This window comes from Electrona antarctica (genome assembly GCF_951216825.1).
Source record: "Electrona antarctica genome assembly, chromosome: 1".
In the NCBI taxonomy this organism is placed as follows: Eukaryota; Metazoa; Chordata; class Actinopteri; order Myctophiformes; family Myctophidae; genus Electrona; species Electrona antarctica.
The window spans coordinates 61,394,432-61,466,359 of record NC_136806.1 but is presented as its reverse complement, the minus strand read 5'-3'; the positions used below and the strand labels follow the sequence as shown (position 1 = coordinate 61,466,359).

The following is a 71,928-nucleotide window of genomic DNA, read 5'->3' as shown; positions in this document are numbered from 1 at the left end:
CCATAACTGACACAGCCTTGGGTAGGCCACCGAGCCTGGCGAAGACTTGCACTCCTATAGAGCGCCGCAGCCCCCCCCTCTTTCATGACGACGCCAGGCCCAGGAAATGAATCCCAATGCATTTTTCACATAGACATTTCGAAACGTATTTATTTAAAGACCTTATAAGCGTCTCTTACAAAGCCAACTCTTGTCGTGACAAATCATGACAACAACCACACAATATTTTGGACCAAACAAATAATTACAAAGAAGAAAAACAACAAAAGAAGTGTTGTAACCTGCCGTTTCTTTTTCCTACTTTCTAATTCTTTGTTTGGCCCAAAACATTGTGTTTATTGTCATGATTTGTCACGACAAGAGTTGGCTTTGTCCGCGGCGTAAACGTCTTTAAATAAATACTTTCTGAAAAGTCTATGAGGAAAATGAACGGGGATTTATTTTCCGGGTCTCTCGAGGAGGTGGGACTGCGACGCTCTATAGAGTGCCACAAATGCTATATGGCCGCAAAAGCAAAATCTTGAACCATAATGTCATAAAAACACAATTTCTCCCCGCAGCTTCCCTGCAACCCCTATAAGGTTGCAACCCCCTAGGCTGCAACCCCTAACTGACACAGCCTTGGGTAGGCCACCGAGCCTGGCGAAGACTTGCACTCCTATCGTAGGAGCAGTGCATTATAATCTTCTGTCTCAATCTGTCTAAATCCCCAACCTTCGCTATACATTGGATGTATATAGCAAGCATGAATCATCATTGCATTAAAACCCATTTTGGGCGGGAACCCCTTTTGCTGTTAGCATTATGTTATGCTTTAGCTATTGAAAAATAGCAGATCTACAAGCTCATAGCGCGCCACCGAGTGGCGCGCTACGAGCTTGTAGGTCTGCTATTTTTGAAAAATCGAAACATAGCTTTTTCAGAAAACTGTCAGGATGTAGAAGACATTTTTAGAATCTGATCTCAGGTCAAAATGGGTTAACCATCCTGCACAGTAAAATCCCCAGCGCGTGACACTGAGTTAGAGGGTGTAAAAATGGACCCTAATGGGTATGTTTTTGAGGGGCCCTCCATACAGGCTTAATGTTTGTTTTTAGTTCAATGCTTGGTTTAAAAATGCCATTGACAGTGAAGGGAATTCACGTCATATTGTCTCTTTATTGTTAATGGCATTTAATGTTTGTGTTGGCACCATTTGTTTCACATCACCATCACCGTCCTAATCGACATGAGTTAGACTTTAATATATTAGTGCCCCTCACTTCACAAGGGTGTGATTTTTAACCATTACAGGTCAATTTGTGACCTGTAATGACCTCCTATAGGTGGCCTCGGGACTATAGTGGTGCACAATTTAATCGGTATAGCATATCGAAATCGTCCATAGAAATGCCATGTATCGGATCAGTCTTAAAATAATACAGATTATTCAGATGTTGATGATGACGCAATAATAATGTGACCGTCAATGACTCTTTCGCTTTTGTTTTGTGTATTTATAGAACTAATGTTTGAAGGCAGCATATGTCCGTATAATATCGGAATCGGCCAGAATCGGTATCGGCAGATATGGCCTGCAAATAATAGGAGATCGGATATCGGTCATAATTTCATAATCGTGCACCCCTACTCTGGACCTGTGCTGGTCCATTTGAGTCAATCTTTTTTTTTTAATAATATGTTTTTTTTTTGTGGCTTTCGCCTTTATTTTATTTTTTTATGGAGGGACAGACAGTAGGCTGACAGGAAATGGGGAGAGAGATGGGGGGGAAGACATGCAGTAAAGGCTGTCGGGAGTCGAACCCGCGGCACACTGCCAGACTGGATTACCAGCCAAGGTGCCTGGACCACTGAGCCATGGCCCAGGCCATTTGAGTCAATCTTTACACAATGAAATTAACACTTTGGCAGCAGTTGCTGTCTGTCTCTCCCACTCCAGTCCTGGCCTAAATCATTCTCACCTGACTGCATGAACTCTGTGCGTGCGTGCGTGTGTGTCAGAGAGAGAGAGAGAGAGAGAGAGAGAGAGAGAGAGAGAGAGAGAGAGAGAGAGAGAGAGATGGATGGTGTGTAACTGTGTATAAGGATGTAGGCCGCTTTAGAGTTTGTTTTGCAGCTGAGCTCTGTGGCCCAGCTGTATCACACACACACACTGACACACACACACACACACACACACACACACACACACACACTGACACACACACACACACACACACACACTGACACACACACACTGACACACACACACGCACGCACGCACACACACACACACACACACACACACACACACACACACACACACACAGTCACATCACAAAGGAACCAAAAATGCATGCACAGCGCATAAAGGCATATATATGGTGGTACAGTCATTCTAATCTACACTGCTGCTGTGCTGCACTGCATATGGACAAGCTTCTCGCACGTATAGGGCGCTTTTCCCTTCTTTGCACGACTGACTCACGCACGGAATCGCCGGGTATACCCGACCCGGGCCGTGCGTGTGTAGCTATAGCTAGAGAGCATCCAACTGTCAGCTGAGCTTCTTCCAGCAGAGAGACCCTCATGCGAGTTGATTAAAAGGAGGAGGAGGAGAGGAGAGCAAGTGGGACAGTCAGCGAGCGAGGCATGCGAAGTCGCGTGTGACAGGCTATACGTGCGTGGAGCGCCTGCACTGCCACTGCCAGCCGTGTATGTTGTGTTGTGAGAGCGATATAAGCACGACAATATGTGCATCCTTCCTTCCCCCCCGTGAATATAATGAGAGGCGAAGCCCGTCGGCCCCCTATCGCCGCCCACGCGTTAAGACAAGGCAACGCTCTCATAAGCACAGTATACATATTCCATACAATCAACGATGCAACAACACCATTAAGGGCTGTATGTATGTATGGCTTGTATGTATGCACGCTCATCGTCAGCCCCTGCCATACATACACGCATGCATGCAGGGCATTCAGAAACTCCATTTTGTCTGTCATTTGACAGCGACAGAAACAAGAGCTAGGGGAAAGCATGCAGCCATGGCAGGCAAGAGATGATCGAAGACCTTATAGCGAGATGATGAAGACCTATATATATAGGCCTATATGCACAGGAGCAAACCCTGTATAGCCTAGATATAGCCTCCTACACACAGGCTATACTGAGAAACACTTCATCAGTGCATATGTCGTTAAAACGACACCTTTAAAAAAGCATATGCTACTATACGGATTAATATATCGCTCATATTATAATGACTAAACGATTATCATTTAAAACCCTATGGTATTAGTAGCCAACTGGTGTTGGGGGGAGTCTCCTCCCCGGCCTCGCAAAGTTGTCACCCATGCCTCCACCATTCAAAGCAATCGATTACCCATGGCGAGTCTATCATTTGACTGTCTAAAAATAAATCATTCTAGATCGTCAATGTAGGCCACGCTAAAGAGGGCTCGTTGAACACGTATACAGTATAGCCTAGATGTTGTGCAGGGTTGCTATAGTTTTTATAAGAGCGCTTAAATGTACATTTTGGTCAAAAACCTCTCAAATCCTTCAGAGTCGTAGAATAAGTGACACGTCCCACAGCATCTCGCTCCCTCTCTCTCTCTCTCGCTCCCTCTCTCTCTCCCTCTCTATCTCTCTCTCTCTCTCTCTCTCTCTCGTATTGCCGTTTACAACAGATTCATGCAACATCATCCCGTGACAACCATCCAGATCAACATCAGTCATATAGCCTTTCAAACGCTCCGAAAGCCACACTACCCCAAAGCACAACGCTCAAACTCACACATGTATGGACATTGTCTTTACCTTTAAGTCTGCCTTTCGCTGTCATCGTCAAACTGCTTGATGCTTCATTGGAACAAGATGCTAATCTCCCTCTCCCTCTCTCTCCCTCTCTCTCTCTCTCTCCCTCACCCCCCCCCCCCCCCCCCCCCTCCTCTCGGGCATTATTCAGCTGTAGTACACGAGCCCACCACTAGGAGTTGCGCTGCGCGCGTAAATGGAGCTCGACATGCAGCATAGAATAGGATAGGATGTCGTCGCGCACAGTAATACGTTGTTGCATGTATTAGCCTATGGAGGGAATTTCCCTCAGGGAAACACTCATCCCCCGTTAACACGGGGAAATGCCTTGGCGAGGGTGTGAATTCCAACAGAATAGCGTGCGTGGGGGAGACCCTGATGATGATAATAGCATTGGAGGTGCCCTCCACCCTCCCCTCCCTCCCAGAGGCGCAGCATGCACGGTGTCGACTTGCCAGTCAAGTACAGTAGTAGTAGTAGGAGCCTGTTTATCACGACGGGATGCATTATTATTACAATGTGTGAAAAGAAGATACGGTATATATAGGGCTGCAGGCATCGGTGCAACAGGGATGCAAACAGAAATGATGGATTTGATTTGAGCAGATCCATGCATGAATCAGCATGGCTCAGAACTGCTGCAGCAGGCGTGCAGAATGTATTGGCATGCCTACATTTGATCGGCCGATCAGCGGCGGAACTCGCGCTGCAGTCAGACATCCTCGACGGACGGAGCCGAGGAGCGACGGGCTTCTTCTCGCTTCTGTCAGCCAGTCAGTCAAGGGCCACGTCTGTCTGTCTGTCTGTCTGTCTGTGCCTGGTCAGTGACTCAGTGGTCAGGGCTCCTCGAACAGGAGCTGACTCTCTGCAGGGTGCGTTGCAGTGGTGGCAGCAGCATCACTCTGTGGTGGCCGGTGGAGTCTCCGACGTGCTCTCTCCAACGGGGGAAGCCTGTCGCTGCTGCTGCTGCGCCCGCGGTGCTCACTTTGGGGGAGGATATGCGGATATCTACTAGCAGTTGTTGTTGTTGTTGTGGCATGCTCGGATCCAATTTAGAGGGTGTGTGTGTGTGTGAGGGGGGGGGCTATAGTTCACGACGAGAGAGACGCCTTGGATAGGTTGTTCCTCTCCAGGACGCCTCTGTTTCTAACTGTGCGGTGCCGCTGCGTGCAGCCGGCAACACCCCGGAATGGCGAAACTATAGTGACTGGAGGAACTCCCACGCACTCTCTCTCTCTCTCTCTCTCGCACGCACGCACGCACGCACGCACACACACACACACACACACACACACACACACACACACACACACACACACACACACACACACACACACACACACACACACACACACACACACACACACACACACACACACACACACACATCATGCACAAAGCCTAATACTGCCATCATGTGGCCTGTATTGCAGGGCTTCCCCCCCTTCGCAATGCGCGTCGAAAAAGTGTGTGTGTGCGTGTGTGTGCGCGTGCGTGCGTGGTGCAACTATGCAGGTACAATGGGAGGTAACAGGTGGCTATATCGCAAAAGGTAAATTGAATTGTGTAGCCCTATATGCAGTGCTGTCTTCATTTTGTTCATGTCATTTTGGGTTCCACTGACAGGCTTATACTAATGATTCTATTTGAAATGTTGCGGAAGTGGAAGTCATGACCGAGCTTGCACACACAAAAAAGAAAAAAAAAGTACAGTAGTCAGTCAACTTATTTACTGTCCACCAGAGGCGTATCTACAATAAGGTGAGGGCAGGCATCCGCCTGTCCAAATCCATTTCTGGCCTGGCCAAAATCCATACAATGAGAAAAAAAGAGGACCAAAACAAGACCTGAGAACTATTAATGGACAGCTGATTGGCCGTTGCGGTAGAGCGCGACCCTCAATCACCCATTGGAATGTAAATGCATGCCTTTCAGCCTTTGTATCCTACTCGTCTATAGTAGGTAGGCTATATCTCTTTGAAAACCTTTAGTGCTACGATTGTGCGCGGGGAGATAACAAATTAACACATCTTGCCTGCCCAAAACGTAATTCCTGGATACGCCACTGCTGTCCACTACTGTCCTCAGGCAGGGAGGGTGACACTGCACAAAGTGCACATACACCTACAGGCTGGGGAGACAGGGAGTGTTGGACAGGAGGAGTGGAATGGAGACTCCCGTGGGGGAGTGACAACACACAGACATGTATGTGTGGAGGAAATTGGGGAGTTTAAGGGTTTTTAAAAAAAATCACACTTGTGTGAAGTGATCGAGGGACGCCCACTGTATTTATATCGGCCACATGACGTCTCACGTCGTCAATGTTTGTTTAACTGCGAACGTTGTTTTTGTCGACTAATACTATGATGAAAAATGTTTGTCGATTACCTTTTTTCAATGCCGAAAACTAAATGGAAACTAAATGAAAACTAAGCTATGATGACTAAAACTAAGACTAAATATATTGACAATTTTGTCAACAAATAAAAACTAGACTAAAATGTTAGGAAGGATCCAAGTCATTTTACACTTGGTGTGGACAAGAGATCCAGTATAAGTCATTTTACACTTGGTTGCAGTGTAAAATCTCAATCAGTCATTATGACGGCAATCAAGGCCCGCCAAAATACATTTTAGTCGACTGAGTCAACTGTAGATTTAGTCGGCTAAAATCTTATATTTAGTCGACTAAAACGACTAACACTAGACATTCCATGTGACTAAAATGTGACTAAAACGAAATGAATACTATTCAAGAGACTATGACTAAAACTAAAATCAAAAGTTGCTGTCAAAATCAACACTGGTCCCTATGCACAAAATATAGGGATCTGCGGCCAAATGCATATTAATTTGGGAGTGACAAAGAAAGAAAGGGGAAGAAATTACAGTAAAGGACAAAGCAATTAAAAAGACCCAGGGAAAGAAACACAACATGACATCACTGATGCAGAAAAGCAAACAGACAAAAACAAAAAAAAGGCTACATAAATCTGTAGGAGTAGTAGCAAAAACGTTGTTTTGAAGAAAACACAAATGGCAGAAAATGTGATCATCATCTGGCACAAACAGGGCTTATGAGTTGCATCATGACCCAAGGATTCCAGGCGGGACAAATACGTTGATTGTACAATTTGTATGAAGTGGGCTGTTGTAGTGAGTGCCACCATGAGATTTGAAAATGTGCGTGAAAAATATTTTAATATTTAATTGTATTGTAATTATTGTGTGTGTGTGTGTGTGTGTGTGTGTGTGTGTGTGTGTGTGTGTGTGTGTGTGTGTGTGAGAGAGTGTGTGTGTGTGTGTGTGTGTGTGTGTGTGTGTGTGTGTGTGTGTGTGTGTGTGTGTGTGTGTGTGCGTATATATAAAAATGCTGTTTTCAAATATGTTTTATACAGAATCAGAATCTAATGTTTTATGGTCATGATTCACCAGGAGCCTGGATGCTCATGGTTCCAGGCTTAACAGAACTAAAAAACATCACTAGGATGCAACTGGGACGTATCCTCAGTGATGTATCCCAAGGTCATCAGGGTTTCAGGTCTTCCAACATCATACCCCTCACTCGGGTGACCCAGCCGGGGTGATCAAGTCCCGACTTACGTCCCAGTAGCTACCCTCGATCAGTCCCTTACGGAAAAACCAGGGACACACAATCCGCTGCTCCAGAACTACTCTGCCGGTACTGGGCGGGCCATCCGGCGGGTACCGGGCGGGCCATCCGGTGCATGGAGGGACTAGGCACTGTGGGTTGACTCCTGGCCGGGCACCTCCTACGTCTCACCAGATGACCTCTCCTGCTCTCACCAGGGTCACCTGTGCGTTGCACCAGATTCCCAGCACCAGACACTTCATTCGGGAGTGGTGGATTCCGCAGGCTCCACCGGCAAGGCGACAGTGGTGCCGCAGGCTCCACTTGCGGCTTGAATGGCCCTCCTAAAGGCCTCACATGTTTTTTTTTGGACGTCCTCCTCACGGCGAACACAGGCTGGGGCGCTAACCCAAACTGCTTACCTGGGTGCCGTCTACATTCCGGCTGCCAACGATCTCTAACATAATTTATATATGGGAAAGGTTTTTGGTTTAAGGTCTATCTGTGGCACCACAACATTTTTACCGATTTGCTGAGTAATATACATATACTGTATATATATTTTGTTGTTGCACAGGTCGATGTGAAAAAATGTGCAGAACACATTGCTAGAGAATAGCTGTACAGTGTACACAGACGGACGGATACACGGACGGACAGGGGTGAAAACATAATCTTGGACAGGCCTTCGGCCTGGTGGAGACAAGCAAAGACGTTTCATATAACTTGCATATATTCTAACAAAGTGAAATGTATGATTGATTAATGAATGATTTCTGTAGCAATGTTTTTTTTTTCCAGTTCCTTGTTATCATCTATCCCTATCACTAATATCCCTATTTTTCGGACTCAATCAACCACCTTGGGCTTCAACTTGTCCACAGCTAGAAGGTCCTGGGTTCGATTCCCGCTGGGGACGCTGTGGGCGTGTTCCCTCCTCCGCGTCATCAGTGCCCATACCCGAGGTGGGGTTGGCGAAAGGGCCTTTCTGTGTGGAGTTTGCATGTTCTCCCCGTGTCCCCTATAGGGTAGGTACCCTCACAAAAAACATGCAGTAATCCTGGTCTCTAAAACTACCTCCCCCTGGCCAGCCGGGGCGCCTGATGGAGGGGAAAGGAACTGGTCGGAATAACGTGATCCTTCCACGCGCTACGTCCGGCCAGGGAAATTCCCCCCTGTCAGGTGAAAAGAAGCAGCTTGGACTCCTCATGCATAGAAGGAGGCATGAGGTCAGTCCGCTGCCCCCCCAGGTTGGCAGAGGAAGTGTAGTGCCCAGGATTACATTAGATAATTGGCACTGGGTGAAAAAACTGGGTTGCAAAATCATGGGATAAAAATTATTAAAAGAAATAATAATAATAAAAAATAAAATACTGCAGCTACAAGAACCAGAAAATCTGGTGGTGTAAGTCACTGAGCGGCCTCGCACCTGCCTACATTTCTGACCTTCTGAACCCATACATCCCCCCTTCAATCTTAAATTTACAGATCAGCTATTACTCAAGGTGCCCAGGACATGGCTTGAAACAGAAGGAAGTCGAGCAGCCATGTGTTGTAGGGTCTCCACAAATGTGGAGTAAACTTCCATTTGGAAGTTAGACAGACTACCTCATAGTCCGGCAGCTGAGGTAGACGGGTGGTTAATTTGGTATATAGTCTTTTTTTATTGGTCTAAAATATTGTCTATATACATACATCCGTGAATCCACTTGCTGACCGGCAGTTAGTATTGGGCAATTGCTTTTATAGGGGTTTCTTGTGACCCTACCATTAACATCCATGATGGCAGGCAAAAATGTCAAACTTTCCTTATATGCTTTAAAGGAGAATTCCATGCTAGAAGGCTTTCTTACCTTTATTTGTAAAAGGGGTCCAGGTGTTATTTTGTGCAAAAGTGCATTATTGGCTATTTCCCCTAATATAAGCCCTCAATGGGGGTTGGGTTTTTGTGCTAATTCGCTTATTTCCATCGAAATAAGTAGTAAAGTGTGCCGCTTTGGATACTATTTACATTATGAAGAGAGGATATATAAAATGGATGGAAATAAGCGAATTAGCACAACACCCCAATGCCCCATTCAATTCAATGCAATTCAATTAAATTCATTGAGGGCTTATGGTATAGGGAAATAGCCAATAAAGCGCTTTTGCACAAAATAACACCTGGACCTCTTTGGTGGGGACGTAACAACTACAAATAAAGGTAAGAAAGCCTTCTAGCATGGAATTCTCTTTTAAGTCAAACTAGTCAAACTAGAATAGTTTGACATGTCAAACTATTCTAACGATTCTGAAACCATTCCAAGCATTAGTTTTGCACAAAAAAACACTCCTTGGGCTAAAAACAGCCATAGCCACTTGCCCAAAATGTGCTGACTCATTACGCGCAAGGAGTGTTTTTTGTGCATAACTAATGCTTGGAATGGATTCAGAATCATGAAAACCCCCTAGTTTGACATGTCACATGCTACTTAAAGGGATAGTTCAGATTTTTTGAACTTAAGTTGTATGAAATACTTGCCATTAATATAGTGGTTGCAACTGTATTAATTGATTGCCCGAGTCCCATGGTGGGAGTTCTGCTCTGGTTTTGGTGAAATATCAAGTAGTTTCTTTTAAACAAAAGAAGCCTGTCGGCTGCCGGACTATCAGTATGTCAATATTTGTTGTCAGTCAGTGGCGGACATGGATGGGAGTGATGGGGCGCTGCTTCTGGTTATCTAAACTTGGACCATTATGGATATTTTGAAGCAGTGATGTTGATTATTTGTAATCTTCTGAGCGTATCTTCCTTATGTTTTGTGTTGTTAAACGGTAAATAGTAATACAGTATACTTTGTAAATTGTTCATTATTTGACTGTTGACTGATTTGCTTGTCTGTAGGCTGTTTATTACTAGAGGTTTCCAGTCGCGTACAGTTCCAGTTCGGACCACTACGTTGCACTGCCGATCCAACCAATATGTCTAAGCCTGTGATGCTGCAAGAAATTTCCGAAAGCAACGCAGAAGTGCATTAATGATGTTAAACCACCCCCTCGAGTGTAATATTGCAACTATACAACAGTTACCCTTAAGAAAATCACTGAAAATATTTTTTTAATGACAGATGTAGCCACTACGACCACAAATGTCCCAAGAAACTAGCTAGCCTAGCCACCGAGTATGCTTTGCTCTGGGAGAACAGAGAAGCTGAATTATTTGAAGCCCTTCCATGATGCTGGTTTGAAGCACAGCTAGAAGGCTGTTTCAACCAATCAGAGCGCATATTGTATAATATGTAAAAGTAAAAAATCATTATTTAAATTATGCAATTGGTAACTACTGTTTGAATTTTGGCATGGGGTTAGTATGGGCACAAGGTTTTGAAAAAGTTCGCAAACTAATTTGGCTCGCCCCCTAGTGGTCGGTTTGCAATGAAACCAATATTAGATTTATCAGTATATGGTTGAAACAAACAACTAGAAAGCTTATTAGAGTATATATTAATAGAGGTTTCTCCAGGTTTCTCCTCCCATCCACTTGCATTAAGTTGCTCAAAAGCGCATGAGGCGATTTCACTCCTCCTTCCAGGTAGGAACAGAGTGCATTCTGGGATTGATTGGGCCAAACTCATGAACACGCTGGCCGTTGACTATCATTGCACGCGTTCAGCGTTCACGTGTCATCATGAACGTGCGCAATGATACGGACCAGCGCGTTCATGAGTTTGGCCCAGCGCTGCAATACCACTATGTCCATTTCGCCTCAGGGTTTCCTCCGGGTGCCGTCTCTATTAATATATACTCTAAGCTAGAAAGGCATCGTTTTCAAGATGGCGTCCACAATGGCTGCCGGGAGCTTAAATGCTTATGGTTTCATTGCAACCCGACCACTATGGGGCGAGCCAAACTAGTTTGCGATGGTTTTTGAAAACCTTATGCCCATACCATGCCAAAATTCAAAAAAGTATAGTTACCTAGTGCATAATTGTTATGATTATATACATGTTCTTCTTTCGTGTAATGTCAGAGGTCCAACTCGATGTTGTGCCAGAGCCATAGAGTAAGACAGAGTTACGCAAACCTTTTCACTTCATGGGGCCAGTCCAATGGCGGCTCTTCTACATAGACTTCTATTGAGCATGGGGACAACCGTAAGTTTACGGAATGCATTGGAGTCTATGGGCTCGCGCGAGTACATGAACCACAAGACCGGGCTGTTTTCTGCCCCCTTAATATCTCTTCTATAAGATGGCTCTGGAAGAGGCTAGCTTCCGAGGGTGGTCTGTATAGGGTGTACCAAAATCTCCTGGAGGGGGCGTCAACATATGTGTCACGTGGTAGCGGCCGCCATACTTGCTGGCTTGTCTGGTTTTGTTTACATTGAGCGACTATCCGTGTGCTTGTATACGTTCTTTTTTTAAACTGACCTCACAATGGTGCAGACTTGCTCAGTAAATAAGTGCCACAGCAGGTCACATCGAAGAAATGAGCCAGAAAACGGTATTAGATGTTTAGCTTTCCAGCATGGAGACAGCATCAAGGAACCCAGATTGACGAGTTTACAAAAAGACGTAGAATGGCTTGGATCGGCGCACGGGCGCAGAGACATAACGTTAAACAAAGTATATAAGCACAGTTTGTTCACAACATTTTCCTTGTCCTTGTAATGTATTTGGTCCCGACGTTCTTTCTATCCATCCTGGTGTTTGTTCACTATGTTATCGCCAAGAACGAGCTCAATATTTACAAAAACATACCACCGTCACTCTATTCTGAGTGATGTGGGCTAGAATTTATTGCCCACGAGAGGGCCGTCCCTAGCTTTTCAGACGCCGCCCTCCTCTTGGTGACGTACACGTTTCCACACGCTATAAGGTGGTGATTATATGGTTGGCAGTCTGCTCAAGGTCACCGCACTCGCATACCGCACTGTCCGCCAAGCCCCACTTCTGCAATGCACCCGCTTCGAGTGTGACGCCTTGAAGCGACTAACCCCAGTTCCTAGGCAGTTCAGTGTGGTCCATTGCCGGTGTGGCAGGTCGTCTCCTCCTATAGCACCATCTCCTGGGTCCCAGATGTAACGATGGATGCGGGAGGGCCGGCTGACTCCCACTCCTGCTTCCACGCTGCTGCCAACCATGCATCTCTGGATATGTCCTCAGAGGTGGAATTGAGCATCTCTTGTGCTGCATGCCTTGTTCAATCCAATCCACTTTATTTATATAGCACATTTCACAACGCAAGGTTTACAAAGTGCTGTACAGAAAGTTAAAAGCTAAATACACTATATAGCTAAAACAAAAGACACCAACAAACCACACAGTAGAAAAAGGACACATTACAACAAGCCACAGAAAAACACAGAACTCTCAAAAAGAATTAAAAGCCAAGGTGGGTCTTAAGGCGAGATTTAAAAGTCTCGATGGTGGGGTGCCATGCAGTTTCACATGGGAAGGGAGCTCATTCCACAGTTTGGGGGCTATGACAGAAAAGACTCGGTCACCTCTGGTCTTTAAACGTGCCTTTTTTGTAACCTGGAGATTTAACTGGCCAGCAGAACGCAATGACCTTGAGGGAGTGTAAACCTCTATAGAGCGTCGCAGTCCCGCCCCCCTTCATGACGACACCAGGCCCAGGAAATAATTCCCAATGCATTTTTCCCATAGACATTTCAAAAAGTATTTATTTAAAGACCTTTTAAGCGTCGTACAAAGCCAACTTGAGTCGTGACAAATCATGACAATAAACACAATATTTTGGACCAAACAAACGGTAAATTACAAAGAAGAAAAACAAGAAAAAAAGTGTTGTAACCTGCCGTTTTCTTCTTCTTTCTAATTATTTGTTCGGCCCAGAAAATTGTGTTTGTTGTCATGATTTCTCACAACTCAAGTTGGCTTTGTACGACGCTTAAAAGGTCTTTAAATAAATACTTTTTGAAATGTCTATGAGGAAAATGAACAGGGAATCATTTCCTGTGCCCTGGTAGGGGGCGGGACTGCGACACTATAAGGTCACAAAGATAATGTGGCGCAAGACCGTTCAGTGATTTAAAGACAAACAATAAAATCTTGAAATCAACTCTAAAACGGACGGGGAGCCAGTGAAGGGAGGCCAAAACAGGTGTAATATGGTCACGCCTACGGCCCGGGTTCCAGTCGCAGCAGAATTTTGGACCAGTTGTAGACGTGCCATGGAAGACTGGTTTAAACAAACATACAGTGCATTGCAGTAGTCTAAAGGAGTGGAGATAAAAGCGTGAATGACACGTTAAAAATCGTTAAAAGAAAGCACAGGCTTGATTTTGGCGAGCAGCCTCAGGTGATAAAAGCTGGAACTAACCACAGCGTTTACCTGTTTGTCCAGTTTGAGTGCATTATCCAATTTGAGTTTTGACCCCAAGGTTAGAGACAACGGGTTTGGCATAAGCCTGCAGGGGACCAAGGTCGGTGGGTACAACACCAGGGCCACTAGGCCCAAAACACTATGACTTCCATTTTTCTTTCATTTACACTGAGGAAGTTAAGAGCCATCCAGGCCATCCAGGTTGCTTCCCTTTTTTAGAGGCATATAGATTTGGGAATCATTTGCGTAGAAATGATAGGCAATGCCATGTTTCTTGAAAATTAGTCCCAGGGGGAGAAGATAAAGGGAGAACAGTATTGACCCCAGGATCGAGCCCTTGGGGACTCCGGAAGACAGGGGGGAGGAGGAGGATTCAAAATCTCCAAATTTTACTGAGAAATGAAATCAGAAAGGTAGGATGAGAACCAATCTAGGGCAGAATCCCTGACACCAACACAGTGTTCAAGTCGAGAAATTAGAGTCTTGTGGCAAAGAGTGTCAAACGCAGAGGTTAAATCTAGAAGCAGCAGGATAGCAGAGTCACCATGAGTCAGTATAGTCAACATAATGTCGTTAAACACCCTCAGCAAAGCCGACTCAATACTGTGAAGTGCTTTAAACCCTGATGGGAAAATACTAAAAATGTCATGTACCTGTAGAAAAGACTACAAAACACAGTTTTCTCAAGGATTTTGGAAATAAATGGCAAAAAAATTAACACCCATGGGTAATGAAGGCCTTAGGCGCGATTCATACTCCTATTTTAGAGCCGAATAAAAGTCGGTTCGGCTCTTTAGAGCCTACAATGTGACGTCATTTGAGGTTCAGGGGGGCGGGTACCGTCCTAAAGTCGGCTCTTCGGTGCTACTGAAAATTTCTGACGAGCCGAAATCATTTCGGCACTACAGCGGTAAAATAGGAGTATGAATCGGCCCTTACAGTACGTTTTAACAGCCAGACGAATTTTCCGGAAGTTCATTATTTGTCAATGGGACCCGGCAACTACTGGCGATAGAGGCGATAGCAGGCGAACAGGCGATGGTCGAAAAGTGGGCGGAGGAACGTCGGCCGAAAAGATAAAAATAATTCATCTTTTTGGCGACGTCGCCCGGCAATAGTGAGCGATTGGGTGATAGCCAATGAAATTCAAGCGACGCTCGCCGTTGGTCTCTAAGGTCTCCCGCTGTTAAAACGTACTGTTAGACTCTCGTAGAGAGTGATGACGTCAGAATCGATAAATACTATACGAGAGTTTAAATCTTAGGCTAGGGTGAAACAACTGCTTAAATCAGGCTCAAATTGCATTAGTCAGCCTCTGGTCAGTCAACCCCCGTCCGCATGCGCAGTAAGATTGCACTGGGAAAACATGCTACTGACTGACTTCATAAGCTTTGTAAGTGGTTGTTTCACCCCTGTCTAAACATTTTACGTGCCTGACCTAAGTTTATCATTATGTAGCTAGCCAGAAATAAACGATATTAGACAGCTCAATCCCCATTATACCGATGCAGGTGTAGCATTACACGGAAGTGTTTCGTCTTATGTTAATGGAGGTCAAGTGACACAATAAATAATAATAATAATACCGTAATAATATAGCAATAATTATATATACAAATATATAACCTGATGGCCATTTAACCACAATTATACTTAATATGCACTGTCGACTAGAGCATACAAAACAAATGTACACTACAAAATATGTTCGTAAACCATTTTCTAAAACAATGAGCTTGCTTTCTAGCAAAAAAATAAGCTCTCTAGGCGGACATTTCGGCTCTGACCAGTCATTGTGTGCTCGGAGCCAATATGACATCAGTTGCACTTTCTACAACACGCACACACACACAGGCCTGATTTGTTTTGTATACACTCCGTCGTACGACGGCGTCGCGTCGAGAAAATATCCGATCTACAAGCTCACGGGGCGTAGCGGACACGACGCACCGTGAGCTTGTAGATCGGCTATTTTCGGATGCTCGCCGGGCTTCAAGTTGTCGTCGGCGCGCATCGACGCTCCCATCAGCGACGCGCATGTGTGTTCGGCGGAGGGGTTTGTAGCAGCAGCCACGGCGCAGCAGTGTGTATGTGTGTGAGTGATTCGGTCCGATAGCCGCTGCAGTAGGAGGAAGGACCGCGGTTCTTGCCCCACAGTTGCATCTTTCACTTTCGCCTTGGAAAAAAAAAGATATCAGTAAAAAAACAAGCCTGTTCTTTCTCACAGCGACCTCCTGTTCGAGTATTACGCGACGGCCTTCTTGTATTGTACATTTCCTTTAGTGTTAACCCTCGGATAGTGACGCCGATCGCCATTTTAATCGCACGTTTTCCGTGACAGCAGCAGCAGCGCTAGCACAACAATGGCTCTGAAAAGAATTCACAAGGTAAGGAAGTCTCAACAACGACAAGGCCCCGATGGCGTTTTCGCAGTTTGTGTCGGGTGTTCATCTCAACGGTGACACGGGAGAGGGTTGTCTGTGATCTGTATTATACTGCGATTACACTAGCAACGTTGTTTAAATTATAAACTTCGAGATAACGGAACGGTAAACATCCAAACAGCGAGTGACGAGCCGTGAAGCCCAGCAATGCGCCGCTCTTCTCTCCTCTGATGTTGCTAAGTACATGACGGGGCCAGCTAATAGTAATATGCGTCCCGAGCTATATGTGATTATGATATAAACACATGTTTGATCAACGCAAGTCAGATCGCATCTCATTGCAAGTTGAGCCATTCGGCTCGTCTCGACCAGAGTGGTGTAGGTCTCGGCTAGCTACCTGCTAACAGTGGGCTAGCTGACGTTAGCCTGTCTATCTCCGGCTAGCTAGTTGGGCTAACGGTTTGCAATCTGCTTGGCGTTTCATATATAGCAACGACTAGTTAGCTTAGCTCTTCCCGTGGCTAACTTATAATTGCTCATATTCAACACAACACGCGTTTCAAAGCATCCGAGGTTACTCCCGAGTCACCTAGCCGTCCTAAAAGGCTCATACGTAGTCGCACGCACGACAAATCGACTGGGAATCCTAGTTTTCGACAGAAATGACGTCTATTCGACTGAAAACAGTGACGACGCGGGTTGACACCGGTTTTCAGTTCAACATGCCCGTCATTTTTGTCGAGCGACAAAGCTTGTGCGACGCAGTATAATGAGTATAATACCCTAACTTTGCCACCTCCTTGATTTGACAGATAAGTTGAGTAGCTCACGTTGTTCACAACAGGCCCCACGCGTCCTTTGCCTTTCATACCAGCTTGTTCACAGCGGGTTGTTGAGGCTAGTTGGATTAGATCTTTACGAACCAGCATTTGTGACATTTTAGTTTACCTTTCCTTTCACTCTGGGGGAAAAAAATCCCCCCTGGTGTCTGACAAAAGACCCATACTCGTTGCCTGCCACATCGAGCCTAAATGGCTGCTTTTGATTGTAAGCTGACATTAACCATTGATTCATGGCCAACTTCCACGCTGTTGATCTATATAACAATGTCCCTGTGAGCCCATGTGTTGTCATTGCAATAGTTCGTTGTATTTAATATTGGTTATCCCAACAATCAGAGTTAAGTGATTACTGATTTAGTACTATTGTGTTGACAGTATGTACTAGATGTTTCATTGCTGACATACTGGTATAAAGTATTGTAAACAGCAATGCCATTGGCTTTGAAAGTTGTGTATGGTGGTCAGCTTTTGAGGAATTGTAAACCTTGTGTTTACAAGTCAACAGCATGTTTCACAAAGCTATTTATTGATCATTAATTTATAGCTGTTTATAGCTGTTCAATTCATCAGTTAATTGGTTGGTTTGATCTTAGTCGACCAAGAGTTTAGTTGATTAGTCACTTATGTTCTTTCCACACACATGTGAACTAAAGTAGATAAAACTTTAATTCAGCCAGTCTATACCTTAATCAGGCACAGTATTATGAAATATACATTAGATATATAAATATACATTTAGAACTTTTTGACCTGAAATGGCTTGTACCGGATGTATGCAGCAAACAAATTTGTTAACGCAAAGCAGCGCCGGGATTTCTTTCAAAATAGAAGCTCGGGTGCCGAGCAGATATGGTGGCTTTTACTCTGAAAGCCGGGGGCTTCCGTTCCGTACAGAAACCGGAAGGCATAATGTTGCTTGCTCACCGTGCGATCATTACGATAAAGTCTCTCTCTAGAAGTGTTAATATTCCGGGTGAGATGCATGTTGAAGTCAGAAATGAAGACGGAAGTATAGCCATCTGGTCAAAACCACAGAGAGCTCCCTAGATTACGCGCGGCGAGCCTTTCTTTCTGATCCGTAATCGGGGAAGTGAATGGCTGCGCGAAAAGCAGGGAGTACATTGCAGAAGGATAGGCCAACCCAAAAGAAAAAAAATCTGAATATATTTTTTCCGTTTGATATTAATGAAAAAGCGATAGGAAGTGTACACACATCGTCGCACTCAGTTGGTTGGATTAGCTAGGACTAAATTCATATTATTATTATTCAACAAATCATTTCTTTAGTCAAGAACAGTTAATTGGCATAGCAAATTAGAGGTCCATTCCTTGCTATGGTATTTGGTTTTATATTCTAGGACGGTATTATGGCACTCTTAAAAACTGCATATTTAGTTGCATAACATCTTGTACTTGTCATCTGTCTCAGGAGTTGAATGACTTGGCACGGGACCCACCAGCCCAGTGTTCTGCAGGACCCGTAGGAGACGACAGTAAGTTCCAAGTCCTCACCGGTGGATTCCTGGTTTTGAATATTGATTGATGGAATAGTTAAGACAGAAACTGAATGTATAAACGGCAACCGAGTACGGTCAAACACTCCACCAAAATAAAAGTCCTTGCTGTCTTGTTTCCATGTCTATGTTCAGGCCAGGGTTTGGGTACTGTATGTTAAGATGAACCCATTGAGACCTGGAAAGCATCCGTGTCACCTTAGCTTTTATCCAAATTCATTAACCATTATTTTAAACTTTAGCTGGCACTGTGCTGCGTTATGAGCTTGTAGATAGAAAATGTTGCGCAAATCTTTGAATATATATATATATATATATTATATATATATATATGAAATTTCACAGCAAAGGTTTTAACTCAAATCTTTGCTTCTGCGGGGTCCCTGGAACAAAACATTTTCAGATGGGGGAGGGGGGGGGGGGGGGGGGGGGTCTGCGGCCAATTACATATATTCTTTGGGGTCCTTGACTTGAGAACCACTGACATAGAAACAATAGGTTTTTCAGAAAACTGTCAATGGGTTAACCCATTAAGACCTGATGCTGATTCTACGAATGCCTTCTGAATCGGTAGTTCTTGCACTCAAGATCCCCCCCCCCCCCCCCCCCAAAAAAAATAAAAAAAAATAGCATGTACAAGCCAAGCGCTATGAGCTTTTATATCTGCCATTTTTGAATAGCCAACGCAAAAATCTAAAAGGAGACGAGATACTTTCCCAGTTTTAATGGGTTAAATAGCAAATGGTGTGTTTGGATGTGTATCCAAAGTGTTACAATGTACATTACATTGACCAAGACACCAACCTGCTTACCTGAAGCAGTAAGGGGTTAACACATTTTGGACTGAGGTCGATTAAAAAAAAGGCTTCTAAATCCTAACATTTTTCTGAAAAACCTATGTTTCTATGCCAGTGGTGCTCAACCTTTTTCATGTCAAGGACCCCCACAATTATCTCTATTGGGCCACGGACCCCCATCTCAAAATATGTAGTTCCAGGGACCCCCCAGAAGCAAATATTTTAGTTAAAAATGTTCGCTCTGAAATATATATTCAATGATTTGTGCCACATTTTAACGATTTTTCAAAAATAACAGACCTACAAGCTCGTAGCGCGCCACTAGGTGGTGCGCTATGAGCTTGTAGATCTGCTATTTTTCAATAGCTAAATTATAACATAATGTTAAACACCAAAAGGGGTTCCCGCTCAGAATGGGTTAAAGCACAATTAAACGTTGAGAGGTTTGGGTTGTTACTTTGCCACTACAAATATTGGTGAGATGTCTTCAATGAATCGTTGCTCCGTTAAGTTAGGAAGTTATATCATAAAATTGACTTGTGTTGCACAATTTTAGCCCATAAACCAGTGGTCCCGAAAACGGGTGGCTCGCAGAACCGTACCCGCGGAAATAATATCATGCCCGGCAGATTATTTTGAGAGTATGATTTTTATTTTACAATATCAAACAACCCTACTACGTATAGGCTAAGAGAATAGACCCCGAACTGATGACTGCTTATTGTGCTTTTATCCATGTTGAGAGTGAATACCAGGCTCGGAAAGCAGAGTGCAAGTGGTGCTGAGAGCCATGAAAATACTTGGTGGACAACGCCTAGTGTACATGGATCCTGCTGCTGTGTTCATAACCTGCTGTCAGCGGGCGGCAAGGTGTCAATCTTGCACTTTGGCGCCTCTGCCTTGGATGCAACGGCAACTTTGAATCTGCCATGCTCCGTCCCGTGGTGCAGTAAAATATTATGATCAATCAAAGTTTGTCTATGAAACTAACAGTAGTCTGACTAGTCTCGTCTTTCCTGACTTGTGAAAGCGGCACTTTAAATGGCAAAAATGTGGACGAGGAGAAAAAAAACTATGTACAGTACGAAGTAGGTTGCCATAGTTCGTACAGGGTCAAGTTCAATAACTCAGAGTGCATGCCATGCCAAACGGTGAGAAAAAGAGTGAATGGACTCAGGAAGTGTGTGTGTGTGTGTGTGTGTGTGTGTGTGTGTGTGTGTGTGTGTGTGTGTGTGTGTGTGTGTGTGTGTGTGTGTGTGTGTGTGTGTGTGTGTGTGTGTGTGTGTGTGTGTGTGTGTGTGTGTGTGTGTGTGTGTGTGTGTGTGTGTGTGTGTGTGTGTGTGTGTTCGCTTTTTGCATGTTCCTCGGTTCATTCGGGTCGGTGAGATGTGTTTCAAATTATCAATCATTGCACTGCAGCTGAATTGTACGTATAGAGAAAATGTTGACGCCTCAATTGTCAAGAGGCCAAAAATGATTATGCCACTTCTACAACTCATTTATATATATCTATTCTCTGCATCTCCCACAACTGTATGTCTTATAAGACGGTCTTCAATATTAGCCTTTTGTTTATGTTCTAAGCCGACATCTAATGGGTTAGCTCCAAAAATGTGCCCACAGCCAGACTTACTTGCCGACCCCTGACATAAACCAAATTCAAACAAAGCAGATTCTGCATATACACGGCAAACACAGATTTTCTTTTTTTTGTCGGGTTTTGTAATGTAACATTTGTAGCATCTGCTTTGTTTGTGTTCCTTGTGTGCTAACAGAGTGACTTTGAAACACGTCTCAATGTGCACTGTAATTCAATGAGAGGACTATTTTGGATTATCAACTTCTAAACAGAGCAACTACTGAAGAATAATAATAATAATATCTTTCCAATATGTACGGCAGGTACATCATGGCAACAACCCAAACGTCTACCAAAAGTGTCATTTAACCCATTTTGGGCGGGAACCCTTTTTGGTGTTAAGCAGTTTGTTATGCTTTAGCTATTGAAAAATAGCAGATCTACAAGCTATGAACTTGTAGGTCTGCTATTTCTTTTGAAAAATCGTGAAAATGTGCCACAAATCTTTTGAGCACCACTAATACAGAAACATAAGGACATTTTTTAAATGTCGACGTCAGGCCTAAATGGGTTAAAGTGTTACTCGTCAAGAACACTTAAAACGCGAAGCCAGGAGAAACCAGGGATTGAACGGGGTGGGAACCTTCTGATTCCAAGATGGCTGCTCTATCTTGTGTGAGCCCCCCCCCCCCCCCCCCCCCCAATTATATCGCAGCGGGGTGAAATCAGTCCTCAACTGCTTCTGACATACAGAGTACAGACTAGGAGCGAGTTGCGGGAGCCACGGGTGTCTTTCTGACAGGATTACCCTCAAATTCATGCATAGAAATACAGTGTGATAAATGTATTTCTGAACCCTAACACTAACCTCACAAACCCTAACCTCACAGACTGTGTGGAGGGAAGCCTCGCCCCTATCAGGGGGGCCCCCGTCCCCTCCCCATATTTCTGTCAGAACCCGTTGAGGGTTGATTTTTACCCATTTCTGCCTAATTGACTACATTTACTGTGTGCGCAGCGGTTACTTACCCATGGTTTAAACAATGACTTCATAGTTCCCTGTGTGAACTCCAGAAATAAAAACGATCACTATATTAAAGGAGCATTCAGTGATTTGGGTGATTTGGAAAACCACCCAGTCCGCCCCGGTAACAAAATGTGCACATGCACACGCTCTACAGTGGGGGGAAGTGCAACAGGCCAACAGCATGTGCACCAAGGCCCGCCCCCACTCGATCATAATTGGAGGAAGGCCTCTCTCATCCTGATTGGATGAAGGCTTTGCCACCCGTCACCAAAACTGAAACTAGGTTTTTTTTGACCCCAGGGGCTCACTGGGGACAGGGAGGAACTCCTTATATGGTCAGCACACTCTATAGTAGGGAGGATTATCCAGAAAAAAAGAAAAAATAAGTGATATTTAGATTAAGTCAAATCACTGAATATACCTTTAAACTATGTATTATTTAGGCTTCACAAAAGTATTGTTGCATTTCTGTTGTATTCCTTTTCACAGTTGTGTTGGCTGAGCTGCCATGTCATGGTGTAGTTCTTAAGTCTTTTGTGATTTTTCTCTACAGTTAGTCTAGAAAAGAGTTTACGTTACCACAGCCTGTAGCAATCCTCAGCTTACATGGACGGCCTACATTATGTTCTCAAGTCTTACACAAGAATTCTTGTCAATCTTGTAAACATCTTTGTACAATGTATTGCAACTAAATGGAGGAAACTCATTTGTGACAGACATTTCAGGACATGCCTCACCTGCTTCTTATGAACACACTGGCAACCCGTGTGCTTTTACTTTCAGTTACACAGCAAGGTGTTTATTATTCACGTACCCACATTTTAGTTTTAATAATGCAGCATGCCAGTAAGTATTTACCATCAGCGGACATGAAACCTGTGGCAGACACTAGTTTCATTTTCAGAAATGTGTTGTATTTCCTATAGTCTAGTATGATTTGTCGGTAGCATGTATGACTGTTCTGTCACGATTATCGATTATGCGATTAACGATTTTTTTGTTGTTGAAGATGCATATGTTTGGCCTTTAGGCTTTAAAGTTGCACAGGCCAGATATCACAAATAAAATAAAAATATACAAAAATGACTGACCTATTTATCTAATAACCTAAAAAAATCAACATAGTGGAAATGGATGTGGTGTGGGCTTGTATATCTGTTGTCTCCAACAGGCCGAAGGCATGGGGAGAGAGTATGTTTTGCACTCCGTCCGTGTGTGTCCGTGTGTGTGTCCGTCCTTCCGTCCGTCTGTTACCAGCTAATCTCCGGCACCGTTAACCCGGTCGATGCCAAACTTTGCGCACACACACTCCCTGGATGCCAACGATGAACCTCTGCCCCACATTTTCCAGAACGGCCTGTTATAGCGCCATCATGAGGCTGCTTTTCACATGTTTTACCTAAAACTGCACCGATCTGCGTGAAACGTCGCATGCACACTCTCTAGAGGCCAAGGACAAACCTTTGACCTGCATTTTCCGCATCTGCCTTTTATAGCGCCACCAGGAGGCCGACTTTTGTAAAACACATTTTTTTATATTACTCCTCCAGATTCTGTCCAAAAATCTCACAAATCGTTACACAGTATCTCTATGGTCATGTGCGCAAGTCGGATCTGTCCGATATTTCATATTCCATCCTAATTGGCTATAATTGGCTTTCACAGTTTGCAAGATTGCCCCGTTTTGAACAAAAGCCTCAAATCATGAACGCAGCATGCAATTTACGTGAAATCTTTCACACATTTTCTTACTAGGCTGAGGAATATATCCCACCCTTTTCACATTGGCCTGTTATAGCGCCACCAACAGGTTGATTTTTGCAAAACACATTTTTTGAACAAAATGCCTCAAATAATCCAATTGCCATCAAAGGTGTATGAAGAAATGGCACCCTTTTCACATTGGCCTATTATAGCGCCACCAGGAGGCCACAACCTGACCTGCCCTGGTGGAGACCTGTGCCCCGAGGGGCACTTTTTCTAGTTTCCACTATTTTTCAAAATATTAAAGGTCAAGGTGAACTTTATTGTCCACATGGGAAATTTGGCTTGGGCTTTCACCCCTGCTGTAGCGTGTAGCCACACGACACAGTCAGTGACAAAAAAACTATAGAAATTCATAACACAAATTGTACGATTATATCTATCCTCTCACTATCGGCTCTGTTTCAGGGCATGGTTTAACATTTTAGTTGACACCGGCACAAAGGACATAAAAAAACCTGATGTAGCTCCACTTTGGTTTGCTGTTCCTTCTACCAGAGGGCAGAAGTACAAACATGTAAAACATGGGTATGTTGGGTAATGTCACTGACTTAAAAAAAAAAAAAAGCCTGTCTTAATAGTGTAGCCTGCTCATAAATAGACTGCAGAGAGGGGAGTTGTCTTACCCCTATTATCTTCCCTGCAGTCTGCACCAATCTGAACAGTTTGAAGATAAATGACATTTTCAACTTGGAAGCTATTTTTGGGCGGGAACCCCTTTTCGTGTTAGCATTGTGTTATGCTTTAGCTATTGAAAAATAGATCTACAAGCTCAGCGCGCCACCGAGTGGCGCGCTACGAGCTTGTAGGTCTGCTATTTTTGAAAAATCGAAGAACGACTGACATAAACATAGCTTTTTCAGGATGTAGAAGACATTTTTAGAATCTGATCTCAGGTCAAAATGGGTAAACAATTTCAATGCGACCCAGCCACGACCATGGCCGAACGCCACTCTACTACACTTACTTGCGTACTTGTGCCACTGTTATTTTAAGGGATGCACGATTAATCGGAATAGGCCATAAAAATGCCGTATCGGAATGGTCTCAAAATAATACATTTAATCGGTTTTCACCAGCAAAAAACTTTAACCCATTTAGGCCTGAACTCAAAATTAAAAAAAAAATCTTCTAAATCCTCCAGTTTTCTGAAATAAATATTTTCACGATTTTTCAAAAATTGCAGACCTACAAGCTCGTAGCGCGCCACTCGGTGGCGCGCTACGTACGAGCTTGTAGATCTGCTATTTTTCAATGGCTAAATTATAACGTGTTTAAAACACCAAGGGGTTCCCGTCCAAAATGGGTTAAAACAATTCTACATTTAATTTGTGTACTCGTCTCATTCAGTTGTGAAAACGGACACTTGGAAAAGAGTATAGGCGATTGATTGATTGAATACTTTATTAACAGGCTTTTGGGCGGCCTACTGTCTGTCCCCTCCATAAACAATATAAAATAAAGGGGAAAGCTGGCTGTAGGTCCTAGGCTTGTTTCCATTGTGGTCCTCTGTATAATATTAATATCAGAATCGGTATCGACAGATATGACCCTGCAAATAATCGGCTATAGGTCATAATGTGATAATCGTGCACTCCTAGTTATTTTACAAAGGAATTGGGCTGAATGGTGTCAAAGTGGTACTAAAATGAGTGCCTAAAAAGTGCCCACCCACTCCGGGTTGGGTCTGAGCTAGGCTAAGCAGGGCTAAACACTTACAATTATGATCCTGGTGTAAATAAAAAGTCAGTGATCATTATACATTATAATAGATTATACTGTATTATCACTGTTATAATTACTTAAATGTATTATAATTAGGGATGTCCTCGATTTTTCATTCCCAATCCCACAATTTCTGTTAGCCGATACCAGAGAATAATATTTATAATACAAATGAAAAAGTCTCCAGGAAGATCATAGTCTTCATACATAGGCTACAGTAAAACAGAATGGATGTGCACCCATAGCCTAATTAACAGTGTGTATTACAGCAGAGCAGGAGTTTGTGATTTTATATTTTTGCTTCCGTCACTGTTCGGTTTTAAGGTATTTTTTGAGTGGTGTAAACCACTCCTACAACTGGCTTTTGTGTGCAGAAAAAAATGAGCATGGTTGCTATGTTCAAAATAATTTCTGACGTAATTAAATCACACCCGGGTGAACTGGATGACCGTAGCAACCATGGTCATTTTTTCTGCACAAAAAAAGCCAGTTGTGAAATCACATCCGGGTGTGATTTCATTACGTCAGATCAGAGCTGATCAGGCTATATAATACCTTACCTTATATAATACCTCACATCGGACGTCAGACATTACGTCAGACCACAGCTGATCATGCTATATAAAACCTTACACCACTCAGTTCACACGGGTGTGATTTTTTTATTATATAAAACCGGATCGCTAAAATATTTTTTTTGACGGGGCCGTTGCTAGGCAACGCCTTGTGCAGTGCTCCCTGACATGTTTTGCGCATGCGTGCAGCCATTCACTTCCTTGTTTACGTCCCGACAAAACGGTCTATTATCCCTAAATCTACAGCACTCCATGGTTTTGATCAGAACGGCATTTCTGACTTAATCAAGCATTTCGTTTGGAATATTAATGCTTCTAAAGAGTGATCAGACGATTTAGTGCGAGGTAGTGATGGAACATTATACCTCAGTGATGTAAATAGGTTTTCAATGTAATGAGTCCCAGGATGTAGGGATCCCACTTCAACGACGTTAGGAGTCATTTTTTGCCATTTTTACAAATTGCAGCATTTAACTCCCAATTTCATTTTATATCTACTATGTAATGCGTGTGTGTGTGTGTACGGTTGTAAAGCACGTAACTCGAGGACCGTTTGACCCACCGACTTCACATTCGACACACGCATTCCACACCCCCACAGGGAGTGCAGTGCCAGGTATCGAGTCGGTCGGACCCACGGTTCTCCAGAACCACCACAAAAGGCTCTGGTCAGGCTCTGCCAGTGGGCCGAAAGAGGCCAACTCCTTTCATCTGGGCCAGGCTCTGCCAGTGGGCCTAATGATGCCAACTCCTTTCACCTGTGCAATTTCCAGCCTCTGCCTCAGCCAATTGAGGCTCAACCAATCAGGCTCTGCCAGTGGGCCGAATTGACTGCCAAGTACACTTTTCAGTTTGCAGTCTTCACACACAGGCACATACGCAGATCTCCATGTGGGACACCGGCTGACAGTTAAAACGGGAGCTTTGTCAACGTATATCATTAGGTTGCATCGTTCCCAAGTAGGCCGGTGGCCGACTGCGACAGGCACGTACAGGTCTAGTGGTTATAATGTGGTTATATTCATGTAGAAAACGGAAGAAGAAAATGAGAAATGCTCTACATATTTCATATTTTGGCTATATGAAATCTATAATAATTCTGCCAGTTTTAACTGTTAATGCGTCTTTATGATTTCATTAAACATTACACAATACATAAAAAACAAATGCTACAAAACTAACGGATTAAGTAGAAGCAGTCATGGAAGAGGTAGGCTGTGCACACATCATCATTAGCTGATGAGTTTGGTTTAGGAAATAGGTTTGTTAATAATTTCTGTTGCCCTGCAGTTGGCTTTGGCACTTTTTTGGGGGGGCATTTTAATGTGTGTGTGGTGGCACCGGTCCACACCATACAACGGTGTCGGCGTTTGTTACACGATGTGTGTTTCCCATTCAATCGGGTCTACTCGGCTTGTCATGCTCAAAAATGTTCCCCTGTCTTTCTGTCTGAGGCAGCGCCGTTTAGATGAGAGAGTTGCGACAACTCCGTTCACTGTTTATTCATGGAGCTGCATGAGTCACTGAACGGTACGTTGTCGTCACTCTCTCTCTAAACGGCTCTGGTCTCAAGGCTACGCTCCGCTCACCGCATGTCACCGCTCGGCGCTTGTCTCTGAGCAAGATGGCGCCACCCGTCTGTGTTGTTGTTATTGCAAACTAGTGGTTCTACATCCATTCCTACGTGGATTTTATTGTTTAACGTAGGATGAGGTCTGATGTGGCCATGCAAAATGATCGTGTCCGTGGATTATTGTTTTACCGCATTTTATTTTGTTTTGTTTCATTTTTTCATGTGGATCATTACTGTACATGCTGAGTACAGTAGTGCATCCAGTGGATGCAGAGGTTGTTGGTGTATTGCATCCCATAACTATAAACTGCGTTTTGGGACGCAAAACGCACCCTATTTTAATCTCTGATACCTCCCGGTTTTGGGTGGGAAATGGAAGGGCGGGGCTTTTCAGAGTAAAATCGGCCCGTCTGCTGGGCACTCTAGCGCCAACATTCCTGGACGAAAAAGTGTTAAAGTGCGTTTTGGTCAAGGACCAGAAGCTGATGATGCATTTTGCAGTCTTCCCACAACTTCTTTTTAGTATATCTGGTTGGTGTCTGGTAGGTTTTCAGTAACCACCATCATCCATAGCAGCAATGGGTAATTAAATGGTAATGTACCACCTAGTGGCAGAAAATAATGAACCCCTTTTAGTGTTAGCATTACGTTATGCTTTAGCTATTGAAAAATAGCAGATCTACAAGCTCGTAGCGCGCCACCGAGTGGCGCGCTACGAGCTTGTAGGTCTGCTATTTTTTTTAAATCGTGAAATGTGGCACAAATCTTTGAATATATATATATATATATATATATTCTTTCAGAAGACTTTTTTTTTTTTTTTTTACGTCAGCTCAAAATGGCTTAAGCAAAAGGGGATATCTCGATAGTGGATCTAAAAGCCCACCATTCATTGTCCAGGAACTAGTCTCAGCACTGCCTATCTGATGTTAAACAACATGCCAATGTGTGTTTGTCATGTTTTTTTTCAAGATCATGGTTTCCAGATTCTTCTCCCCTGTTGTCTTTGACTATAGCTCGCATCAAGATATCATCATGATAAAAGGGTTTTGCTACTTCGTGGTAGCAAAGACGCTTTGCAAGCACGTCTCTCGTGTGAACAAACATGCACACTTTGATGTGGCACCATGTATGTATCCGTCCGAACGGCACAGCCTGACCACAAAGTGTTTCATAAACATCTTTTGTCTGCTTTTTTCTTTTCAGTGTTTCACTGGCAAGCCACAATAATGGGACCTGTAAGTAATCACTTTAAAACAACTGTAATGATGCCGTTTTATTGTTCATCACACTGTAGCACTTACACCTGTCATTAGGTTTTTTTTTTATTATTATTTATTCTCCGACTTAAAGCTGCTATAAGCAATAATATGTCAACATTCTAATGACCTTGGGGTAGAACGCTCCCAACTAATTTTTAGTCTCTGTGACACATCTAGTGGCCACAATCGGCATTCAAATATTTTCCTAGAAGCTTTGTCATTGGTCGATTTGCCTGTCTGCTTCCTGATTGGTTAGTCATTGCGACCGGGTTTTTTTTTTAGACCAATGACAAAGCTTATAGGAACATCTTTGAATGCAGATTGCATCTCCTAGATGTGTCACAGAGACATATTTTTTGGGGGGTGGGAGCGTTCTACCTATTGCTGGCTGTCTGAATACCAAAAAAAAAAAAATGTCATTACATTTTTGAGATATTATTGCTTAAACCCATTACTTTAAAATGTGCACCTCCGGGGAAAAATGTGGTCACTTAGCACTTGTCTGACTGAAAGTCATACTGACCTCTTTTGTTGGCCCTTTTTCTTTGTTTATTAACGGAATGAATGTGTTTCTTACAGAATGACAGTCCTTACCAGGGTGGGGTATTCTTTTTGACCATACACTTCCCTACAGACTACCCCTTCAAACCTCCAAAGGTAAACGACAACACGTGTAGACATATCTTAACCCATTTAGGCCTGACCTCAAAATTTAAAAAACATCTTCTAAATCCTCCAGTTTTCTGAAATAAATATTTTCCCGATTTTTCAAAAATAGCAGACCTACAAGCTCGTAGCGCGCCACTCGGTGGCGCGCTATGAGCTTGTAGATCTGCTATTTTTCAATAGCTAAATTATAACAATGTTTAAAACACCAAGTACATAATACACAAGTGACAACAAGCACTTATGTGACTGTTTGTTACTGTGTCATCAACCACTTCTCACTTTTTCTATATATTTTTTCTATATGCAGGTTGCATTTACCACAAGAATCTACCACCCAAATATCAACAGCAATGGCAGCATTTGTCTTGACATCCTGCGATCACAGTGGTCTCCTGCTCTCACCATCTCCAAAGGTAGGCCAGTTTTTGTTTTAAGGGTTTTAACTATGATGTGTAAGGCATCTGTTAACACTTTAATTGCCCGGGGGTTATTTAATTTACATTATAGCGCCCATTCGATTTATAAACACTGACCCATTTTCCGGACGAACCGGCGGAAGTTTTTTATGTGTGTAGCAGCTAACAATAGTCTATCGACAACAACGGGAGACAACGCCGTCTAACACAGGATCTTTTTTCATAAAAAGACGGGATGATTTAGATCGCGACTTATGAACGTTTTAAGATTTTCGTTTTCATCAGCTAAACAGGGGAGGGAGTTTTCCGATGACGTCTCACTCTTGCACGTCACCGAGGATTGCCCAGCAGGCGCGCCTGGGCTATAGAGCCATGCGATCCGTTCTCATATCAATAAACTTCGTCTTTTGGACAATACTTCGTCCTGGGCGTCGGGCGTTACTAATAGAAAGGACAAAGAACTTCGTCCTGGGCGATGGGAGTGTTAACACTTTACTGCTACCAAAGCCTCTGGCGCTACTCCCTTTACTGCCTCCCTTCACTTTCCCAAAACTAAATCATGAAGCAAAATGGCCTATAACTAATCTGTCTTAACGAAGTCTTTAGAAGCGTTAATATTGTAACCACGAGGCAGGGTAAAATGCAGTAATGAGCCCAGAACATCCATGTTTTTGTCATAGTATGACTGGCACAAAGATGTCTTGTACTACAATAGCTAATGGCAATGTACAATAGATCACACCAGTGGTTCATTTTTGTCTCGGGGCACCTGCTCACAACGTGACACGCTGCCTAGCGTCGGCTAGGTCCACGGCCAAAAAGGTTTGGGGACCGCTGGTCTTAAGTGATTAAACTGACCAATCCCAAAAGTTGATCAATCCCAAATATTATCAAAGTATTCCCAGTGTTTTCGTCGACAAACTATGACAAAAAATGTTCGACTACCTTTTTTTTCACTGACAAACTAAATAAAAACTAAGCCATGATGACAAACTATGACTAAATATACTGACAATTTCGTCAACCGATAGAAACTAGACTAAAATGTTAGGAAGGGACTAGTGAACAAGACAACCAGTATAAGTCATTTTACACTTGGTTGCATGCTGAAAAAAATTCAGCAAATGTAAAATCAGCCATTACGACGACATCAAGGCCCGCCAAAATACATTTTAGTCGACTAAATCAACTGTACATTTAGTCGACTAAAATCGCATGACATTAAGTCGGCTAAAACTAGACTAACACTAAAACATTCCTGGTGACTAAAATATGACAAACTAAAATGAAGTTTCAGTCCAAAGACTATATGACTAAACTAAAATAGAAATTTGCTGCCAAAAACAACACTGATTCCAAAGCATCTCTGGACTTGTGTCGCACGCATTTTGAGAAACCCTGCAATAGATACTAGCATAAACATATATGTTGCGATTTCCTCCCGAAACGGTGGCAACTAATGTTATGTTGAAACGGCTTTTATAACTTTTCTTTTTACATGTGGAACCTACTGCGCGGCTGCTAACGGGAGCCCCAATAAACGGTAGAGCCTGGATTGGCTCACGACGAGCTCCCCTTTTTAGCATCAGTTTCTGATGTAAACAAGTCTTAGTGCTTTTTCTGGTTTTAGTGTGGTAGCAGTTTTTGTATTGACATGTATTATTATGGGGTGCATACTTAGTTTAGACTAGTCATAGTCATACTTAGTTTAGACTAGTCATAGGGTGAGGGTTTGAGTTAGGTTGTAGTTGTAGGACTAATGGCTGGTCTAACCAAATGACTAGTCTAAACCAAAAAAACTGTCTAAACTAAGTACTGCACCCGTACTTTCACTTGTACCCATTCTACAAACGTTTTTCTATCAGTATCGGCTCCCAGTTCTCCATTGGAATCCACTGAACGATGGACGATAGTAGAAAAAGTCTCATCTACTTTTTCATCCGAGACCTTATTATCCTCTGTTGTTTTCCCCGTCTCTTCCAGTCCTCCTGTCCATCTGCTCTCTGCTGTGTGACCCAAACCCTGATGACCCATTAGTACCCGAGATTGCTCGCATCTACAAGACGGACAGGGAAAAGTAGGTTATTTCCCTTTTTCTTTTTTTTGTTAAATAATTTGAAGGACTTATGTGTTTTGTGGCTTTGTGCTCTCTGCCATCTACATTGAGCAGTTAACCCATTCAGGCCTGACGTCAAAGTTAATGATTTTTCAAAAATAGCAGACCTACAAGCTTGTAGATCTGCTATTTTTCAATAGCTAAATGATAACATAATGTATGTAACACCAAAAAGGGTTCCCGCTCAAAATGGATTGAAGTTGTCCAGAAAATACAAGCTCCATTGTCTCCAAAGGCTGTAACGTAGCTGTATCTTAACACAATCTGTGCTGACACGAGAAAATCTCGCGAATAGCCACTGTACCCCACTGTGCCAAAACAAGATTTGATTAATTGTCATGAACACAACCGAGGCATGATTTTATTTTACCAAGGCTAGACTGGCGGTAAAGCTTGTTTTGATTGGAATCGAAATCTGGGATTAGATTCAGAGTCTGTATTCCTGGGACTCACATATATCCGTGTGTCTGAGACACGCGTACATCCAAGAGTTAGTTTTGACACTGTAACAGCACCCTGGACAGGGTGTTCGCGGAACCCATCGTTGCAAGACCCCGTCACCCAGGCCGTGTGTTGCTGATAGACGGATAATCGATCCGATTGTGTCCTGCTGTTCATTGTATCACATTTGGTGCAGTAGGCTATGGTAACATGCTCCTTGGCTTTGACTACTACAGTACATCTGTAACTGTGGTAAAATTGGCTTTTTTTTTTTTTAACTTAATTTAAGTATGATAGCGTTGCTTATATTTGTAATTAGTTGATGGATAAATTCACACCATAATCATTTTACTTAACAATTCAATGCATTTGCCGTTTGCTGTATTTTTAATCAAATGGTTTCACAAAGTAGAATTCCAACAGCAGCCATACCACACCAGGACATGCCTAGCTTAAACTTTGAAGTGGTACTTTACAAATATGTGTTACTTTGACTGATACCAACCAGTCCAAGTATCACAATTTCAGTCTAACACTACTAGTATGTAATTTTATACAGTTTTACAGCAATATTCCTCGAATATAAAACCTTGCCCTTTTTTTTCTTCTCTTTTCTCACTTTGTCTTCTAGGTACAACAGAATAGCTCGGGAATGGACACAAAAGTATGCAATGTAGTGTCTGGGTAGAATCATGGCCAACCACCTCTACGACTTAAGGTTAGGGGAGCTTCAGAAGTAAAGAGAAAACAAACAAAACAAAAAAAAAAAAAAAAACACAAATGAAAAAGTTTAAAACAAGATCTTGTTGGTTTCCATTGGAGTGCTTTCTTTGAGCCATGCCTCCCCTTCACCAGAGTACCTGTATAAACTCCCTCTGCCCCACCACTACCCCCCCCCCCCCCCCCCCCCCCAACTTCTGTTTCCCCGTTCTCTCATTCTCTTCTTCCCATCCTCCATTCCTATCAGCTCGCACCACCGAACCCCAACCTCCGGTGTACATATTCTCAACTTGTTATGGAAACCCAACCTCTCCACCTGCCCCTCACCCACTCTACCCAGTGACCTCTGGCCTCCTGTCTGACCTCATAATTCCTTCATTTCTTTTCTCCACACAGGCTGGGCTGTTCCCACCTGTCCCCCCCCCACCACCACACCACACTCACCTCCCAACACACAAACCCCACCAATTTCCATCTGCATTCTCCACTTGCTCACTCCAAATGTTTAGCACTAAAACATTCCTTTTTTTTTTAGCATCTGTAAATCTAGGGGACCTTTGTTTCTTTTATAATATTTCCTTTCCATTTTTTGGAGGGGAGGGGCACATGAAATGGAGGGATTTTTACACTCTGCACACCCTTTCTTGTTGTTTCCCAATAATTCCCAGCTGTAGGGGGTGACAATTCAAGAAAGCCATTTTCACACGGGAGTCGAGGGGCACTCTGTATTTTGTACAAGGAATTCTTTGAAAGAAAAAGAAAAGTCATAGCAGGCTATATAGATGGGCTGGGGGGAAAACTTATATGGCCTATTTGGGTCTTCTCTTGGATTCTATGAAAGGACTTGAATTTATCCCATCAACCTCCCACTCCCCAACTCCGTCTCCTACCCTTATGCCATGTAACCAAGTTGTCTGTCTTGTCTTGTCTGTCTTCCCCCCCCCCCCCCCCCCCCTTTACACGCATCAACATGCACACACATGCACAAAGTCTAAACTCTTTGTCACCACCACCTTCTTTACATTCACAAAAGAGGAGGTTCTGGACCAGGTATTTAAGTATTTTCCCCCCTTAACCTGTTTTTATTTCTCCCCCATACTCATAAGGTTGCATTCTCTTTTTTTTTTGTATTTCTTTTTTTTTTGCTATTGTTGAAATTCGAGGCTAACATCTTAAAAGGCTAATGGGACTGGTTTGGGCTCTGGGTGTGAGGAGAACCCACTCTCCTTGCACAAACAACCTCTGTATATTAAATTACCTGAGAGGCTCATTGAGCTTTGTGTGTTGATTAAACTGTGTAATAAAAAATAAAAAAACCTGACTCCTGTGTCTACTCATTTTCAGGCCCTGTCGGAGAAAATATAGTAAGAGGGAGGAATCTGAAGCCCACTCCCCATCGATCCTAATTCTATTGAAATTTTGCTTAACTGCAGTATTGCATATTTGTATTGGTCTCTTTCCTTGTTTGTAATATGTACACTTATTTTTCTCATAGGACATCACATTTCTCAGTATGTAGGTCAGTTGAGCACACGAGAATTCATTGCATGTTGGAGTTTTACGCTTGTGTATTGCATGCCTTTTATCGGTGTGGAGTTGGAGTAATTGTTTAGGGCTGCAACTATTTTTGTATCAATCAGTCCATTAATTGCATAATCAAAGATGGCGTCACATTGTGAGCGTTTTTCTTTTTTTTACTATTTTGCAAATACATAACCAAGATATTGATATAGGCCTATGAATCTATTTTTATCCTACGGTAATTGTTTTTTTTATATAATCTATTCCTTAACTGCACCCCTACAGTGGTTTAATTCAAATGTGGGTTATCAAACATGTCCATCCTCAAGGGATACAGGAAGAGTGGTGGCACCTATAGTGCGGAGGCTTAGTGAAAGGATAGTGCAATTGCGGATAAAAGCGTAATTTTTTTTGCATGATGGTTCGTTAGGGTCAGTTATTGAATTTTAGCCTAGGAGCCCTTGTCAAATATCTATTTTAAATATCAAATTGCAAGACTATTATTATCAATGAAATATGTGAAATATGTGAAAATCCGCCTAGTATTTTTCAGACTATATACATCATAAAATGATCAGATTATTTCCAAATGTGATAAAGTTGATTTATTTTGACATTATTAAAGTCACAGAACATGAAATATCATCAATAACACTTTTATTGCAATGAAGAATACATACAAATGAACTAGAACTCGACCGGCCATCGGACGGTCTCGCGCCACACCATCCAGGTGGCCAGTTGTCCGGGTGGCCACTTGTGCAGGGTGCCCACTTGTTCAGTCAGACTACATTGTGGGTGCGATACTGAACCATACTGTAGCGTACTGTACAATACTGCACTGTACCATACTGCACTGTACTGTACCAGACTGTACCGCACTGTACCGTACCGTACTGTACCGTACTGTACTGTACTGTACCGTACCGTACTTTACTGTACTGTACCATACTTTACTGCAATGTACCATACTGTATGTTACTGTATGTTACTGTACCGTACTGTACCAGACTGTACGTTACCGTACCGTACCATACTGTACTATACCGTGCTGCTGTGTGTGTGTGTGTGTGCGTGTGAAGTGAAAAAGGGAGGGGTCGGTGAATGTGGAAATTGTGATATAATTTGCGTCACAGCAAAATGTTGCACAATAACAGTATGTGACACCCCACTTCTGCATGGATGCACCAAAGCGTCCCACACCCGTCCTCAGGCAGTTGAAGGTTGTCCACTCCCTGCGGGGGAGGTGCTGGCCAGGAACATCTGTGAGATCCTCGATGTAGTAGTGAAGCCTGGAAGGATCTGCTGCCTTCCACTGGTCCCTCCATCTTGCCTTCACCCAGGAAGCCTTGGAGGTGTCGGCTGGTGTTGTGCCGAGCAGTTCCTGGGCCTGTGTGGCAAAGGGCCGCCGGGACTTGAGACGCGTACGCTGTGGTGTCTCCGTGACGACCTTGTGGAGGAGGTGAGATTTGCTCAACTGTGCCTTCCGAGTGAGGGCCAGTGTGGCTGCTTCTTGCCTGACCTCTGCTGGGGCGATTCCAGCAAGGACTGGCAGTTGGTTGGTTGGCGTGGCTCATAGGCATCCAGAGACCATGTCCAGCTTTTGGACATGGGGGCTACGGCTCCAGGCTGAGGCACAGTATTCAGCGGCAGGGAAAACTAGGACCTCGGTGGAGATGCGCAATGTCTTTGTGGTGACTCCCCACGTGGTGCCAGCTAGATGCCGTATCAGTGCGGCACGGGCGGTGGTCTTTCCCTTAACACTGTCCAGGTGTTGTTTAAAGGACAGTGTTCTGTCGAGCTTCACTCCAAGGTATGTCGGTGAGGACTGGGACTGTAGCCGGGCACCGTCGACCATGATGTTGATTTGGCGAGTTGCTTCCCTTTTGTAGAGGTGGAACATTGTTGCTACAGTCTTCTCAACACTGAGCTTGAGGCGGCAGTCCTTCAGGTATGAAGAAAGGGTGTTCATGTCCTCCGAGAGGCCTTCCCCTATACTGCTTCCCAGGATGGCTTGCTGAGCAGAATTGCCAAGTTTCGTACGAGAAGCCGGACGGATAAACATATTGGTTTGCTCCCCCTTTCCATTATAGTACAAGGATATGCATCATAGTGTGAAACATGTTATAGAGCTGTGCTTTCTGCCTAGCTGTCACAATTGCATTTGCAAAGTGGGGAACAGTCCAATTTTGCATTACTGCATTTTCAGGTACTACACTACAGTCACCTTTACAGGTGCATCTGATCAGCTCTCTGCAAGCTCTGGAAACCACTGGAATGGTCAGCCAAACTGGCACCCATGAACCTTCTTCCTTAACCCACCCATAGTTCTGTGGCTTTGTGTGCTGGTGGCCCAGATGCCCACTTGGTAGACTGCAATAGCCTAGGGGAACCCAAATCTCCAGCCCTGCCTATGTTTCACGCATATTCCGGTTGTGACACAACATATGCCTTAATAGCCGGGGAGCCAGTCACCCAAAATTTGAGAGGACCTGTGATGTCATGACATACTTTTTATTTGTATTTGTTTTCTATTAATTTGGTCAGATCAGAGCAGACCTCTCATTCTGTGTTCCTTAATGACCAAGTGAATAGAAAAAACACAAATAAAAAGTATGTCATGACATCACAGGTTCATCTCTATTCCCGCTCCCCGGCTATTAATGGAAAGGGTAAGAAGTCAGATTGGCGGACCTGGCAAGCCTATGATGCTGCGACCGAAACATTCGTCAATCTGGCAAAGCATCGCTTCCAGCACTTCCGGGAGCTTGAAAGACTGACAGTAATTTTGTACGACAAATCCAGTCCTTTGATCTCCATCAACGAAAAAAGAAAATAACTCTTCTGTGAACAAAATCGAACGATAGAGTAATTACCTCCCACCCAGGGTGCACTCACATGTGAAACGGGCAGTCTACCAAGCAGGCATCTGGGCCACCAGCACACAAAGCCATCAAATGATTCCTTCTCCACAAAACTATGGGTGGCCCAAGGAAGGGTCATGGGTGCTAGTTTGACTGACCATTCCAAAGGTTTTCAGAGCTTGCAGAGAGCTGATCAGATGCACCTGTAAAGGTGATGTACCTGCAAATGCAGCAATGCAAATTTGGACTGTTCCCCACTTTGCAAATGCAATTGTGACAGCTAGGCAGAATGCGCATAGCTCTATACCATGTTTCGCACTATGATGCATATTAATTTGTATTCTTCATTGCAATAAAGGTGTTATTGATGATATTTCATGTTCTGTGACTTTAATAATGTCAAAATAAGTCAACTTTATCACATTTGGAAGTAATCTGATCATTTTATGATGTATATAGTCTGAAAAATACTAGGCGGATTTTCACATATTTCACATATTTCATTGATATTGATAGTCTTGCAATTTGATATTTAAAATAGATATTTGACAAGGGCTCCTAGGCTAAAATCCTTTAGCATGACGTAAAGAAGCCTCATACAAAATTTGGCGCTTTTATCCGCAAGTGCACTATTCTCCTAAAAAAGTGCACTAAGCCTCTGGACTACTAATGGTGAAGCCACTGCATTGAGGACAGTCAACTAATGCAGAGTATTCATGATTTGGCTACATCATCGAATTTACCCTTAGTTCAACTTCTTTATGACCATAATGACTGGCTAGCCATGGGTTTTGTAGCAGTTGTAGAAATGCAAGGCCATGTCAAATCGTGAATCCTATGCACATTATTTCAGACCATGCTCCAAAGCATAGATTTATTTTTGTTTGGTTTGTGGGAAAATAATAGCCAATTTAACATTTAGGTGTCCACTCTTCAGTGGTTGCCCTCTTGAAGTAGAATAATAGAAAAATGTGATGTTAATGGTGAAAACAGCATCTCCTGTAGTGTAGGTCCTAGCTCCAAATTAATAACATGACTGCTATCTATCAAGATTAACATGAAAGCAAGATGGATTAAAAAAAATGCACTTGTGTAAGTAATGAGTAAGCAAACCGGAATCGAGAAGGATTGTAGAATATGTACAAAGAATTTTCAACCATGAATGTTTTTGTGATGCCTCCACAATGCGTTATGGATAAAGATGAGGTTGCCCTCTGTTGGTGGTTCTGTTCCAACAACGCATGTTTTGTTTTTTTAAGTAAAACTTTGGTTGTTAAAGGGAGTAGCATCCAAAATATGCAATTTGTGTGTAAACTATTAGTCCGGCAGCCGACAGGCTTATTTTTGGGAAATTTGGTATAGTCTTTTTTTATTGGCCTAAAATATTGTCTATACATACATTCATGAATCCACTTGCTGACCGGCTTTAGTATTGGGCAATCTTTTTTTATAGGGGTTTCTTGTGACCCTACCATTAACATCCTATTGCTGGCAAAAATGTCAAATTTTCCTTTTGCTTTAAGTAGCATGTGACATGTCAAACTAGGGGTTTTTCATGATTCTGAATCCATTCCAAGCATTAGTTTTGCACAAAATACACTCCTTGGGCTAAAAGCAGCCATAGCCACTTGCCCAAATGTGCCCAAAATGTGCTGACCTCATCACATTGTCATGTCTATGGCCGTTTTTAGCCCAAGGAGTGTATTTTGTGCAAAACTAATGCTTGGAATGGATTCAGAATCATGAAAAACCCCTAGTTTGACATGTCACATGCTACTTAAAGCAAAAGGAAAGTTTGACATGTTTGCCTGCCATAGGATGTTAATGGTAGGGTCACAAGAAACTCCTATAAAAAGAAATTACCCAATACGTTCAGCCGGTCAGCAATTGGATTCATGAATGTATGTATATAGGAAATATTTTAGGCCAATAAAAAGGACTATATACCAAATTTCCCACCCGTCCACCTCGGCTGCCGGACTATATTGTATTTTATGACAATGCATTTTGTTCTGTGTTTAAAGTAGCGTGGTCCATAGCTCTAACCGCTCTAACGGACCAGAGCACGTTCGTTCTAGGGACCGCCTACTGTATCCGGTACGCGCGCACAAACCATTTCCGTATCCGTTCTATGCCGGTTTTTCGTATCACATTTGCTTTGGTAATGTAAACGTATGTTTTCTCATGCCTGTGATTGTATTGAATGGAAAGTGAAACTGATCCCAGATCAGTAATTAGTCAGATTGTCCTCAACTGACTCGGTCCCAGGCTTTATTTATCTGCGAAAAGAAAGCTGGGACTGGGAGGCGCTGGTCCCTAGAAATAAATCACGCCTGTTCCAGTGTTCCTCCCCTGTTCTTATTGGCTGCTGCTGATGACGGGTTCAGATCAGAGCACCACCACCACACGCACACCGGGTTGACCTTGTTCAACACAACAGTTAGACCCGGCATAACGGAACACTATGACAGATTTAGCCGCAATGCCAATGCCAGAATTGCCAGTGCTGTCGATGCCTGCATTACCAAGCTCAGGATTCCGGCTATCAAAAGGTAACGTATTGAACGACATAACTTCTTAAGCTAATGCTGCTATACTAGCTAACCTAGTTTGTTTGGAGGCAGCTTGGTGTCATGTATAGCCTAAAGATGATGATGAATGGTCTGAGTAATGCACGACAGACGTCTGCAATCTGCATGTGGGAAATGGAGATCATATCGATCCATAAACCAAACCATGATACCAAGTCGTTTTTAAATTAAGGTCCAAAAAGCAATTATTTACGTTTTCCCCTAAAATAAAGTACTGAGCTGTTTGGTCAGCTGAGCTCAGCTGCTGTAGCAAACCGGCCAATAATTTAAATGCAGCCACGGGTTGTGTTACAACTTGTGTCACTCAATCACTATTTTAAAGACTTGCTCTCGGCCGTCACCTACGTATCCGCAGCAGGTGCACCCTTCTTACAATAAGTGTAAAATCTTTGGTTTGTGCACCCATAATCTAAAGCCTAATCCGCCCAACAAGTGTTTGCATTGCATTTGCACAACCAATAATCCCTGGCCATGCGTCATGTTGACTTGGCAAACCATCACGGAACTAATTTGTGGTTTGGTATCTCAAGGGCAAGGCAGTTTAGACTAGAGATGCCAAGTGGGGTAGGGGTAGGGCTCATCAATCATTTATATTCATTAACCGTTTTTAGAGGAAAGATTACCCAAACAAAAAATGAGCCGTGTATTATGCTGCTACACAGTATGTGTATGGTGAAATCACGAATCACGTGGTCATGTACACAGTACGATTTAGTTATCATGTGATGTGGCAGCAGTGTGACGATTAGAGCTTCAGAAGGATAATTTTATTCCAATTTGAATCCAATTCACACAACAGTACAGGAGAGTGGGAAGCAACACCCCTTCATAATTGTTTTGTATTTAGACTGACGGTATGAAACTGAGAAGTAGACCGTAGGAATGGGTTCTCTGGTGGGATTTGATACAAGAAAAACTCACTCACAGTGTGAGACTGAGTAGTATTCGAACAAAGGTTTTGTTTGTTTGTTTGATCGATTTGAAAATTGTATTAACAGTTTGTTTGGATACAGTTCCATGAAAGTACAAGTCAATACAAAATCTAAGAGGATAAAACCAGAAAAAGGCAAAGCACTGAGACGTGTTTACATAAGGGTCCTCCATGTAACCATGAAAGCATTGATTGATTGAAGTATTTATTTATTAATTTGCAGAATTACAGTACATTTCAAGCACAACTCAATACAAAAACTGTCAACTGTGAGTGGACGACCCAATAAAGCAATAAGCACTTGTTTACAAGAGAGTCCACCTTTTTCAATTCATCATAACATTATATAGCCAAAAACAGGAAATCATCATAGAGGGGGTAAATAACGGGAAAAAAACATTCAGATTTTACGGAGGCCAGTTTCGAATTGCAGCCGTCCGTAGGTGCCCTTTGAGAGCGGTTTTGAAGGAGTCAAGGGATTTGCATGTCTTAATGACTGTTGGTAGGGCGTTCCACATTTTGGTGGCATAGGAGCGAAATGAATGTAGTCCCTTGTTTGTGCCGAATCTGGGTTGTACATGGTTTGTTGAACTCCCTCTGGTGTTGTGGGTGTGGACTTCGTTGACATTAAGGAAGTATTTTGACAGGTATCTTCGGTGTATCGAATCTTGTGGACCAGACCCATTGCAAGATGCTGTACTCTGTCGTCAACCCTAAGCCATTCCAGCCTGTCAAAGTGGGCAGGGTGAGGTGGGTTCGGGGGGTGAGGCCAAGTAGGAGCCTGACCAGTTTGTTTTGGGAAGTCTGGAGCCTAGTTTTAAGGGCCTTTGAGGTGCTGTGGTACCAAGAGGTGCATGCATAGTCGAAGAAACCTTGTACGAGGGCTCCTGTTAGGGTCTTCAAGGTGTTTTTGTTGACCAGCGAGGAGATCCTGTATAGGAATCTTGTTCTTTGGTTGACTTTTTTGATTACGTTGGTGGCCATTTTATCACCGGAAAGATTTTCCTCTAGGATGGAACCTAGGTAGGTAATTTCATCTTTTCGTGTGATAATATTGTCACCCACTCTAACCAAGAAGCCATCTGCCTTGTTGAGAGTACTATTTGATCCAAAGAGAATGGATTCAGTTTTTCCCAGGTGTAAAGATAGCTTGTTATCAGCGAGCCAGATGCAGATACTACAGAGTTCAGAGCTGAGGGCCTTTTCAACCTGCAGATTGTTCCTGTCCGAGACCAGCAGTGCTGAGTCATCTGCGAACAGGAACAAGTTGCAGTCACAAGCTGATGTCATGTCATTTACATATATTCTGAACAGTAAAGGCCCTAGTATGATTCCTTGTGGAACGCCACAGCTCACTGGGACAGTGTTCCGTTCACCTCCACCATCTGTTCTCTCCCCTCCAGGTAGGATTGCATCCAGCTCACTGATGTGCTATCAAAACCTGTAGCTTGTTAACCAGTATGGAGTGGTTCACGGTGTCCAAAGCCTTTTTGGAGGTCCATCATGACCATGCCGCAGTATTTGCCAGCATCCACCTCGTGTTTGATGTGGTCACTCAAATAGAGGAGGCATGTGTCAGTGTAGTGGGATGTTCTGAAACCGGAGTGGAATTTGTATCCTTCACTTTCGAGATGGATCTAAGAATAGAAATAGGGCGGTAGTTGCCGGGGTCTAATTTGCTCCCTTTCTTGTGCAGGGGGGTTACTTTGGCCAGTTTAAAATCTTGGGGGACCTGTCCCTGTTTGATGGAGAAGTTTATTATGTGGGTGATGATTGGAGCTATAGAGATGGCAGAGTCTGAGAAATGTGGAGGGAATGTTGTCATGGCCAGTGGCCTTGTGGGGTTGGAGGGCACTCTGTTTTTTAAGTACCTCCTCAGTTGTTACCATTTTAAAATCATCTTTACATACACCTAGGTTTTTGTAGAAGGCTTTGATGTGCTCTACACCAAAGCGCCCGAGGGCAGTTTGTTAACCAGCGTTGTTGCAATAACCCATATGCATAACCCATTTGCCAATGAATAGAGAACAAGCTTTGAGTCTCGTATTTCAGTTTTTTACTATACCATTACCAACCATGGGTGACTTGACCAAGCAGTATTATTTTTGCTGTAACGATGAATGATTATGTTTGTTTCATATGTAATGGCTTGGACTATAGTGTTGAATTCTAGTGTTAATATTGATGTAACAGTAGTGTGTGTGCTACTCAAACAATGAGTTGAGTGCAGGGCGGCTGTTCAGCTCCCGCCCGCCCATTCTCTTCAATCAATCAATCAATCAATCAAACAAACAAAACAAAACGACCATAATCCCTGAGAAATGTGTTCAAGCACACTGATGGCACATCTCTTCTCTATATAGGAAATACTACTACCACCTAGGTCACAAATGAATGTAATTGAATGCAGATTTGGGGACCGGTTCATAGGCAGAACTTGAAACTCCTAAACCATTAAAACCATGCTCGGTTACAGTGCTCTGGGGTAGTGGATGTACCGTCTGTGACATCGAAACGTTTTGATATATTCCAACCTGTCTCTTGCAGATCAGTTAATTGTAGCAGTCCCAGTGGCGGTGGTGGCAGCTGTGGGAGGTTTCCTGGTCAGTCGGTACCTGAGCGGAAGCAGCTGTAAGAAGGGCCAGGTCAACACATGCATCAACAAAGACAGCCCCAAAGTGGTCCACAGCTTTGATATGGAGGACATCGGCACTAAGGCGGTCTACTGCCGCTGTTGGAAATCAAAGAAGGTCAGACCTTGGGGCAAAGGGTTAAGTCGTCAGTGATTGCATATAATGTGTGCAGGCCTTAGTCTGTTTCATGACTGTGATTGTGATTTATTTTATTACCCAAAGATTCCTCTACCGCAAACTCATAACTCACTGGGAAGTGAGAGCCTCAAATTGCGCTCCAGAAATCTCCCTTAACATAATTGATTTAGAGAGTAAAGGCTTTTCTGATGCAGGCACTGCCGCCTGGATCAGCAACGGGTCTTGCTCAAGTCATGAGGGGCGTGGGGCGCATAGAGTGGGAGTGGAAAAGCTCACCACACCCCCAGGTCTAGCTCACCCCCGTGGGCGTGTGCACGAAACAAGCACACGCGCTGCAATTTCACGGGACCGCGCCCGTGAAAATACGCTTGCGTCATCACCCCTCAACTACTCTGTCTCCAAAATAAACGCACGCCTCTCATTGAAAATGAATTATTAGGCACGTCAGTCACTCCGCGTCTGAAAAGGCATTTAGAGTTGGAGAGTTAATTAGCAGTAGCTGTAAAAGTTATGTACTTTTCAGTCTATAGGGGGAGAGCGTAGTTTGGTAGGATTTTGGCTTATTTGGGTGCCATCTTCCTGCCTACATGTAGGCTAGTAGGATCAGGATGCTAGGCTACTTGGCTTGCCAGTCTGTAGTTCGTAAGTTTGCTTGTCAGTGACGCTGGTGTGTATACTGTCACTGCAGTACACCATCTTCCATCTCTCCTATCTTTGACTTGGATCGACGGTGGTATTCTTATTATTCGCCATTAGAAAATGTTCGTGTGTTCTGATCTGATAGCCGCCTCCCCTCCCCTCACGTCAAAACAGTTCTCAATGTTTACATCTTGACGAGAAGACATGTGGACATACTGTATCCTTATGGAACCAGTGAGAGAGGGAAAAACACCACGAGAGTGACGAGTGATCAGTCAAACGTGTTCTCTCTGCAGTAAATAAATAATCTGTCTGTATGCGATCTGACCATTATTATTTTGATTACACTGTCATGCTCGTTTGAGGACAGGTAGAGAGCACAGAATACATGTGTTATTTGGGAATGTTGCTGAAGGTTATGTATTTTGTCAGCCGACACCCAAACCATACAGTGTTTCTTTTTGTAGATGTTTTTTTGTGGCTTTCGCCTTTTTTATTTAATAATTTTTATGTAGGGACAGACATTAGGCTGACTGGAAATGGGAAGAGAGATGGGGGGGGGGGAAGACATGCAGTAAAGGCCGTCGAGATCGGGAGTCGAACCCGCGGCACTCTGCCAGACTGGATTACCAGCCAAGGTGCCTGGACCGCTGAGCCACGGTCCAGGCAACCATGCAGTGTTTATTTAATTATTTTATATCTACAATGGTATATGTATCCACAGTGAGGCTGGAAAATGTAGCCCATAGGTAGTCAGGAAAATGCTTTAATTTTGTATGTTTTAACTGCCTTGTCAAACCATGACTGAGATAAATAAACTAACAGTGGAGTATTTCTGTTTGTTGCAAATACATATGTCATCATCTCACGTGCTACATAGTACTATAGCACTTAACGTTCAACTTTGGAACAGAGACACCTAGAGGAGAATGAACGACTGTACACCTTTTTTTTTTTTTAAATTATCCAGCAATGCTGTAGATTCCCTGTGGGAAAGGGCTTCATATTACTGTCTGGCACCAAGTTTGACGTAGCAGACGTTTTTGAGACAAAATACAGTTACCGGTAAATGTTATTGTTATAACCTCATATATATATAGTATGCTTCCAAAGGCGTACACTGCAGAAATCTACATAAAACCTTTTAATGTGTCCTATAATAAATTGCACTTTGCGGTAGAGGGTTCTCCAAGGCTAAAGGTGTCTAACAAAAGGCATTCTTTGGTTGTGTAGAATCACTGTTGTAATGACGGGTTACAAATCACACCCATGAATAGATGTTGGGCAGTTGGTGAGGAAAATACCATTTAAGTACCATTTAAGAAAAATAATTGAGAATAAAATCTAATACACATTGCTCAGTGTTGGTTTATAGTACACACAAGTAATGTCATCTAAATGCTCTAGATTGAATTACCGGGTGTATATGTATTTTTCCATATTTTGTGCAATTATGACAATATATCGTTAACCCATTTTGGGCGGGAACCCCTTTTGGTGTTAGCATTATGTTATGCTTTAGCTATTGAAAAATAGCAGATCTACAAGCTCATATGAGCTTGTAGATCTGCTATTTTTGAAAAATGACTGACATAGAAACATAGCTTTTTCAGAAAACTGTCATTTTCAAACAGACATTTTTAGAATCTGATCTCAGGTCAAAATGGGTTAAAGGTGTGTTGAACACCATGTTGATTTTGGTTTTTGATTGATTGATTGAAAAATGTATTAACAGTTTGCAGAATTACAGTACATTTCAAGCACAAACTCAATACAAAGGCTGTTGGTGCCATGACCAAGTAGCTTATTTGCCGATCCGAGGAGATGGGACTTTACCAAGTAACTGAGACGTTTTTCGTTGCAGTTCCCATACTGTGACGGCGCCCATACCAAGCACAACGAGGAAACGGGCGACAACGTTGGACCGCTCATCATTAAGAGGAAGGATGCCTAAACCAACCAGATCTATCCAGAGGGCTCTATCATCCCTTGCTTCCTCCCATCGCCTTTTTCTTTGCTTCAGCCACAATCACTCAGTGTCATGGCACTGGTCACAGTGTGATAATACAATCACTTAAATAGTCCTTCGTCCCAGAACCCATGCCCATTTGTGTACAATGCTGCATTTCTAATTCATTCAGAATGTGGGAGAGTCTGAACTTGGAAAATGCAAAAAAAAAAATATATTTCCCCATACATTCCACACTTTTATTTAACTTCTTCACCTTGAAAAATTAAGATTCAGGCGTGAACAAATGGTGTCTCGACAGTCTGATAAGTATTTGATTTAGCAGTGGCATTCTGACCTCTGTATAAAGTTTTGTCTGATTATGCTCATGCTGTGAGGTGAAAATGTGCCCTGTACCTGAATCATACGTTCATGTCCGACATCTGTGTTCCCACCTTCTGCACAGAGCAGGTGGTTGAGAAATGACGAGGAAGGTATTTATCTCAATGAGTTCAGTGCTACCATCTATGATTAAAATTACATTGTTTTAGACCTACAGTGGCACAGCCTCTCAGAAATCCCTTTTATTTTTGCACTGAAAGTGCAAAAGCTGCTAAGCCAAGCGGATGAAAAGGTGGTGGTCTTAATGAAAGCCGGATATTGCGCACATTTTCGGCTTAAAAGGAGTGGGAGACACTGTCCTCTTGACACTGGTTCTGTCTGCTTCCTGTGAATAGAATGTTCTATTTAATCTGTAAAGTGTTCAAACTAAATGTCTGCTGATAATGTTTTGCTATTCCATCAGAGTTACTTTTCTATTGCATGCTGTGTTGACTTGATGACAAATGATTCATTGTTCTGTGTATTGTGAATTAAAGTTGTCTCTCGAGATCTCAGAACTTTTGCTATCCCCTCTTTAGTGTTTCCACTAAGACTTTTCGATAAAGCGGGGCCAAATCGGGGATTCGGGGACCAATGGGTAAAATCTAAATCGAACGTCCTCATTTAAATGTGATTCGACTGCAATTTATTTGCAACATTACGTTGTAACTAGCAAGAAATGTAAAAAAGAGCGGTGGAAAATGTGTTGGGACTACCGCGTGGTCAAGGGAAATGCGTAAACCCAGCAGGTTTAGCCCTGTTTGACCCCTGCAGAGGGTTCCAGGCTGTTCATTGTGAGGCCTTTTGGAGCTGCCTGCTCTGGAGGAAGTGGTGAGTAGGCCGTTATGCTGCAGTGTCCACCACCGCCAGTGGCCATTTTAAGATGTGGCAGTATCTGCGGTGGCCGCTAGAAGACGCTGTGTCTTCATAAATAGTCCAGACCAGACAGTGTGTGCGATTATGGTGAGCCCCGCTCCCATAGTGACACACACACACGCACGATGCATCTGGCACGCAGCCAAGACTGAGGACACTCACAAGAGGTGGACTGGACTCTATTATCCCGGCTCTAAGGAGTCACCCCTACTAGACAGGATGGTGCATTTCTAGAAAGGGAGGGGAGACGTATACCACAGCCCTCCACTGCTGGCCTTGTCTCTAGACCTAGAAGATCAACCGAGTCCGAGTAAAACTCCGACAATACTACTGTCTGACAGCCAGAAATGGGCAGTATTAGGCCACTCACTAGAGTTGTACATTAAGTTTTAAGACGGGGTGTTCTTATTTGGCCCATTAAAAAACGATTTTATGTAGGCCTATATTAGTCAATTGAATTATGTAGCCTATAAATGAATATAATAAATGTATAGCTATCACAAATACACGCAACACATCACTGGTCCACTACAGAAGTCGATATAGGCCTATTATTCTTCAACATGATGTCAACCCCCCCCCCCCCCCCCCCCCCCATATGGTTTGTGCACCATGTAAATTACGTAATACCTTAGGTTGTCCTTTATTATTTTCCTACATTATTCAATTTTATTTAATGGTTAATAGCATGTAGCCTACTTGTTTATAGCACTTTTGCATTTCTACATTTTGTTAACCCAACGTATAGACCGTTATATTTAATTATTTTCATTTTGAATATGCTTAAGGGATACATTTGAGTGACATTTGTTTTCTTTTCTTTTTTTTTACTTATCCACGTGAAACTCAGATATTGAGCACTTGTGGGTCCACCGTGCATGTGTACACTCTTGAGTTTAATCAATTAATTAAATTGGTTCATTTGACTGTGTACATCAGATGAAATGCTAATGTTTTGACTTATGAGTACAGCACATGAATAAGGCTGTCAGCGAGGCTACTACTATGGGGTCGGAGGTTCGCTGTTATTTCAGTAGCAAAAAAGAGTCCACTTCGTATTTTGAGCGACGCCCCCAAATTCCGTGAAGTGTGTTTGCATACCCTCCGCGGGGAAAAGCGGGGACGGAGAGAGGTGGAAGAAACAGGAGGTCCGCCGTCCATAATATGCGCTAGATTCACACGAATAGTTCCGCGACTTTGGCCATAATCGTCGATGGGAGAGCGTGGACACATTCATCACGAGGTAAGGAGACGCGTTTTGAGGCGACCGTGTGTCGATTCGGTGTTGTCTGGCGGTCGCTTTCTTTCTCCGCGCGGCGAGAGAGAGAGAGAGACGTGTCGCAACGACCACTCGGACTGTGGTCAGCTCTCGCCATCGCGTTGGTCGCACCGCGTTCTTAGGTAACGCTAATTATGTGGAATGACTAATCGATCAGTGCGCTAGGAGGCGAGTCGTTGGCCCGTCGTTTCACAATAGTATACGTAAACTATTAATCGCTTTAACAGTTTTTCCAACAAATGTGAACAAGGACTGTTGCCTAGTCTCTTTTTTTTAGCCCAGCAACCGCATCGTTGCGCACCTCGCGTCGCCCTCGTCGATACCAGACAAAAGACAACCTATTTTTTCCATGGTCCACGATCTGTGTGTCCTTCCTCGACTATGCTTTTTGTTATGGCTGGCACACATAACAGCAGTCGTCAAAATGTATTTGAAAAGCGCGCTCCACATTTGACCTGCGCATATGCGCATATCTTTGCATATTGTTGTCGCTCTGTTATTGATTGCATTGATATACCGTGAAATTCTTAAAGGGATACTGCCACTTGTGTGCGGAAATCATGGGCAAAGCATGCAATCTGATGTGTAGGCCTGTTTAATGTTTGTCCTGGGACTTGTAGAATATTCTAAACATTGAACATGTACATTTTATTTACCATTCTTTCAAAGAGGAACATTGTTAACGTTCTAACAAGGGTAAAGCTTAAGGGAAACATTTGTCAGTCTCCTATCCCCTTTTCCTCTCCTTTCTATTTTCCTCCCTCCAACATTTCTATTCTTAACCTTCCTCTCTCTCTCTCTCTCCATCCCCCATTCATTTCCAGCTCTCCAGGACTCTGAAGCTGCTGCGGAGAATGGGAATAGGGACACCGGCCAAGGCTTGCCATTTTGGCTGAAGTAACTGCGGGACGGTTGTCAACCCCACATCGGCTTCAATCCCCATTTCCCTTACCTCCTCCGCGCACACACACACACACACCGATACGCAGCGCGCGTGCACGCTCTCTGCTATGTCCACTGCTGTAGAGATCGCCGGGCCTTCCTCCTCCGACCAGGCCCACAGCAGCGCTAAAATCCCCAACGCGCCACTGAGACCCAGCCTGAAGCGCTCCACTCACCCATACACCCTGTCTCACTACATCTCCACCCCCTCCACAGCCATGGACGTCACAGGCCTCATCCAGCCCTCCCCGGCCCAGCAGCGTTCCTCCTCAACCCAGTCTGGGCACCACAAGCACCGCCGGGCCCCCTCCTGGCCCGACATGTGGGAGTCCCCCAGTGGGCTCCACCTGGCCCACGCCGCCGAGCTGCTAATGCGGGCAGGGCTGCTGGCTCTCACCCCGACCACGGAGCAGGCCGCGCTCGGCCCTCAGAGCAGCCAGCCGGCCGGCCGAGGGGAGGTCGGTGGGGGGGAGAAGGCCGGGGACGGCGGGGAGGGGAGCGGCTCGGGGCCCGACGAGGAGGAAGAGGACTCCCTGGGCTGCGGGACGGAGTTCCAGCCCTTTCTCGGAGCCTGGTTCCCCTTCAGCCCTGCCCTGTTCCCGCTGGCAGGCTTCCAGATGGGGGGAGGCCGCTGGAGGAACACGGTCATGGGAGGCGAGGCGATCGAGGGGCTGGTGGCCGAGGGCTACTCCCCCGGGTCCCTGGCCGGGGGTGGCGGCGGGAGGAGGAAGAGAAAGAGGTGTGGCGAGTGTGTGCCGTGTCGGCGCCAAAGGAACTGCGACCAGTGCAGCAGCTGCCGCAATCGCAAGAGGGGACACCAGATCTGTAAATACAGGAAGTGCGAGGAGCTGAAGAGGAAGCCGGGAGGCCCCGGGTTCGAGGGCAGGGTCCCCGGGTACGATCTGAGGGGGTCCGACTTTACATTGGGTCTGGCACAGGAGAGGAGCAGTGGAGCCTTGGAGGGATAGTGACATTGTGTGACAGCAACACTTTTTTTCAGAGGGGGTTCCCGATTTGGATTGATTTGCTTATAAAGGACCTGTTAGTTTTGAACACACAGGAGGGCCGTGTTTTAAAATGCTCGGATACGTAGCACAAAGATCGTCCGATCTGACGTCAAAATTGAGGAGCCGCAGCTCTTGAGAATATTCACACTCGTTCCCATCCTTTCTTTTGACAATCAGTGGCTCAGACTAGGAGAGAAAGAGAAAAACCAATGTGTCAACACTTAGGCGATGACAAAATGTACATATACTGTAAATAATCTGGAAAAACATAATGTCTTTTTTTAACATCCCTTTCCAGTTTGGATGTATTGTGTTTCAACTTAAAAAAGAAAATGACAAAAAAAAAAAGGAGCCAAACAATTGTTTTTCAATGGGGAGTTTTGATTCTGTTGTTCTGACGTCACTGCATCACTAAGAGATGAATGAGTTAAGCATAAGCTAAATTATTTCATGTGCAACTCGTACTGTATAGCTCTGTTTGCCCTTTTGAAATAAAAGAAGAAATTAACAATGTATTTGTCTGTAAGGTGCTTTTATATTGTGTGTGTGTGTGTATGTGTGTGTGTGTGTGTGTGTGTGTGTATGGGGGTAATTTATATTGTATTATTGGGTGTGTATGTTGTTTGGGGTTGTGCCTACGTGTGCCTTTTGAAAATGTTGTGTATGTGCAGATGTAAACACATGTGCTTGTGAGCCTGCCTGGATTATGAGTCACCTAATAGCGCGGCCATGTGCCTTATCACAACCCCACAGACACATACACACAAACACACCTACATGCCAGATTTGGCAAGTCCAGTTCACGGTGCACACACGCAATTGCATACAAAACACACACACACACACACACGAATAACTAACCTGACTTACACACAAACAATTTACTAATAAACCCTCCGCTGTTCACACACGGATGCAATTTCCTCTATTCACGTTCATATCATAATGTAGGCACACAGACACACATGCTAAAACCTGTGGGCGAGCATAGAGAGCCAGCCGGGCCGCGGCTGCAGGGTGGGTTTTTGCTTGTTGCCGTAACGATGGTTGATGTGATAAGACCTTCTTCCTCGGCGCCACACTCCAGGGGACCGCAGGGAAGGCGTAACCATGGCAACGGCCGGCCCGAGGTGTCACGCTATAATTGGGCCACGGCTGCACTTCCTGTGCGCCTTCAGTCAGGGGGGATCGCAGAGGGACTGTGTGTGCGTGCCTGGCTCTGAGTGTGTGTGTGTGTGTGTGTGTGTGTGTGTGTGTGTGCGCGTGTGCGTGTGCGTGTGTGCATCTGTGGGGGTGGGGGATTGCGTGTTTGTGTGTGTGTTTGTCAGAGAGAGAGAGGGGGGGAGAGAGAGAAAGCACAGCACGCCAGCCAGCATAGGACCCTGCCAACTCATGGAGAAAGACAGTGAGCTCTAACATCATGCTTTTACAATGTTCCTGCTGAATGAGACACGAGGTCCTTTTTGTAAAAGTCCACAGTTTAGTATTTCTTCCTCTCTGAGACAAAGGGGAATTTGAAATTCTTGGATCCGTGGCTTTTTTCCCCTTTCCCCCTTCGGTGCCTTTCTAGTGATTTGGAGCTTAATCCCCCCCACCACCCTCCCTTTCCCGTCACGCACGCACACACACACGCACACACACACACACACATACACACACACACACCGGAAATCTGTGTCACCCGCTGCCCAGCAGGTTCAGTGACTCCCTGAACGCCTGCAGTCTGGCTCCACTGGCCTGCAAGATGGCAGGAGAGAGAGAGAGAGAGAGAGAGAGAGAGAGGGGAGAAGAGAGGATAGGGGGGGCAGTGGAGGACAGAGAGTGGAGGGAGGAGGAGAGGAATTGAGTGTGTGTGTGGGGGGGCAGAGAGAACAGAGGGGGGGGTGGAAGAGGGGTGGGAGGGAGGGCCGAAAGCGGATCCAGGGAGAGAGGGAGAGGAGGAGGAGGTGGGGACGGCGGGGGGGGGGGGGGGGGGGGGGGACGTGGTGAAGGACGGAGAGGGAAAGAGGAAGGTACACAGCGGAGCGGAGGGGAGGGGAGAGGTGGTGCCTGGGGGGGTGGGGGGGGGGGGCAGGGGGGGCAGGAGGGGAGGGGGTGGAAGCGTGGAAGAGGCACAGTGAGGAGAGAAAGCAAGTGAAACCGTGGTGGTGGTGGGGGGGGGGGGGGGGGTGAGGGGGTATGAAAAGCAGGCCATTGAACACCAACATGGAAAGAGGGGAAAGAGAATAGGAATGGTATGGAGACACAGAGAGGAAAAAAAGAGATGCTGTGATGAGAAAGACACAGGGATGGACAGCGGGGGATTGAAGACAAGAGAGAGACAGAGAGCCAAACAAAGGGGGAGAGAGTGAGAGAGAGATTGACTGTGGAAGATAACGACGAGTGATGTGATGGAGAGACACCGAAACGTAGCGAGACAGAGAGAGGGAGGAAAGGGGAGGGTATGGGGTTAATGATGGATGCGTTGTCCAGATTCAGGAGGTGTGTGCGTGTTGTCACAGACCCCTGTAGAGGTACATATGTTAGCAGCAGCAGCCCCAGACAAGACACACACTGTTGAAATGATGCAGTGAAACGAGCCTCGCCATCAAGACAGAGTTAATACACGGGGACTGGGCAGGCCCACGGGCCAGTCAGAGTCAGTCAGACCACCCGCTTTTGCCTGTCGCACCCACTTGGAGACACAATGTCGCATTATGCATTTTTTGGGGATGGTGTGTGATACAATACAGCATGCACAGTAACTCCTCTGTGATCATTTATCTTAGTGTATACACATGCATTTGGCCACCTTTGTACATGCTCAGTTACAAACGGATTTAGTGAACACTGAGAATGTTATTGTGTATGTCCCCCATGGTATTAGAATTACCGTATCTGTGGGGCAGTGACTTTTCTGTAACCTATATCACTATGTTAAAACATCATTATGGATGTTTATGCATTTGACCAGGGTCTACGACTACTACTACCTAGGTAATATAAGTTAACAGACCAATGTACCCCATATCCTTGTCTCCCATCAACTCACTGGACATAGTTTCATGACTCTGAGGAAAACATATCGTTGACCTTGGTTACCTACTACCTAACTGTTAAAGGTTAAAAAATATAAATACTGGTAATATGCTGTATTCTTTTGTAAGTAAAAATGATCTGCATGAATCTATACCCCCAAAGTACGTCAATGAGATGAGTCAGGCCAAATACTTCCATGAAAACGTCTACAAAACGGAGTAAAGCGGACGAAAACTAATTTCTGCCGTGCCTCCTGTAAATACTCTGAAGCAGGGGTGGGCAACTTTGATGATGGAGAGGGCCACTATATTTCCACACTCCCTCCCTAGGGCCATATATTACTAGCCTGGTATCCAGCCTGCTTCGCTACGTTCGGCGGATTTTTTTTTCTCTCTTCGCTTATCAGTCTGGAAAGCCTCCTATCTCCAAGGGAGGCGGGACATGCCAAAAGCTTCGAAACCTAACGTGGCTTCTGATTGGTCTGTGGTGCGGGGCGGGACAAAGCACCAGTGAGACGTCATAGCAAAGCGCAGCTACAACAGTGTGAAAAGCATGGAGGGTGGCGCTGGCTGATGACGTAGGTTGCCTAACGCTACTCTCATTCGTTGGAACAACATCCAATCAGCAACGACGTTGACTACGTAACATATGTAGTTCTAGTGTAGTTCTGCAAAACCTCCCAATGGGAGGCTTTCCAGACTGATAAGCGAAGAGAGAAAAAAAAATCCGCCGAACGTAGCGAAGCAGGCTGGATACCAGGCTAATATATTACTGTCGTAGCAAAAATAGCTGATCTACAAGCTCAAAACGCGTCGCAGCGCGACGCGTTTTGAGCTTGTAGATCAGTTATTTTTCCTATATTCGAATTTAAATCTTGATTTCTTTTGCTGTTTTTGAATTGGAATCCTGAAAATTAACATTTTTATGTAATTTCAAATGCCTTTAATTATACTTGTGTTGAAGCAATGAGCTACTAATTTAGACTGAAGTAATAACAGCGGGTCATGTTTGCATGTTGTGGAATTGTAACAGCTGAAACCAATATTATTAACCTGAGGGCCACATTAAGTGAAGGTGGGGGCCGCATGTGGCCCCCGGGCCGCCAGTTGCCCACCCCTGCTCTGAAGGGTAGTTAACTCTGCCTATAACATTTTGATTGGCATTTCCAGGGTAACATATACAATGTTCTGTTCGTTTGCCACAGGGTAACATATACAATGTTCTGTTCGTTTGCCACGTTATGTTTATTTATGTTGAGTTATGGCAAGAACAGTGATACAATCTGTTGGACTACAATCCTTATTCATCACTGCTCTGTTTATTTGCACCCTCTCAAGCACTATGTACTAGTCAATTACTGTCGGTGTGCATTTAGTCAGCATTCACTTTGTGCTAAAACACACACACACGCACACGCACACACACACACACACAGACACACACGCACGCACACACACGCGCACGCGCGCGCACACGCGCACACACACACACACACACACACACACACACAGTGAGTGTGAACTGAGGGGCGCAAGATATATTTATATTGGCCATGACGTCTTACGTCATCCTTTACTGCCCTAAACAAACATTAAAGTCCATAGACTTGACTGGCAATCAATTTACGTCGCAAATTCAAAAGCCGCATGGCTTTTCAATCCCTCAACTTAACAACATAATACTTCCTAATAATTTAATTAAATACTTTTTGAGTGGTGCAAACCACTCCAACAACCAGCTTTGTCTGTATCTATGTTTGTGTATCTGTGTACACTCACCGTGCACAGGTGAGCATGGTTACTATGGTCACTGACATTACGTCAGACCACAGCTGATCAGGCTATATAAGACCTTGCACCACTCAGTTCACACGGGTGTGATTTTTATTAACACATTTTATTAGCACAATCCATAGTACTGGACCACACATGGACAAATGACATCATCAACTTGCGACAGGAGTTGTCCCTATTGAGTTAAAGATCAACTATTTCTAAAACTAGAAAATTCACAATTCTGAGAAATTGCAAGTGTGGTTGCAAAGTACAGTATGATGATGATGATGGTGATGTGTTGACCCACATGACGTCACAAGGGGTGAAATAATAAAACCAAAGTCTTTTGGGGTTGCTCTATGTATAAAGTCTGGTAATTTACTATAGTCTGGTTGCCCTGTGAGCAACCACATATTTAAGGTGTTTTTAATTTTAGTTATTATAGCAATTATAATTAAGCCATATACGTCTTATTAGCCAGGGATCCTTTTAGGACCTGAGGCCGATTCTACAAATGTCTTCTTTTTTTTTCACAGTTTTGTTTATTCAAGATTTCAGGGTATACAGTAAATCAAATAATGACAATATATGTGACACACCCATACGGAACATATCAAAGAGATAACATGTACATGTATATAAATGTTGTGACCACCATATGCAAAATATTGTGGTAGCATAAAATAAAAACAGGGAAGTGTCACTGATACAAACCGCATAACCTGAATCAAGTTTTGAAACAAAAACAAGACAAACGTACGACAAGACAAGACAAGACAAGGCAAGGCAAGGCAAGGCAAGACAAGACAAGACAAGACAAGACAAGACAAGACAAGACAAGGCAAGGCAAGGCAAGGCAAGGCAAGACAAGACAAGACAAGACAAGACAAGGCAAGGCAAGGCAAGGCAAGGCAAGGCAAGACAAGACAAGACAAGACAAGACAAGACAAGACAAGGCAAGGCAAGACAAGACAAGACAAGACAAGACAAGACAAGACACAACATGGCATGGTCCGATTCTACAAATGTCTTCTGAAAAACGTGCTGTATGTTGCTATATCAGTGGCTCTATCTATGTATTTGGCCGCCAACCCGACCCCATATCAAAATATTTTGTAGAAGCAAATATTTGAGTTTACCATGTTCACTTTAAAAAATATATATATGTATATATTCAAAGATTGGCACAAAATAGCAGATCTACAAGCTCATAGCACAGCATGAAGTGACACGCTATGAGCTTGTAGATCTGATATATTTATTTGAATAGCCAAAGTATAAAATACCGTTTAATGTGGTTAAAAGTAATGACACGGATGCTTTCCTGGTGTCAAAGGGATAATTATAAATAAAAGGGATAACCTTTATTTAATTGGCAACAATATGTTATTGTTATTGTAATGCTTTCCTGAACTATTCTTCTCTTGGATAATCTATCATATAAACTGATATGAAACAGGGGGAATAACAATATCTTTGAATATTGAATCACAGTGGCAAATGCTATGAAATTGAAATCTTTACTCTACAATTTACAATTTAGGCATTTAGCAGACGATCTTAATCCAGAGCGACTTACATTAAGCAATAGCAAAAAGCATGGCATACATCACATATATAAAAAGTAGTTATCATGAAACATGCGTAAGCTAAGAACGTAACTATATATAGTAACGTATAACTATACATACTATACTATATTATTATACATGTGTACTATAAAGTGCTATGACTACATAAAATGCAATTAGTGCTGTCTACGTAACAAGCTATAAGTCTGTTTAAAATACTATCTAAGTCTACATAAAGTGCTATCTAAGGAGCTAGGCTAGGGCAAGTGCTACAGGCCATGGTGGAGTCTGAAGAGGTGGGTTTTCAGACTATAATTTGGTATGTTAATGTTTGCATGAAGCATATACAAATGTTGGTGGATGTCGTTGACTCGTTTGTACCCGATGTCCCAGGTGTATAGGTTACTCCTAATTAAGCGTGTACAATAAAATATAGCTGTACTCTGGGACCCCAGGATCAGAATTAATGTATTAGCCCATGTCAGCTCCTCACTGACTGGTGTTGTATTATTTTATGGTGGTCAGTAATTTCACATAATAATGTTATTGCGAACGCAGTGATTGCGAACGCAGTGAGCACTAACTATGAGACCTAGCAGAACATGTCTGTCTGTCTGTCTGTCTGTCTGTCTGTCTGTCTGTCTGTCTGTCTGTCTGTCTGTCTGTCTGTCTGTCTGTCTGTCTGTCTGTCTGTCACGCTGTAACACCACCCGCCCGCCACCAGAGGGCGCAGCTGTATCACACACAAAACACACACGCACACAACATAACTTTAAAAAAAAACGTAACTAAAAAAAACTTAAAAAGAAAAAACTTTAAAAAAAACTTAACTTAAAAAAAATCTTAAAAAAACACTTTAAAAATAATAATAATAAAAAATAAAAAAACCTTACAAAAGTACGTAATTTATTCTAATTGTTGTTATTGCAATTTACGAGCTGCGTTCGCTTTGCACGTCTTACTTGTAGGCTAGACAGCAAGAACGGGATTTGTCATATTTTGACATAACATGGTAACTATATGGCCAGACAGTGGTTATAGAGAGACTGCCCCATAGCTGAAAGGTCATAGGTTAGATGGCCAACAGACACTGCAGCCCTACATTCATTGTAAATTACTTTAATTAATTCTGGAAAGTTCATCTAGATAGTTTTCTTGACATGTGTGCAGTATACTTCCATGCTCTATTTGCTAAATCCAATCTGTTTGGAAGGAAACAGTCAAGTAATGGCAGTGTGGGGCCAAGTGGGCATGAAGGCGACTGTCTCGCTATATGTCAAGCCTTAAAACAACAATCACTAGATCACGTGTGGCGATTTACAATATGTCCACCAACCTATTATTCATATGGAGGCAACACAGAACAAATGGCAAAGCCTCATTTAATCCGTCAGCCATAATAAACATCTGACTACATGGTGTGTATAGAGTATCACTCAGAAGGCCCTCAGCCATAAACTTCATCAAGTTTGATTGAACACTGTGGCACTTTATTTACTCTATTCATACCGTTTTTATTCATAGGAAGACTCCAAGGACATTCATATTGGACACATAAGGTGTTTGTATTTAACCATTTAAACCTTATTTTAAATGGCCAATCTACAAGCTCACAACACAAGCTTATAGATCTATTTCACCCATATCCACCTATAATCAGGGGTAATGTAACTGAGTATTGCAAATTTCCAATACTATTGTACTTTTACTCCACTACATGTATTTGAAAACTTGAGTTACTTCGTTATTAGTACAAAACAACATATATTAACCACTTCATTTCGGCCATTTGGAAATAGCCGCATGTGACGCATTGTGAGCTTGTAGATCAGCTATTTTCAAAAGATCTTATACATTTGAAGACTTGAAACGGGACATTCTGCAACTTTCATTTTTGGTACTTTAAGTAGGCTACATTTTGATGCCAATACTTTTGTATATTTTAGTTACTCAAGTACATTTTGAATTCCAGACTTTTACTTGTAACAGAGTATTTCTACATTGCAGTAATGATTTTACTTAAGTAAAACAAATGGGAGTACTTTTTCCACCACTGCCTATAATGCCATGCCCAGAATCAGGATGCTAGCGTTCATGTGGTTAAAGAACGCACGCCGGGGTCACGGTGGCACAGTCGGTAGTGCTGTCGCCTCACAGCTAGAAGGTCCTGGGTTCGATTCCCGCTCGGGACGCTGTGGGTGCTGGGGGCGTGTTTCCTCCTCCGCGTCATCAGTGCCCATACCCGAAGGCGGGGTTGGGGTGTGGAGTTTGCATGTTCTCCCTGTGTCCCCTAGGGTAGGTACCCTCACAAAAAACATGCAGTAATCCTGGTCTCTAAACTGCCTCCCCCTGGCCAGCCGGGGCGCCTGATGGAGGGGAAAGGAACTGGTTGGAATAATGTGTTCCTTCCACGCGCTACGTCCAACCAGAGAAACTCCCCCCTGTCAGGTGTAAAAGGAGCAAATTGGACACTCAGGCATGAAGGAAGCATGAGTTCAAGTCCGTTGCTCTCCCCGTGTCCCCCATATGTGTTGGCGGAGGGTGTGTAGAGCCCAGGATCACATTAGATAATTGACACAGGGGTGAAAAATGGGTTACAAAATCGTGGGATAAAAATTATATATATTAAAAAAAAACACATCACTCTTCTTATCTTCTGGCTCCCAAACGGTGGAACGAAATCCCCATTGCAGTTAGAATTGCAGGCCGTACGTAGTCTGAAGACTCACCTCTTCAGACTGCACCTTAATTAGCCCGTAGCACTTGCCCTAGCCTTGACGACCTTGCAGGCTTATGCAAAGGCTAAAATGTAATTTAGATAGCATGTTATTGTACAGCCAGATCTCAGGTCATTAGCAGACATGGCATCCTATAGTCTAGTCTAGTGCACTGGTTCCCAAACAGTGGGCCGGGACCCATTCGTGGGTCGCGGACACATTTTTATGGGTCCCTTTATTTTTTTGTTTTACTACATTTTGTTTTTAATTATTATCATTTCAAAACATTTAAAAAAAAAAAACGTTCCCAAAAGAAGCAACATTTTTTATGAATTGAAAACAAATTCAATAATCTTTTTCAGTAATTCAATTGAGAAATCTAAGAAATATTGAAGAAATTCCATAAATTATAAAACAAATGTTTTGGGCGGGAACCCCTTTTGTAATGTTATGCTTTAGCTATTGAAAAATAGCAGATCTACAAGCTCATAGCGCGCCACTGAGTGGCGCGCTACGAGCTTGTAGGTCTGCTATTTTTGAAAAATCGAAGAACGACTGACATAGAAACATAGCTTTTTCAGAAAACTGTCAGGATGTAGAAGACATTTTTAGAATCTGATCTCAGGTCAAAATGGGTACTAGTAGTAGTGAATATAGCCGATCTACAAACTCATAACACGGCACAAAGCGACATGTTGTGAGCTTGTTGGATCCCTGGGAGATCTAATTTCTCGTTTGGGTGACGGGCTAAAATGTTTGGGAACCGCTGGACTAGTGTGAATACTGGTAGTTTCAATGCACAGATTATAGATTTTTTTAATATTATAGGCTACTGTTTAGACTGATGATAAAATATTTGGTTTACCTCTGATCCTAGGTTACCATTTCTATGTGTTTTCCTCGCTTACTATAAATCGCTCTGGATTAAGAACATCTACTTTAGGAGGGCATTTTGCCTTCCTGAATCGTAAATTGTACACGAGCAGTATTTACACGACTCCACACCGACTCCACATGTACTGTCAGTATCACGTGCATGTATACATTTAAAGCAGGCCACGGTGGTGGTGGTGGGCCTCCTCCTCCCCTCCCCTATCTATTTCCCTCTCTAAAAAAGGCCGCTGTTCAAGGGGCTAATGGGCTAAGAGAACAAAGGCGTGCTTATGCACGGGAAACGGCAACATCACTCCGCCTATGTTAGAGATGGGGTTTAAAAATGGCCATTATGACTTAGATCTTAGGCTGGGTTTCCCCCAATAACATGTTGCCTCTTATGGGACACAGATGAACCGACTCCTACAATGCTTTTACGGGGAAACCCAACACTGGTCTGCTATATATAGCTGGGCTTTTTCACACTGGGTGCATGACTGCCCGTGTGTCGGGTCACATGATTCGAGATATGCATGCATGCACGCGCACAGACACACACACAAAATACACATGAATAGAGGTATGCATGTCCACACTCAATAGACACTCGTGCACATACACATACACATACACAGCGGCAGCCATGGAGCCAGAGTCGTGACACTGATGGGTGTGGAGGTACAGAGGGAATGCAGAGGGCTTTTATTGAGTTGGCACACAGTCAGCGCTTCCCGTGACCTGACTCCCATTTGCTATGTCTCCCTTGGTCGTCACACTCTTGTGTCTGCTGCACTGCACACTAATCGGCCCGCCATGCTGTCTGTTTGATCTCAACTATATTAGCCCCTTAATGCATGCCGCTGAATGGACACCGCATGATTGGCGCTGTGAATAACAGCCGCAACATCTCCAAATGATTGTGTCAGTCTCGGAATCTTTCAATCTTTTTTGTGTTTGTCGGCCTCCATTTGTTGTTGTTGTTGTTATTTTTTCCCCAGGCCTTGAACTTTACACGTAGAGTGTGAGTTCTTGCCAGGCCCAAAAGGTACACGTGGAATGAATGTTAACATATGAACAGATGTAACTTTATTGAAATGCAAAGTCAAGATGCTAAAAAAAAAAACATCATCCACCCCCCCCCCCCCCCACACACACACACAACATTACAAGTCCATAGGCTTGGCTGCTACTCTATGTTTGTTTAAAGTGCTCTAAACAAACATTAAAAGTCCATAGACTTGGGCTGCCAGACAACGTCATTTCAAAAGCCAGACATTGGAGGGGCCTAGCACCCCTCAAAAAAAACACAACAGGTACACATAAAGGGTGTATATGTAGGTGTAAAGGGTGGATTGAAGGTGTTTCAAGTGTCTGTCAGAGCAGTCGCCTCTGGGAAGGAATAAGTGACCAAGTAAATGATGCATGTGACCACATAGTTAAGCAGTAACTACTGGTTAAACATTCCACTCCTCAAAAGCTGAACAACTGTGACATCATTCATGATAAAACAAATGAGAAGCTTTTTCTTCCCGTAATAGGATATTTAAAAAAAAAAAAGGGTCCACGTTGTATTAGTTCGTTTCCTTTTTAACATTTACTTTTTGTTTATGTTTTCTATAGCCTAATTTCTCACATTCCATGTCTGTTCAAAGAGAGACAGTTCTTGTTTGGTGAATGTACACAAAAGGCAAAAACCTGTCATGTCACTGATTATTATAACATAACGTTCCCTCCCCATCATACCACATTCATTCGACAGACAAAAATAACAGATATAGTAAAACACGTTAAAGGAATATCAAAAGTTTATATATTGTTAAGTCCATCCATTTTGTTAAGTCATTAAGCCATTTAGGCCCGACGTCGAAATACAAAAAAAAAAGTCTTCTGAAAGAATATATATTCAAAGATTTGTGCCGCATTTTCCCGATTTTTCAAAAATAGCAGACCTACAAGCTCGTAGCGCGCCACTCGGTGGCGCGCTATGAGCTTGTAGATCTGCTATTTTTCAATAGCTAAAAGTATAACATAATTCTTAGTTAAAACACCAAAAGTGATTCCCGCCCAGAATGTGTTAAAGGCACAGGTTCTTAGCCAGTGAAAACTGATAGTTAAACTCGAGTTAAATTATTCAGAAAAAGTACCTTCCGAACCATCTTTTAGCCGATTAACCACATCGAGGCCACATTATGGAAGAACTTTGCTTTTTGACTCCATTGATTTAGCTACTTTAAAACAAAATGCTGACAAAAGGGTGTTTCTGACCATCACCAATACTAAAACAGATGAGGACACGTTTCCATTGTATTCTATCTACTGTCCCAGAGAGTGATATGGACGAATGAAGACAAGGATCTAACCCATGGAACTCTCAGGTCACTGGGTCAGGCACGCATCTCTTTTCTGCTGCTGTGAGATTTAACGGTTGAATCTCAAGGAGGCTGGTGCTTTTTTTTCACCTGTAACGTAGCATTATAATAGCTCTACCCTGCCTGTCTGTCTATCTGTCGGTATACATCCATCTGTTCTTTCAGTCAATATCAAAGCAGCTGGGTGAATTTATATTCACTTGGCATCATCAAAGGTGCTTCACTCCTCCTGTGGACCTCTTTGGCTGCGCCGCAGTTCAAAAGCTTCCAGGTGCATTTGTCAGTCTGGTTTTTTTCTCAGGCGGCCGTACGTCTGTGTAGTGGTAGTGGTCATGGAAGTGAAGCCTAACCAAGCTGACCCCACGCTCAGCCCTCGACGTTCTCACTTCACTTCTTTTAGCCTCTATTGCATCGATCCCCCCCCCCCCCCCCCCCAACAACAGTCACGGTCTATGGCTCGTTGACAGTTTCCAGAGGCTCAGTGGACCAATGGAGTGGCCAGTTTTTGAAGGTGAGGTGGTTTGGTAGGCACCGGTGGCTTGGCAAAGGCACCGGACGATCCACTGCTGGCAAACGCTCTCCTGAGCTGTGCCACGCGACCCGTCGTCTTCTCTTCCTGGCGCCATGCCGTCGCCACCACCGCCACCACTGGACAGGAGCATGAGAAAGAAAAATGAATGAATGAATACATCATTTTCAGACTCCTACGTCGGTTCACACACACACACAGTAAAATCCTCGGTGTTCACTGTTCATTTAGCTCGGATGATGTAAATATGGACACGTAACTACTGTGGATTTTACTCCATTACAGGATTTTACTGTGCGCAAAAGCCTGCGTGGACACAGGATACCATTCTCTTGCCGTCATTATTGTCTCTCCCTCCCCCTCTCTCTCTCGCTCTCTTGCTCTCTCTCACCTTTGTCCGACGCGTGTGTCCTCTCTGCGCCTGACAGTCGGTCTGTGAGTGGCGGCCGGTTGCCATGGCTACTGGGATGGGGCCGGTAGCGAGGAGGCCACCGTTTGAGGTTGGCCGCACCGCAGCCGTCTGACTCACTATCGCTGTCCTCCTCTGCCGGGTCCTTGGGGTCGTCATCGGCGCTGCCAGAATCCAGCTCATCCTCGGATGAGCGGTCGTTAGGCGTGACTACGTCGTCCTCCTGGATGTTAAGTGAGACATACAGCTCAAGCGGACGTCGAGGACAGTTTGGACACTCTCTGTGTCTTTCTATGTCGCGGTCTTAACCCATTTTGACCTGAGATCAGATTCTAAAAATGTCTTCTACATCCTGACAGTTTTCTGAAAAAGCTATGTTTCTATGTCAGTCGTTCTTCGATTTTTCAAAAATAGCAGACCTACAAGCTCGTAGCGCGCCACTCGGTGGCGCGCTATGAGCTTGTAGATCTGCTATTTTTCAATAGCTAAAGCATAACGTAATGCTTAACACCAAAAGGGGTTCCCGCCCAAAATGGGTTAATTCAGTATTTTGTTTGTTTGTTACTATACAGCACGTACTAATGCAACACCTGACCACTGTACCCTCTCCCGTTTAAGCCACAACCAACTTCAAACGCAACCCACAAAAGCGGACTTACATCACTGGGCAGCAGCTGTAAGTGTTGTTTGGAGTTGTGTTGGTGGGTGTCTCTCTCGGGCAGCAAGGTCATCGTCTGGATGCCATTCATACCATTACTCTGGAATCTGGAAGACAAAGACGTTCAGTTTAGGCCAGAGATAATAGCTTTCTTAACCCTTAAAAAAAAAAGTAGTGCGACAATTGTCCTGAGGACCCAGGAGTACTACCCGTTTCCCTTCTAGACGCCAAATCAGGAACTAATTTGGACCTGTTAGCCTAAGCTAATTTAATGATCTACCTTGGCAGAATAGAAAACTAGCAGAGTAGGGCTACTATATCTACATAGTATACTTTATTAATCCTGGAAGGAAACATGTCATGTTATTTTTTGTTCAACCTTTGCTCCCAAAACAATTGACCTAATATGCACACCCACTGCCATCTTGACAGAAAAGGTGCTACTGCTCACTAGGTGCAACTCCCCATTGACAACCCATTCATCCAAACAGAAAAGTCCTATCTAATTGTATTAAACAACGTAAAACTCACCAATATTGCAGCTGTACGAAAAGCTTGAATTATCCTCTTTCTATCTGCAAAGTGTTTGTTTCATAAAAACCCACTGTAGACATGTTATGAGCTCCTTTCTGTCAAGACATTCCTTGCAGGTGATTTTTTTTTTAAGTGCAGGAGTTTGGAAGTGCTCGTTGACCATCACTCAACAGCCCATGCGTACCACCTGTTTTGAATTTGACATAATTCAGGAGGCAGCAGGAGGTTGCTTTACTGATAACGAGCGCTTCCAAACTCTGACACTTAGAAAATAATCTGCAAGGAATGTCTTGACAGGGAGTAGCTCATAACATGCCTACGGTGGACTTTTATGAAACAAACACTTGTAACAAACAAACACAGTAAGAGGATAATTCAAGTTTTCATACAGCTGCAATGTTGGTGATTGACATTGTTTAATACCATCAGATAGGACCTTTCTGTTTGGATGAATGGGCTGTCAATGGGAAGTTGCACCAGCTAGTTAGCACCTTGCTGGCAAGATGGCAGCAGTGCGCATAAGGTCAATAGTCTGCAGTCAGATCATGCAGACCAGAGCTACTGTAGCAACAACGTTGCAAGTAGCCTATAAACAATTTACATAAAATAGGTAGGCTACTCTAACCCTATTTAAACTTGTTTTCCCCCCTGTTGCTCGATAGTTAACAGCCAAATATGACAGCCCTGTTACCATATGCCATTTTGAATCTAGACATTGTATCGTTTGCTATGTTTACATTCGCCAGTGGTTGATAGATAACCAACTATCAGTTATCAGTATCCAATGACAGCGCTTAAGCTTCAGACCAGAGGAGCCAGACAGACTCCAATCAACTTTGCACAATAGCATAATGTGTGGTTCTGTGCCTACCTGTCATTTAACAGAAGTTTGGAGGACCTGAAGTCATCCACCTGTCCAATCACACACACGCTTATGTCGCCGTCCCGACCCAAAAGCCAGGTTACATGTTTGCTGGAACCTAGTAGGAAAAAATAGCACACATCGGTGAGTTTATAGAGGACATGGTTTGTTTAGAGCAGTGGTTCTTAAACTTTTTCATGTAAAGGACCCCCAAATTGACACCAATTAGCCCGTGGACCCCCATTTGAAAAGAAAATATATATGCCAAGGACCCCCATGAGAGAAGGCTCTAGCAGTGATTCTCAACCCGTTTAATTTCAAGGACCCTCCGTTTGACATGCATTAGTCTACGCCGGACCCCCATTTAATGGCATTCCTATCTCTCTATCATTTAGCTGGGGACCCCCTGGAACTCCCTCAAGGACCCCTGGGGGTCCCCGGACCCCACTTTGGGAACCACTGCTTTAGAGAACATGGCCGATGGCTTCATTCCAATGCGATTGATCTCCATTTATGTTTTTTTTTTTTTTTGACTAGACAACTTTAGATGCTATAATGCATTTTGACCACACGATGGTGCTGTCTTACAAGCGTACACACTGCAGTAGAACGCTGTGTCGACCACAACAGCATGTTTTTCTCCTTCTGTCTGTCTGATGTGTTTGAGGCATACAGTTGGGTGCCACCGATATTGTCCCTTATCATTTGACCCATTTAGGCCTGCCCTCAAAATTTTTAAAAAAATCCTTCTAAATCCTACAAGCTCGTAGCGCGCCACTTGGTGGCGCGCTATGAGCTTGTAGATCTGCTATTTTTCAATAGCTAAATTATAACATAATGTTTAACACCAAAAGGGGTTCCCGCCCAAAATGGGTTAACTGTCCTTTTGCGCAGATCACGCAAACCTCAGCAAAAAGAAAAGGACAATATCAATGGCCTCCAACTGTATCAACGTCTGCCACAGTGTCTTTAGACTTAAATCAACGAGAATCACAGAAGAAATCCAGTAAATTGGCTCGTTTCAACTGCTCAGTCCGACAGTCTCCTCCTATCTCTCACTATAATATGAACTGTGAATGCCCTACATGTCAACATGACCTTGGCATATCAACTTATTGGCGTCACATTCAAACGGCTGCAGTTTAAATATAAACAGGCACGTGTTGCAATACAACAAGTGGAACCACCCAAGCTGAACAGTTTAAAATAAATCTCCATTGTCGTCAATAGCAGTGATTGATAGATAGATAGGCCTATAAGAATGCTATAGATAGATATTGATCTCACGAGGGAAATCCAGTTGTCACTGTCTGCAGCACAGCATTATGAAACAGGACAGATAGGCAGACATGGATAAAGAGATACAGTGGGCTACATTAAAAGAGTACATAACAGGTTGCAAGGTACAGAAATAAGGAATTTAGAGCTATCTACTGGTGACCTCTATATATTTACTTGTAGTCAAAGTGTACATGAACATGTAATAAATATATAGTCAAACAGTGGATAAAAGAGGGGTGTGTGCAAGTTATTCTATTTTATTTTTTTTAAGAGCCCCTCCTATGCCCAGATTTGATCGTGTTTGTGTAAACACAAACGTTGAAGACAAAAGTGAGGAACGCAAATTGTGATTAGCCGGAATGAGATGATGTATGATAAGAGCACGAGTGCCCCTCGCTTCACACAGGTGTGATTTTCATTTTTTGTACAGCTTTGTACCACAGAATGTGATGATTTGATTGACCGATGTATATGATGCTAAGAGCACCCCTCACTTCACAGTTATGTGATTTATTTTTTATTTATTTTTTTGGGGGGGGGGGGGAATCTAGTCTCTCAACCTAATGAAATATTCAAAATGGCGACATGATTGCTGTTCATCTGCTCGACTTGTATTTGCAAATGCAGAAGATGTGTTATAAAAGGACACCTTTCATGTTAACCCATTTTGGGCGGGAACCCCTTTTGGTGTTAGCATTATGTTATGCTTTAGCTATTGAAAAATAGCAGATCTACAAGCTCATAGCGCGCCTAGGTCTGCTATTTTTGAAAAATCGAAGAACGACTGACATAGAAACATAGCTTTTTCAGAAAACTGTCAGGATGTAGAAGACATTTTTAGAATCTGATCTCAGGTAGAGACCATCATTCTTTCTCTGTCGAGCGAGATATTTTGTGGATACTCACAGTAATTCCTCTCAATACTGCACTGAATCGTATATACTACGCGATAGCTGTAGAGGGGTGATTACCATTACAGAGATACAGTATGATCCTGTTATTATCCTATATCATCGCACCCATCAATGACCTTTGCATCCACACCTAGGAATTAACAAGGAATGTAGCACACCATCAACGTAATGGAAATCTTCATGGGCCTCCGGCCCTTTGCGTGTGAGTATATGTGTGTCTGTGTGTCACTTGGAGGCTTGCGACTGAATATACGTGTGTAAGGATAGCCTTTCTGGGCCACGAAAAAAAAAGAAGAATAGATGCCCATGTAGATTGCCCCACACACACACACACACACACACACACACACACACACACACACACACACACACACACACACACACACACACACACACACACACACACACACACACACACACACACACACACACACACACACACACACCTCTCAGGTGACAAGAGCAGAGATTGGTACACAAAGAGGGTAACTTGATATGTAGTTTAAAACGTGGTGCCTTCCCAAACCCCAGAGCTTACTCAACCCTATTCAGTATTCACCGCACAGGTGAATAGAGGCCTAGTAGTGTGACACGGCTAGTGACACAACAAGTGCACGTATGATGCAATTCAACTAACATAAGGGATAGATAATTAGATAGCATTCGAAGCTAGGGAGAAAGAGTGAACGATAGAATTGTAGATGAATTGAGTGAGAGAGAGAAAGAAAGAATAAAAGTGACTTGAGGTTTTTGACAGTCCCCTTTGTGTGAATGGGGAAGAAAATGTGTGTTCATACTTAGGCATATAAAGGCAAGTATGCACATGGCACAGGCACACACATTATGTTCCAGTATAGTATACTATATAGTATGCGCTGCTAACAGTGTACATAGTGGATAGTACATTGTTTTGGGGAACACCTTGTATAGTACATGCAGACACACCTACAGTATTTGTGCACACTGCAGTGTCGGTAAGTTCGAAGAGCATGTAGGCGCGTATGTAAAAGTAAGGATGTCAATATTCACGATCCCTCAGCAAGACACAAGACAGGTCTTGGGTGCTTTCTGAAATGGAGCGTTCTTTTTTTTTGGGGGGGGGGGGGGGGAAGATATCGCTCCCTTTGACGAATAAACGCTTATCCTTCATATGAAAACGATCATCACGGAGAACGGTTTTCAATTCTTCTGAATATTCCTGTGCCTTTTTTTAAGAGGTTAACCAAAAATGAACCTCTTTTACTGAGGCACATGATTTAGTTTTTGGAAGTTTATATTTTCTAGGACTTTAACCACAAAAGTGATGATCCTTGTGCAAATAAACAGCAGTTTACCTTTCTTTGGCGTGGGGGTCTCTAGCCCCCCGCTCCCCTCGAGCTCATCCCTCGCTATCCAACGTCGAACCTGCTCCTCTCTCATCTTGAGGAAGAGGATTCTCCTCTGCTCCTCGCTCAGGGCTTCCAACACCTCCGGCTCCACCCACATGTCCTCAAGGATTTTGGCCAGCATCCTGACCTGCTCCTCCTGCTTCTGAGCACCACCAGAGTCTATTTGGTACTACTCTTGTCTCCCTCGCTTCCTCAGCTCCCCGGGGGCCAGTGGCGTGTATTCCCTCCGCTTTGGGGGGGTAAATGTAGTTGGGAGCTCCAAGTGTGGCCAGAAGAATAGAATATAGTGAGCTCCTGTGTTGTTTCCTTATAGCGCTGTAGTGTGGGAACAACAGGTGCAATCTAATTGCTGGAAGTGGAAGTTCCTCTCCCGGTTCCGTCGCTGGGTTCGGTAGTATCCTGCGTTTGGGAGCTTGTTCCGTCTCTATAGGTCAAAGGTGCGCCGTGTCTCGTCGTGGGCAGCTGAAAGAAACGCTCCACTGTGGTCTGAAGGTCATCGCGGTTTCTCGCCTGTTTAGTGAGAGAAAGGGAGAAAAAGAGGGAGGGAGAGAGAGAGAACCAGATTATACCTACTGTATTGTCGTGTCTGCATCCATTTAATCCCCCTCTGGCTAGCTGCAGAGCACAATAGGCTTGGACCGACAAGTGTGTGTGTGTGTGCGCGCTGTTGACTCAATTTACAGTAAGCACCAAGAGAGCTGCTGTGCTTTCATACATTGAAAGGTAAACAAGGGTGGTTTAGTATGTCTGTCCACCCACACACACACACACACACACACACACACACACACACACACACACACACACACACACACACACACACACACACACACACACACACACACACACACACACACACACACACACACACACACACACACACACACACACACACACACACACACACACACACTTCTTCATCTAGTTATACTATTTACACTCTTCCATTGATTCAATGACTTCATTAATTCTCCTAACCCCCCCATGTCTATTTTTTTTATTCTAATTCTAACTTTAAATAGCCATATGCAAAGTGTGTGAGTGACAAAATGTCCTTACTCACCAGGATTTACCTCATTAACAAGTGTCCCCCCCCCCCCAACGGTTTTTAGCACCTTATCAGTTATCAACACTTTGAGGCAGTGATAGGAATTTGCAGGCCTCCCAGTCCAGTAAGGAAGTAGAAGTTTTCAACTGCCAAGTTGGCAAGCTCCCGAGAACAATTTCAAATCTTACAACAAAGGAAGTATGTGAGTGACACACCTCCATTTAATGATTTATGTTTCAGTATGTCACAGACTACCTCAAAATGCTGTGATAAAAATTGGAATGCTCCACCAAACACAGAATAACAGAACACAATAAACCAGATGTTCTAATCTTAGTACACATTGTATAAATGCAATAAAGCCATGTAGTTGCAAAGAAGAAAAGGTTACTTGAAGAGCCGTTGGGGCAAGTATTTCAGCATTTAAATAATATTATAGCCCAATAGTTAGGTTAAATTGAATTGTAACCTAAATTACAGTCATGATGTAGTATTTAATGTTTCATGGGGAAACAAACCAGTTCTGAGCACACACACACACACACACACACACACACACACACACACACACACACACACACACACACACACACACACACACACACACACACACACACACACACACACACACACACACACACACACACACACAGCCTGCTTTCTCATTCAGAAGAAGAGCATGGCAGCAAAAGTAGAGTGTGCACCACATACTGAGAGAAAAGTTTTGAAAAGTCCCGCAGTTTGAGTCAACAGAGCCCATTTCACATTGACATGGGAGACAGATGAACGAAGACTGGTGCTGGAATGGTAGAGAGAGAGAGAGGCAGTGACAAAAGGATGAGACAGGGAGTAAAGCAATATAGAAGGGAAAGTGTACTTACTCAGTGTGTCCAGCCAGCCGGTAGCATCTCTTGGCACTGAGTGAGTTTCGCTGCCTTGGTAACTGTGGTATGCGTGTGTCTGTCTGACGTGACAGCGAGCGTGAGTATGTGACGTGTGTGTGTGTTGTGTGGGAGAAAGAGCAGCCTGACTCGTCACTGGCGGTGGTGGAATGCAAGCACAGCTCTGTTCTCCTGCCTTTGTACTGGACGGCAGTGGGATGGGCTGACCT

The 71,928-nt window shown here is 43.7% G+C and overlaps 5 protein-coding genes across 6 annotated transcripts in view; 3 read left to right on the top strand and 2 right to left on the bottom strand.

Annotated features, from left to right (window-relative positions):
- The window catches only part of LOC306928458 (protein phosphatase 3 catalytic subunit alpha-like), a gene marked incomplete at both ends in the record, with an annotated part of 83,981 nt that extends 79,463 nt beyond the window's left edge, over positions 1-4,518 (bottom strand). Inside the window, one exon of the mRNA XM_079508590.1 lies at positions 4,473-4,518. Within this exon, the coding sequence (XP_079364716.1) occupies positions 4,473-4,518 (46 nt within the window). The remainder of the gene's footprint in view (positions 1-4,472) is intronic.
- Positions 4,519-15,726: 11,208 nt separating this feature from the next.
- On the top strand, positions 15,727-35,050 carry ube2d2 (ubiquitin-conjugating enzyme E2D 2). Of its 2 annotated transcripts, XM_079508692.1 has the most exons (8): positions 15,727-16,104; positions 18,373-18,436; positions 28,704-28,735; positions 29,339-29,416; positions 29,736-29,841; positions 31,828-31,921; positions 33,033-33,119; positions 34,466-35,050. In XM_079508692.1, the coding sequence occupies exons 1-7, from the start codon at positions 16,081-16,083 to the stop codon at positions 33,076-33,078; spliced, it is 444 nt and encodes a 147-aa protein (XP_079364818.1). In that variant the 5' UTR covers positions 15,727-16,080; the 3' UTR covers positions 33,079-33,119; positions 34,466-35,050. The 2 variants fall into 2 exon arrangements, with proteins under 2 accessions (XP_079364818.1, XP_079364817.1); XM_079508691.1 differs by lacking the exon at positions 34,466-35,050 and having other exon boundaries at positions 33,033-34,442.
- A 4,784-nt stretch (positions 35,051-39,834) lies between these two features.
- LOC306928520 (CDGSH iron-sulfur domain-containing protein 1) lies at positions 39,835-47,285 on the top strand. Its single transcript, XM_079508716.1, has 3 exons — positions 39,835-40,058; positions 43,576-43,778; positions 46,303-47,285. The coding sequence occupies exons 1-3, from the start codon at positions 39,971-39,973 to the stop codon at positions 46,390-46,392; spliced, it is 381 nt and encodes a 126-aa protein (XP_079364842.1). The 5' UTR covers positions 39,835-39,970; the 3' UTR covers positions 46,393-47,285.
- Positions 47,286-48,717: 1,432 nt separating this feature from the next.
- Positions 48,718-51,386, top strand: cxxc5b (CXXC finger protein 5b). Its single transcript, XM_079508625.1, has 2 exons — positions 48,718-48,886; positions 49,747-51,386. The coding sequence occupies exon 2, from the start codon at positions 49,933-49,935 to the stop codon at positions 50,830-50,832; it is 900 nt and encodes a 299-aa protein (XP_079364751.1). The 5' UTR covers positions 48,718-48,886; positions 49,747-49,932; the 3' UTR covers positions 50,833-51,386.
- Positions 51,387-61,977: 10,591 nt separating this feature from the next.
- The window catches only part of LOC306928490 (uncharacterized protein), a 10,541-nt gene continuing 590 nt past the window's right edge, over positions 61,978-71,928 (bottom strand). The window contains exons 1-6 of the mRNA XM_079508655.1: positions 71,699-71,928; positions 69,716-70,279; positions 66,196-66,304; positions 64,792-64,897; positions 64,115-64,355; positions 61,978-63,842 (exon numbers count right to left, since the gene is read on the bottom strand). The exon at positions 71,699-71,928 is cut by the window's right edge and continues 590 nt beyond it. Coding sequence (XP_079364781.1) covers positions 63,673-63,842; positions 64,115-64,355; positions 64,792-64,897; positions 66,196-66,304; positions 69,716-69,890 — 801 coding nt within the window. The 5' untranslated portion in view covers positions 69,891-70,279; positions 71,699-71,928 and the 3' untranslated portion in view covers positions 61,978-63,672. The remainder of the gene's footprint in view (positions 63,843-64,114; positions 64,356-64,791; positions 64,898-66,195; positions 66,305-69,715; positions 70,280-71,698) is intronic.

What these genes read in the sequence shown, in the direction of transcription:
- ube2d2 (XM_079508692.1), top strand. Translation starts at nt 16,081, where the DNA reads ATGGCTCTGAAAAGAATTCACAAG. An exon ending in AGGACCCGTAGGAGACGACA is followed by an intron (nt 18,437 to 28,703) that starts GTAAGTTCCAAG and finishes TTTTCTTTTCAG; the next exon opens with TGTTTCACTGGCAAGCCACA. An exon ending in ACCCCTTCAAACCTCCAAAG is followed by an intron (nt 29,417 to 29,735) that starts GTAAACGACAAC and finishes TTCTATATGCAG; the next exon opens with GTTGCATTTACCACAAGAAT.
- LOC306928520 (XM_079508716.1), top strand. Translation starts at nt 39,971, where the DNA reads ATGACAGATTTAGCCGCAATGCCAATGCCAGAATTGCCAGTGCTGTCG. An exon ending in AGGATTCCGGCTATCAAAAG is followed by an intron (nt 40,059 to 43,575) that starts GTAACGTATTGA and finishes TGTCTCTTGCAG; the next exon opens with ATCAGTTAATTGTAGCAGTC. An exon ending in GCTGTTGGAAATCAAAGAAG is followed by an intron (nt 43,779 to 46,302) that starts GTCAGACCTTGG and finishes TTTTCGTTGCAG; the next exon opens with TTCCCATACTGTGACGGCGC.
- cxxc5b (XM_079508625.1), top strand. Translation starts at nt 49,933, where the DNA reads ATGTCCACTGCTGTAGAGATCGCCGGGCCTTCCTCCTCCGACCAGGCC.